At 36.9% G+C, this 60,967-nt stretch overlaps 1 pseudogene; it reads right to left on the bottom strand.

Annotated features, from left to right (window-relative positions):
• Nucleotides 1-11,121: 11,121 nt before the first annotated feature.
• On the bottom strand, nucleotides 11,122-24,794 carry LOC143439934 (polypyrimidine tract-binding protein 1 pseudogene; annotated as a pseudogene).
• Nucleotides 24,795-60,967: the final 36,173 nt, after the last annotated feature.

Raw genomic sequence — 60,967 nt, 5'->3', positions numbered from 1 at the left:
CAAAGTACATCCTACTTTCTAAAAGGGGTTAAGTTTGATGAATTAAAATGTCTTGGAATTTGTTATTTGAGAAACTTTGATACAAACCATAACATTTCAAATATTCTACTTTAAAGTTTTTATTTTTTTTTAAAGACTGACTGTGGTCTTAATAATGCTTCTATTCTGAAATGTTTTCATTTTCAGCTCTCTTCTGGAGTTGTTTGGTTCAAACAAAGGGGAAAAAAATGAAAGCACCAGGGTCCCAAGAATTGCTAAGATGTGTGAGGTAACTTATTATCTTCAGCCTTTGAGCTCTCTGAGGATAAGCTGTTAAATAATGTCACTACATTATTATTACAGTTAGAATATAAATACAGGCTTAGCATCTTGTCAAGACAGTACAACTTTCAAAAGAGTACAAAGTGAGAAAGTCACATGTGCAATTTTAAAGGAAGCAGACAAGATTCTAAAAGATTAAACCAAACAAAAGATGCTGTATTTTATCCACCATGTATTCCTCCATGGATGTAAATTACAGAAGAAACATAATTATATAAGTTTACTATTTTAACTTAGTTACCCATTACCACATGCAGAAGGGTATTTTGATCATTCTTAATAGCTTTAATTGAAATGAAACTGTATAATAGGCTCATTTACATTTAGATAAGTATCAGTATTTAAACTCAACTTAACTACATTTATTATAAAGCAAAAATAAGCTATATTATTAAGACCCTGTATTTTTAACTAATTTAATATCATGCTTAAAATTTAAAAGAATTAAAATGTTTAATGTTTTACCTTTTCCGCCCTTAAATTTTTCTGAGTGTATAGTTCTCTACTGTAAGTCATGTCGGGTTTATCCTCAAAGCTAAACAAATGCCTAACTATCCCAAGGCACAGAATCCACACTATAATTTTAAAACATCAAAATGAGAAAAGTAATTAGTCTCTTGGGTGTAATTAATCTGTCTGCTAAGAATTGGGCCAAATTGTAGTTTAGAGCTTTGTATAATTCAGAAGCCAATTATAATTACACTGAGATGCTGTGCTTGGAGCTAGGGACCTTGGCTCTAAAAGTAAGGCAGATTCATGTATTCCCTATGAATGTAAAGGAACACAGTGTCCATGGAAGAAGTAACTCACTGGCAGAGTTGCACTGTCATATCTAGCCTCAGAGATGTTTATCCTTCTTTTATATACTGCATATGGATTTGAGACTATAGTGTTTACTAACATGTTTCAAAATATAGATTTCTTTGGACTGCACTTTTATCTATGTCAACCACTGAGTTACTGAATAGCAATTTACAGCCATTGATATAAAAATTATTAACTTTAGTGGTGACCTTTGGAAAAAGAGCATGCTGTTACCAACAGAAATGCACCATTTCAGAAAACAAATTTTTATCAAATGACCATTACAGCGACTATTAGTTCAACAGGATTTGTTCACTGAATTTATTCACTTTATTAAAGCAATGTTTTATGAGTTTTATAAATTTTACTTGAGTCATAAAAAAAGTAATAGCTTTTGAAGATTTCTACGAAGTTTTGGTTTCTTCCTGACAGCAGTTTAAGATGTTCTATTTGCCAAGCAAGGAACTACAGAGATGTTTAAGTCTTCTTGCAATGTGTTTGATGTTAATAGAAATCTGATTTTTCCACCTGTATGCTAAATTTAAATATCACTTTAGATTTTTACATTTGTGCAAATAATTTTATACCATTTGCAACAAAATTCTCTGTGTTGTGATATATGTGTCAGTTTAAGGATATTTTTTCCATTGTTTTCATTATTTTTAATTCATTTTGCATCCTGTTCACTGTCCCTTCTCCCTGTCACTCCTCCTCCAAACTTTCCCCTAATCTCCCATCCCCTTCTCCCCTGAATATCTCCCCCACCCTGGCACATCAAGTCTCTGTGAGACTGGATATATCCTCTCCCACTGAGACCAGATAAGATAGCCCATCTAGAAGAACATATCCCACAGACAGGTAACAGCTTTGGGGATAGCCCCCTCTTCTGTTGTTCATGACCCTCAAAAAGACCGAGCTATACATCTGCTACATATGTGTCTGTCAGGGAGAAGAGGGTTAGGTCCAGCCTGTGTATGCTCTTTGGTTGATAGTTCAGTCTGAGAGCCCCAAGGGTTCAGGAGGTTAGTTGATTTTGTTGGTCTTCCTATGGAGTTCCTATCTCATTTGGAGCTAAAATCTTTTCCCCAACTCTTCCATAAGAGTCCTCAAGCACCATCCACTGTTTGGTTGTAGGTCTCTGCATCCCTCTGAGTCAGCTGCTGGGTGGAATCTTTCTAAGGACAACCATGCTAGAAAACATATATCTGCAAGCATGACAGAGTATTTTTAATTCACTTTACATACTGCTCACTGTCCCTCCTCCCAGTCACCCCCTCCCATAATCTCCCATCCCCTTCTCCTCTGGGATTGATAGTGTGAAGGACTGATGCTTGCCCCCATGTGTCTCAAGTTGGGCAGACTATTGGTTGGTCATTCCCTCAGTCTCTGCCCCATCCCATCTTTTCTGCTCCATCCCCATCTTTTAGACAGGATACATTTTGCATGGTATGGTACTCACTTATAAGTGGATATTAGTCATAAAATACAGGATACCCATGCTTCATTCCACAGAACCAAAGAAGCTAGACAAGAAGGAAGGACCAAGCAAGGATGCTTGACTCTCACTCAGAAGGGGGAACAATCTGTCTTAGAAGGCAAATGGAGGGAGGAATTTGGGTGAAAGAGTAGATGGAGAGGGGGATGAGGGATTCACAACCAGGTGTGGGTAGGAACAGAAGAAATGGCCAAATGGTCATGAGAAGGAATGGAAATCTGCAACTGATGGGGTGGGAAGGTGGGGGACATCTAGAGGATGTGATAGAGACCTGGGACAGGGGAAACACCCCAGAGTCAGTGGGGGTGACCTTAGATGAAACTCATAGAAGTGGTGATGTGGAACCTGAAGAGGCCACCTCCTGTAGCCAGGTAGGAACCCCAGTGGAACACTAGAGACACTAATCGACCCACAAAACTGTTGACCCAAAATTTATTCTATCTTTTCCATTTTTTTTTTTCAAGTAAATCAACCTTACGTTTCTAGGAACATCATTTAGAAATAAAAATGTACTGTATTGTCTAAATTTCGTATACATTACCTGTACTTTAAGTGCTTAAAGAATTCCTTAAAAAGGGCTCCCTTCACCGTATTACATGTGTGACTAATGTTTATGAAATTTAATGTTCAAAGAATACGATAAATTTTGTTACCATCATAGTCTTCTAAGAAGTTCCAGGGAATAAATTGAGGAGAGATGAAGGTGTTACATCAAAAGCAAACAAGCATTTTAAAAGCAAATCAGAGCAAATGGGAACAAACATAGGTCTTACCCTTTTCCTGAGTGGAAGTATGAAAAAATCACATACTTTGCCCAGAGATAGTCAAGAGTCTTTGGTGAAAAGTAACAAAGAAAATCTAAACTGACATTATGGAGTAGGGTATTTGCGTGTGGTGTGTGTGTGTGTGTGTGTGTGTGTGTGTGTGTGTGTGTGTCTGTGTGCGTGCATGTGTATATATATGTGTGTGTATGTGTGTGTGTGCGTGTGTGTATGTATGTGTGTGTGTGTATGTGTGTATGTGTATGTGTGTCTGTGTGTGTGTATGTGTGTGTCTGTGTGTGCGTGTGTATGTATGTGTGTATGTGTGTGCGTGTGTATGTATGTGTGTATGTGTGTGCGTGTGTATGTGTATGTGTGTTTGTGTGTGTGTGTGTGTGTGTGTGTGTGTGTGTGTGTGGTGAGTTACAAACACGTGTAACCTCACCAGAATTCTTTTGGGGGTCTAGGGACTTAATGTCAGTTCCTTGTACTAGGAGTGCACATTTGCATCTCTTCAGTCACACAGTCCCTGCCATTTCTCCTCCCCTCTCCTCTTCTTCCTCCTCTTTTTCTTAAGCCAGAAGAGAAAAGTTGGGAAGTTCAAAATTGGTTTATTTTAATGACTTAACAATGACCCAAATCTCTTTATTATCTACCTTTTATTCTGTTTAGGCATTTTGTTAGCTTATTCTATGTCTACTTTTTTCCTGATTGACAGCCAGTTGCCAGAAATTCCCAACTTAATAAAGCAGTGTTTGTCCACATTCAAAGATGAAGGGGTTCCAAAGAAAACAGAAAGGTGCATTTTTTTTCTCACAAAAAATCTACCAAAAGTTCTGATGCATTCTAATTGGTTAAACTTAAATTGTGTGCTCAATTCTTAGTCACAATAACAAAGAATATTCTAATTAGATGCTAATTAACTTAAAGGGATTAAAAAGCTACCTGTAGAATCTGAATCAAACTTGATAACAGTGATGTTGATAAACATGATGTTGACATTAAAATTAAAAATGATTCATACTTTCCAAATTAGTAATACTCCTTTATACTTTCTTGGAAAAGTTAGCAGGAGTTAGTTTGAATGAAATGCAAACCAATAGATTGCCCAGTTGCCAAACAGTCATCCCTGAAAATATGTATCATACATAACAGGTTATATTTAGGAACACATATCTACATATGTGTATGTACATACATATTTTATACATATGCACACATGTATACACATCATATATCTATATGCATACAATAGCTATTAGTGAAAAAAGAAACCATAAATTTAAAGGAAAATGGGGAAGTGTACATGGCAAGCTTTTTACAGTGGAAAGAAAGGGAGAAATCTTATAATTAAATTATAATCTCAAAAATTAAAAATATAAAAAATGTATTTAATATTCACCTATGAAAAGATAGCTTATCCCAAATGCTAAGGGAGATCAAAGGGTTAAGTAATAAAACTACGTGGTATGGAAGGTTGTTTATAAGACACAAATAAATAGTAAACCTGTTATCATCCTGGCATGAAAATACAAAAAAATATTCTAGAAACACTTTCGCCCTTCCTTTTTGCTCTCAGACTACTGAGATGATATACCCCTAAGAAATGGGGATTTCCTCAGGAATCCCACCCTATCACAATGATGGACGTCTTCTGCTACCCACAAAGGAACCATATCTCCTAGAAAATTCCAGTGTTCTGGCAACTTGTCAGGCCACCTTGCAGGAAAGACTGGATGGTAGACAATGGTGGTAAGCATTTGTATATACATCTTGGCAAGAAGCAATTCCTTCATTATACAAACCTCTTACCTCCCATTTAGCTTAAACCTCCTGTTAAGACCCTGCTGATAGACCACTGTCAGAAAGAGAGGAGACATGATGGGACTTTTTTATTTCCTTCTTTCCAATTGGCCACATTGATCTTTTTTTCTGCCTTATACTATCAATTTGTATACTTAATTTACCTACTGGGATAAATGACAGAATCTGGCTTATTAAGGACTCTGATCCTTGCTCTAAAACAAATGTATAATTTTTCTCATGTTACAGACAGAAAATATGGAATTGCTTTCCTAACTCAAAGACATATAAGGGATTAAAAGGTGTGTTTGTTAATTATTATTCCAGGCAGTACTTATAGCCCAGACCAGCCCAGACAATGTAAGATATGCCTCATATCTTCTCTCGGGGATAACTATGATATCCATGGGCAGCCTTCATTGCCATTGGAAAAACTGAAGCACATATCCATATTAGCTGTTGTTAAGATATGAAACACTAAAGATGTAAGTATACAAAATCAAATCGGAGGATGGCATGGAGATTCCACATGTAAAGCTTAAGACTTCACGACGTATTCTTAAGTAGAAATTGTAAGGAACACTGTGCAAACACATAAAGAAGTATAAATATGTGTAATAATACATGAATGTTATGGGAAATTATGGTTATAAAATATAAGTGACTTAAATATCCATCAAAGCAGTAATAGGTCCTACAACATTCATGTAATGAAATTCTTCATAGATGAGGAAGGAAATGAGCTGGGAACATTTAACAATATATAAATCCCATAAACACAGTATTGAATTTTTAAAAAGAGAGAACTATGGGCTAAAAGGACACATAAATTACAATGTTGTTTTTATAAAAATTGAAGAATAATAAAAAGCTCATAATTGTCTAGTTTTACAAGTTGGTTTTGTTGGTGTTGAGGGAATGATTTTGTGTCCAGATTATGGTGTGGTTTTATAGATCCGTTGATATAGTATTTTAATGGTAAACAATAAAAACAAAGAAAAGTACCTGTAAAATCTGGGGAAGTCTGGGTAAGACTTGTTTGCTTAATTGTCTTGTATCAGAGCTCTGGCTCTAATAAATCAGAAAACTGAGAAAAGAGTGTATTGTTATACCCTGTATTATTATTAAAACTTGTGAGTCTTTATTTCAAAATAAAGAGTAAAACAAAAATTTCACTCTGTTTCTGATAAGTTTCATCATATATAAAAAGCCTAACCAAGTAATCAGAAAACATTTGTCTTCCTTCCAAAGACATCTAAGAATCTTTTCACAAGCCACATTTAACACTATCTATTTCAATAAATACTACTTACTGCCATCTTGTAGCAGCCTTTAGCAACAGAAGGCTTTCCTGAATTGCCACTAACAGAAAATTACTAGCAGTGTGATTTTATTTTCAGAAGGAACTTGACCTCATACACACTCACAGCAGGAATGGACTCAAACCTGCTGTGTTTTCAAGTGCTCTAATGTAGTGAGAAAGAGAACAGCAGCCTGCAGGAAAAGGGGAAGATGGACAAGGAGCCAGAATCCAAACATGGCTGGTATAATTCTTTCTCATTATAATGTATTTACCAGACTAAACGTTAGAGATTTTTAATAATGATAAGTCTATACAAGCCAATCTCATATATATATATGTGTGTGTGTATATAAACTTTACATGTAATTATAACATATGCCTTTGTATACATTAATTTATATAGTATGCATGCAATGAAGACTCCAGATCCACTTTCCTTTATTAACTGTGTTATTGTCTTTCAGAAAATCATGAAGAGAAAGCATGTAGTCAGTATTTCCTTTAAGTGAATAGATTGGACAAGAAACCAAGTAGTACTTAGACAATAGAAACTCTAATTAGCCCCAAGCGTTCAGTGACAAATCTTCATTACTCCTTTCCCAACTATGGTACCTGATAGCAGGTGTGGATCAGATCAACATCTGTAGAACACTGTTTCTAACCATCTCCTGTCACTAATCGATTGCTAAATGTCTAATGAAACCAGTCAATCAAGATGTTAAGGCAGGTGTCAAGTATGATTGAGGCTGCTTGCACTGGATGAAATCCTGTGGTTGAGAACTAGATCAGTTACATATGGGTTCCTGGGTGCTTATTTTTTAAAGAACAAAATAAGGCAATACACCAAACTGATTCTCAGTGTGTGTGTGTGTGTGTGTGTTTGTGTGTGTGGTGTAGGTATAGAAACACTAAGCATGACTGTGTATCAAGCATTATAGAAGTAATAATTAAAATAGATAGCCTGGAGATTTCTATCCAAGTCATGGAGCATGGATGATCTTACTCTATTTTTAAACTTTAAATAATTTTATTTAAATCCAGTGGGTTTGTCAATAATTTATAAATTTTTGCTCCTGAGTATACATATGTTAGTGCAAGCAAGACAGAACTCTTGTGGTATTTTTTTATATATTCACATATATTTCATTAATTTATTTCTTTTTGTAACAGAATAATATTCTAATGTATAGATGCTTTAGCATTTCACTCACTTGTTGGAATATATTTGGGTTGTTTCCAGCTTTGGGTGATTATGAATAATGTTGCCATAAACATTTAAGTTAACATATTCATATGGACATCAGTTTTCATTTTTGATAGGTAAATACTTAAGAGTGGAATTGCCAGGCCATATGGTATCCTTGTTGTTTATTTTGTAAGAACAAGCCTACTTTTTTGCCTGAGTGACTGTTCTATATTGAGTGCCCACTAGGAATGCATAGGAATGGCAGAAACTTCTCTGATAATGTTTTACATGGTCAAACATTGTTTCCTCCCTCTTCTGTACATAATCAAAGCTGAATACTGAGATGGAGCCCTAACAAAAACAAAAAGAGAAAACAGAGCCAGTGAGATAGCTCAGAGGTTGAAGGCACCTGCCACCATGCCTGACAACTTGAGTAACCATATCCCCAGAAACTACATGGTAGACAGAAGCGACTGACCACCCGTCTCCTGGTGCCTGCATGCACATTCATAGATATATAAATATAAGAAGAAAAAAGTTAAAGACAACATTGTTTACATTTTAACATTGAACACTGCATTCTCATGCATCTGTATTTGAATTAAATTGCTAGCCTCCAGAGTGGCCCATGTAGAGTAGGCATTTGTTTACATCTGGTTGGCTTCTTGTGGTATTTTAAATGAAACCACCCTCCATAGGTTTATAAGGAGTGGCACTGTTTGATAGGATTAGTATATGTGGCCTTGTTGAAGTAGGTGTGATCTTGTTGGAAAAAGTGTGTCACAGTAGTGGGCTTTAGGCTTTTAAAGCTCAAGTCAGGTCCAGTGGCTGGCTCTCTCTCTCTCTCTCTCTCTCTCTCTCTCTCTCTCTCTCTGTCTCTTTCTGTCTGTCTCTGTCTCTGTCTCTGTCTCTCTCTCTCTCTCTGTCTCTCTCTCTCTCTCTGTCTCTCTCTCTCTCTCTGTCTCTCTCTCTCTCTCTCTCTCTCTCTCTCTCTCTCTGCCTGCTCTGTGAGGATCAGCATGCGTGTCTGCCTGCATGCTGCCACACTTCCTGATATGATAACAATGGATTAAGTCTCTAAACTCTAAGTCAGCCAACCCGAACTAAAAGTTTTCCTTTATTAGAATTGTCAAGGTCATGGTGTCTCTTCACAAGAACAGAACATTGAATAAGAAAAGTCCTCAGTCCCCAGGAGAAGGTAAGGCCATTAGCAAGAGGACCATGAAGTATAAAGCAGTTCTTTCTTTATACCAGATGCCTCTCAAGTGACCTCATTCAAAGTTCATCTGGACTAGAGATCAGAAAGAGCAATGAACCCATGACACACCAAAATTTAAAGAAATAAAATACAGAACCATGACAGCATTGAAATTCTTCAGGTACCCTGCTTATTATGAATTAAAAAATGTATTTATCTGAGATGTTTCTGTTTCAGAAATAACTAGTCTCACTATTGTTTGTATATGCACTGTTTGCACTTGGGAAGATGAAGGATGACAGTCTGACTTTTCTCTCAGGAACCTTAGCCTTTTTGAACATCAATTTTTATTGGTTTAACAGAAACAACAATAGCACTTCACAGAATTAGTTGTGATGTGTTCATGTCTTATATTAAATGGAGTTCTATTATTCACGACCATAGTCCAGAAACAAAGCTGCAGGATCCTGCTCTCAGAATGTAGAGATTGCATTGATTTTATTATATCTGAAATATCAAAAGAATATAAAATATCTGTGTCTGGTTTAAATTGGAAGTTCTCACAAGCTCCTGATAAGTCCCCAGCCTACAGCCCAATATTGTATAATGGCTTCATAACCAGACCATGATAACTTCTATACTCTCAACAAAAACAGAGAGGGAGGAAGAAAGTTTTGAATGTTTTTTTCCCCCCCAATGAAGGCATATGTCACCCTTTGGTACCAGTAACTGACCACAGACTGTCTGTGGATAGGTGACATTGTAGTGAATAAATGTCCTTTCTTCACTCTTATTTCTGTGATAAAATCCACTGATAAAACAACCTAAAATAGAGAGTTCATTACATCTCACACATACAACTTGTGGTTAAAGTCTCTTATAGCAGAGAAGTCATAATGGCAAGAACTTGAAGCAGTTAATCACAATCACACCTACAGTTAAGAGTCAAGAGATAAATGAATGCACACTCAATTGTTTGGGTCACTTTTTACCCCCTTATATAGGTTATGGCCCATCTAGACTTTGAAAAGTGCTGTCCACATTCAGGGTGTATCTTCCCATCTCACTTAACCCTCAAACGTAATTACCACAGACATTCCTATAGGTCAACTTACTGCAGACATTCCATCACTGAGGTTCTTCTTTTCTTTTTAAGGTTAAAAAAAACTGCTTTAATAGAAAGTCCCCCCAGTACCCCTAATCTGGGATGGGGTAAATGTGGTCAGGGCTGGCCCCAGGACAATACTGAGCCTGTAGTCATTACCAAAATATACATCTGTCACCATAAAATCTCCTGTACTGCCTCAGCCTCACAGATATAAAATCATAAATATTTCCACTCTTCCACGCCTTTCACAGACCCAGGATGCAGGGAATACCTCCCATAGAAACAGGTTAGAATGGAAGTAAGTGTCTGGGAGGGACGTTAAGGCCTAGAGGTCAGCCCCTAAACTGGGCATAGTAAGAGACGGGCAGAAAAAGAAAAGAAAAAGAAAAAAACAAACAAACAAACAAACAAAAAACCTTTGGTGCAAAATTTGAAGGTAGAAACCCACAAGTCTCAGAGCCTTTTCTCCAGCCCTGGCCTGAGCCTACCTGCAAATTGGTCACTGGAAGGAAAGAGCGCAGGGGACACAGAAGCTTAGAGTACACACATACAATTGTATCACTGCTGTAAAAAGTTACTCAAAACTATATCTCTTGCATATAAATGGAAAAGATTATGGTATTTGGTCATGTAGAAATATTGCCAGGCACAGGTGTCTGTGACCACACGCAATAGAATTTAAAGGTCACATGAGGCTCGGCAGCTGAGGATAGCCTGGGCCCTCTGGGCTGGCCAGGGACATGAGGCCCCAGCTCTTACACAGCATTGGGGAGCCTACATATATGCCACCTGGCTCACCTGCAGGTCTAGAGACAACTGGTGGCCTTAGAGGCTGCATGTGCAGCTATGAGGCTCACGGGTTTGTAAGGCACAGAAAGGCTGCATTCAGGGCCTCATGCCTGTGCCCCTCGAGGCATGGTGCTGAAACTGACTGGGCCTCTGTGGTGCAAGCCATTTCCTGCCAAGGCAAAGTGGGCTAGATATAATAATAATAATAATAATAATAATAATAATAATAATAATAATAACAGGTAAACTAATTTTTCTTTAAAAAATTAAAAGTTCTGGTATGTAAGTTCACTTCAGCTGCTTTATAAAGTGACTTTTCTGGAATGGTGGAAGCTGTTGCAGCCCACAGGCACCTAGATGGTAGACTTGGAAAAGGACACTCGTAGGTGGTGGTTGATCAGGTCATGGTTGTGCAGTACAATCAGCGCCTGCACTGCCTCCTCCACAGAGCCATCTTGCAGTCCTTCTGGAAGAACTTGAAGCCTTTGACCACACCACCATTGCTGGAGAAGAAGCTCTTGTTATCTTCTACCACAGAAGGCAGGATGTTGGAATGGTGCAGGGTAGCTGAGGGTGGTGCAGTGGTGAGCTGCATAATCCTTGGTCAATCCCTGGTCCTCCTGTCCCTCATGAGGCAGTTGCACACTCTGATGCTTTGACAATGTGGTGTGCACCAACTTCCCATGCCACGTTGGCTCACAGCCAGTTGGACCAGGCTGCCGTCTGCCAACCGCAGAAGCGCATTCTCCTTATTGAACAGGATCTTCACCTTCTGCACATCATTGTAAATGCCAAAGAGAATAAAGAGGCTTTGGGGTGTGACTCTCTCAGGGTTCAGGTTGCTGACCAAAAGGACTGAATTCCCAGCACTTGTGAGCCCTGGGATGGCAGTGTGCCAGCTGCAGCAGCACCAGCAACAACAGACGGTATGGCCAGGGGAAGGAGGGTTCCATGTGCATTAGGGACAGAGTGGCCCTGCGGCCTAAGGGATGGCAAAGATGGGAGGGAACCCAGCTCCTGCATACAGAGAGGCTGACATTTCGCTGAGAGCATCAAAGTCTGCTGCCATGGTCTAGTCCAGTAAAGCCTGGCTATCTCCAGAGGGCAGGGCAAGCGGACTGGAATCTGCTCTTGTCATTGTTGTATTTGACGTTGAGACTGGTGAGCTTGGAGAAGTCAATGCGCAGCATGCAGCAGGCATTGTAGATGTTCTGGCCATCCAGGGACAGCTTGGTGTGCTGGGCACTCACAGGGTCAGCATATTGCAGCAGCGCTTGGAACTGGTTTTTCTTGGTAAATGTAATGATTTTTGGGACTGTGTCAAACTCAAAGAAGATCTGGTGTATCACATCCATGGTCACTGGGTAGAAAAGGTTTTCCTCAATGATCTTGACCACTGGCCTCTGGCCTACCATTGCCATTCCTGCAACCACAGCAACAGCTGAGGCTACTGCCTCCACTACATCCCCTCGGGTCTCCTTTGGGTGCCAAGGACAGCATTGTCCCAGACATAGCAGTCATTACTAAATGGGGATCCTACAAGCTCTTCTCCATGTGTGTCAGCAACTGCCCCTTCATCATAAGCAGCTCAGCAGCCAATGGAAACAATAGCAAGAAGTTCAAAAGTGACAACAGGAGCACAGGAGTTCCTTCCAGAGTCACCCATGTTCACTAGCTACCCAGTGATGTCACTGAAGGTGAGGTCATCTCCCTGGAGCTGCCCTTTGGGGAGGTTACCGACCTCCTTATACTGAACCTGGGAAGAACCAGGCCTTCATTATTTATTAATGCATTGAAATGTGATATTTTTAGCCAATATATTTGAAAAAGAAAACACTCTAATATGGGTTTTGTTGAAGTTCAGTCTGTGGCTATATATTGTAATGCTAAATTCTTTACTTAAAGGTTTAGTTGCCTACCAAAGAATTCTCACATTACCAGTTTTTGTTGGACAAACTTTGTTCTTTAATTTAAAACTATTGTTTAAATAAAGATGTTACAGCTAATTACTGGAGGAATTAGAAGTAAGGTGTGTTTTGTTACTTTGTTGGAGGTTGCAGAGAGAGAGAGAGAGAGAGAGAGAGAGAGAGAGAGAGAGAGAGAGAGAAGTAAAGACATGGGAGAGAGGAAAAAGCCACCATGAGAAGAGATGAACCACAAGCACATGACCAAGAGAAACAATTATTTGTGGAAGCCACTGTAGAGGTAGCCAGGACAGCAGTTAGAAAAGTAGTTTAGGGGTGACCCCCCAGTACTTGTCAAAGCCAAGTAAAGTAACCATAGACTTAGTCTCATTCATTTGTAAGCTAGACAGGGATAAGTTTAAATTGCTTCAGCTACATAGTTTGATTCATCAAAAAATAAAAAGCATGGGGGATTTGATTTGAGATTCTTAACCAAAGAAACCATGGTTTCTCTAGTAGAAATTACACTTAACTAGAAATTAATATGCTACACAGAGAAGTCCTAAAAGAGACCTAGAAAAAGGAGTCACCCATGTCACAGGGGTTTTTAAATGGTTGAGAAAGCACATGACCATAATTTGCTATAACAAAATACTTTTTATTTGTACTAAATTTAGTCAACTTCTTTGTATTTAAATGTCATTTTTCACTCTTAGTAAACTGTTCCTGTCAGTTTACTGCAAATGAGAGAACAATATCAATTAAAAACTAAATTATGTTGAAGAAACATTCTTCTGTTGTAATTATAATAGCAATATTAAAATTAACTGGAGTTGTTTTGTGTTCAATAACAAAGTAGATATTTAACTAGAGAAGAAAATAGCCCTCAATATCTTGTAATATGTCATAGTCTTATAATTATAGTCCAGAGATGCTGTACAAAATGATTGCTTTGCCTAAAAACAATAAATGAAAATTATCCAACCAATACCATTTTGTACAGTAGTTTATAAAAATGACTTTCAGATACTGTCAAATAGTTCTTTCCAGCACAGAACAGAGCTATTGCTAAGACAAACAATGTCCACTAGTAATGCATTCAATTTGAACAAATCGATTGAGTGAGTATAAACAAATGTGATTTTTATTCATATCCTTAGAGACCTTGGCTTTGAATTATGATTGTACACTTAAGTGCTTTGTTTACACTGTCTAGCAAAAAGTACCATTTAGGCACAAGGACAAGTTTAGGCACAGTAAAATAAAATGCAGTGTTCAATGAGTTTACATGCAACTGAACATGTACGGTCATGACTAAGAAATTCTAAGGGGTCATTCAACTCAAAAAGTTGACATATTTGCCACAAATTACTAATGTAGGTAATTGTTGGTTTTGGAGATGACTATATTAGCCACTTATTACAATTATCATGCATAATATTCATGGGGAAACACATGACTCTGTGCTATTATTCTGCTATGCCTTTAACAAGCACTGCATAAAATCTGAGCAATTTTTCTATACTATGCTTCTAGGGGGTAGGGAGATAGCTCAGTAAGTAAAGAGTTTGCTGCACCAGCATGAGAACCTTACTTTGACTCATTAGCAGCCCTGTAAAATGCTGGGTGTGATGGCATGCACCTGCAACACCAGTGCTGGGGAGAAGAAATCGGGAGCTCCCAGGAACAGAAAGTCTAGCCCATGACCTCTGAGGTTAATGAAAAATCCTATCTTTTAAAAATACGATGGAGAATGATAAAGGAAGATATAAAGCACAGACTTTGTCCTAAGGTCACACACAAACACAGGCATACATTATGTTCATACACATATGTGCACATACATGTATATAGTCACACTCAAAAATGCAACTATAAACATATTTTTAAAAAACCCAATGTCTTTTTCTATGAAACTTCAATCTCTAATTTCACCAATTATCACTTTCTCTAAGGCTATTGAAAATCTTTCAATATAACAAAATTGTAGATTTTTTAAAAAGACTTCGGCATTTGGTTCATAGGAATAGTCAAAAGGTGCTTGTACATGAGGCTATGGAGACAGACGCATCCCCAGTATGTCTTAGGAAATTCCACAACAATAGGGAGAAAACCAAAGATGAAATTAAATCCCTGTGTTTCATCGCTGTAAATGTATGGTGATGCCAGTTTAATACAAAAATCTGAAGATCCTCCAAGTATTATTTTCAAATTCAGACTTAGCAAAGGGAAAAGACAATTATATGTCAGAGCTGTCACTTGTCCAAGATCAGAAAGTTGAGAATATTTCTGTACAGAAATCTGCACATCCCAGACACGAGAGAATGTCTTTTCAAAGTGCTGAATCTAAAAGCAGTTATTAGATTTTTATATATATAAAAAAAAGATAAAAGAGAATCTGTCTGAAAAAAACAGTGAGTCAAACATCCTTCAAAAGACAGCTTTATCAAAAGCCAATAGACAGCATGTGTGGCATGTGAGCAATAGAGCCTTAATCTAGCCTAGGGCAAGCAAAGCCTGGCCTAAATTTTAAGGTCCACAGTGAAGAGTAGGAAGGGGGAAGTCTTTTGTGATAAGGAAATAGGTGAAAGATCAAGTGACATGCCCAAAAAATACTAAGAGTCACCATTTTCTTGTATTTTGGGTGGAGACAGGTTCTTTAAAAGTCCAAAGAATATTTTCATATAAGTAGTATCTGGAAGAAAGACAGAACTACTTAGCATGTGATGTGATACTGGTCACTAGTCCTTATAGACTTTCTCCTCTTAATGTTTAGCTGTCTGTTTCCCAAGATGGGATGGGTTGGGATAGAAGGAGCTAGATTTCCTTTTTATGTAATCTGGCAGAAACACAGCCTGGTCCAAAAGCTAGAGGTATAGGCTGTTCATTGTAATTGGTTCAATGTGAAAACATTGGTATAATAGGATGGAAAGTTAGAAACTGGTTCTCCTACTTGCTTAATGAAGCACTCCACTTTTAATGAAGCAGATGAACAGAAAGATAAATGTAGGCTATTCAGATAGAAGAAAAACTAATGAAGAGATGGGCAGGTAGAAGGACCGGTATAACAAGAAGAAAAGAAGGAAAAACTAGAATTTTCAGAACAAAACTATGAGTATAAATTAATAAATACCATTTATTGATGTTTAGTAAAGTAACTCTACATTGAGAACCCTTAACAAACATGAAGATCACTTAGAAACAGTTTTCTACCTATCAAGATTCCAAGTGCTTGCTTAATTAAGATTTGGTACAACTGGATATCCACATGTAGAAGAATGAAACAAGATTCTTGTCTCTCACTTTGCACAAAATTCAACTCTGCATAAAAAAGGATGTGACCGTAAGAGCAGGTACTTTAAAAGTGCTAAGTGAAAGTTATAGAGAACACAGTACACAAACACTGTCTGAATAGGATCCTAGTACTAGCACAGGTTATAAACCAAACAGTTGGCAAATGGGATCTCATGAACCTAAAAGGCATCTTTTCAACAAAGGATACCACCAGGCAGGTGAAGATGAAGCCCACAGAGTGGAAGAGGATCTGTTCCAGCTATATATCCAAAGAAATGTAATATCTAGATTACACAAAGAATTCAGTAAACTATACATGAAGAAGAAAAACTTCAAAAGATAGCCCATTGATCTGAACAGAGAGTTCTGAGAAGAGGAAAAACAAATGGCTAAGAAACACTAAAAACCGTTCAACACTCTTAGCTATGAGACAAATGCAAATTAAAACTATATTGAGATTCTTACTCAAGTCGGAATAGTTAACATCAAGGAATTAAATGGCAACAGATGCTGGTGATGTTAAAGAGAAAGAAGAAATCTTATTCATTGCATTATATATTGGGCGTATAAACTAATGTAGCCATTGCACAAATCAGTGTGAAGGTTCCCACATTAAAAAAAAATAGGAGTAACATTACCATTCTATTCAGCTCCTGGGTGCATATACAAAGGATGCTATGCTCTGCGTAGAGATACACTATTCACAATATATAGGAAACAGATTCAATCTAAATTGGCATTGATTGATGAATTAATAATAAAAATGTGCTACATATACAAAATGGAATTTAATTCTCTTGTAATTAAAAGTGATTTTTTCTGGTAAATGCATAATTATAAGAACAAAAAAAAATCTGAGTGAGGTAATACAAACTGAGAAAAACAGATCATATATTCTGTTTCATGTGTGGGTCCTTGTTTCAAAACTTTAGAGTTATGTTATTAGCATTAAATACTGAAAGGAATGGCAAATAGGGTATTAGGATAAGGGTCTCCTTTAAAGGGAAAAAAACATATAGGTGATATAAAAACATAGAGGGGCAATTTGAGATTAAAGAATTTGAAGCAAAAATGGGATTGGGTAAGGGTTAACCCAAAGGATTCATGGAAAAGCCCACTGGAAACTTCTTTGCAAGAAAAATAAAAAATTAAGTTGAGAAAAAAAGAGACTTTAAATGAAGATATCTTCCATGTCTGGATAATGCTGCTGTTTAAAGCAAAGTTTCACTGAGCAAAATCCACAGCAATATATATATATATATATATATATATATATATATATATATATATATATATATATGTATATATGATATCTCCTTATGAATTGTTTTTCAGAGAAGTCCCAGAAGTTTCCAAAACTACACACACTCTGGGCAACCTTCTTGGTTGCCTTCCAGAACCAATTGGCAAGATTCTCTTGCTGAAAATGTATAGAGAAATCACTTTGTAAACTTCTTTGATACTAGGTTCCTGGGTGCTACAAAGTGTTATAAGGCTCTCAAGGAAGAAAAAGTATCAATGATCTTACTCTGCTGTGAACCATATGAGCTACAATACTACCAGGCTAGATACGTACAAACTGACCAATAGTAGTAAAACTTTTGTGGAGTTTTGCTTGCTCTCTGATGGCATTACACACACACACACACACACACACACATCAAGTATGGAACTGTCAGCTTGGTCAAAAATCCATGATGAACTCAAGAATAAGCTCTGGAGAAAACTTACTATTTTTGTTTACTTACACTGTTACAGCATCATGCTACCTTCTAAATATTTATATTTGTTTCCATAGGTAAGTGCTACTCTCAGTCTACATAAAACTGCTTTTTGCAAAAAATGTATGTTAATACAGACTCTTGGCTGTTCAAGGTGACAATAACTGATAGCTGGGTGTTTAGTCCTAGACAGAACTAGGATCACTGAAGTAGAGAGGGCAGAAAGAATACAGAAGTTAGAAGACAATGTCAGGGACCTGTAGTCTGGGGACTGTAGAGCCACTGCAATCAAGACCTCACAGGGACCATGATGGCGGCAAAGGTACTACACAAGACTGTTCACCAATCCCAGATTCACAAATTGTGGAATGGTTCCAAGTCCCTAGCACTCGCTGCAAAACTGTTGTCTACTGATGGATTCAGGGGAAAGGGGAAGCCACTGTATTTGTTTTTTTTTTTTTTCCTACTGAGGTGCACAGCAGCTTCTAAGGTGAAATCCTAACTCCACAGACATGCAGATTATTCTGTTTAAGCACAGGAAGTAGGTGACATAGTAATAGCGCCGAGTGGAGGTTTATAGTAATCAATATTCCACTTATGTATATATGAAATCTTCAAAGAAACAATCAATAAAACAGTAATCTCATCTGTATTTTGGGGATGCTTATTCTATTCAGATATTCATATGATTTAAATTCTGTGACATAAAATATAGTTATATATAGATACTAAGGTTTATTTCTATGATGCAAATGTCAACAAACACTTTTCTCTAAGAACCATATCATAACTATTTGACTTTCCTCTCTTAGAAAAAAATATGAAAGCCTATTAGTCTGGTTGTACATTTTCTGTCTCATTTTCTGAAAATTTACATGACACAGAGACAGCAAATTTCAAAAATAGTTTTTAATTCAGATTGTATCTATAGGCAAAGATACATGAATTTTATGTATTTTTCTGTTGTGAATTACATTTGGTTTTTTTTATAAAGTATTATTCATTTTGGCTTTTTTTTTAAACCACTTAAGAATGTGAAAGACCATTCTTGTCTCCCTGGCAACATGAAAGGTGGCCTCAGGTTGTACTTTGCTGATTTTGGCTCTCAGGCAAAGTCAGGAACTCCATTTAACACAACCTGTTATTGACGGGAAACTGCAATTTCAGTAGAGAAATGTATCAATGTAAAAGAATAGCACGTACAGAGAGTAGCTACCATAGGCATGTTTGAGAGTAAGTGTACAAGGTACCTCCCCTGATAATATAAGTTTATTAATGTCAATGAGTCATCAATTCAAGCAAAACAATTCCTGCTGTAAAGCATAATGGCTTAACATTTGATTCCATTACTGTTCAGAAAATATGGGCAATAGCAAAGTACTCAAATATAATTAGTATTTCAAGGTATAGTAAGTTGCCACTAAAATTCTAATTTTTAATCTTTTGATGCAAAATGCATGGAAAAAAATCACCAAAACGTGCTTTTGAATTTAGCAGCTGTCATAATTTGTGGAGGTAATTTTGAATCTGAGACAGAATTTATAAAGAAGATAAATTCAAATACGTAAATTATCGTAATCATATATTGTATGACATTTAGTTTAATGTCATGGTGATATATTCAGCAAGATCAGATACCACATTAAAACTTTAAAATATCGTGGTATGTATATAAGTTTCTTTAAGCAAATTATACTTTGTTTCATTTCTATGCTTGACTGAGCTGCAAGGCTTGGATCAGTAAAATAATGACATAATAATGCATTTAATTAAATATTAGATTTTATTTTATTGTAGTTCTCAACAATAAATTAAGTTTTCTCTGGGAAAATGCACAAACAGATTAAGCCTGAATTTATCTGTTTCATTTTCTTCCAACATTGAGAATTAAGATCAATTCTTTATTCACATTTAATGATCTCAGAAAGCATAACTGAGTTTTGGTGAAGCAAATACTAATCCAAATGACTACATTTGTAATCAGTTCACTTCACATGTTTAGCCCTGCTTCACATCCAAATAAATATACTCCATAAGCATTGTTCATCATCTTTGGAAATTAATTTCCATCATGCTGAGAAGCATCCAGAGACTACAGCTCAATGAATAATCACAGGAGAGACATATTCAGCTTCACAACTCCAAAAGAACTGAAATACTTAACAACAAGCCCTTGCTTCATGGTAGCTTTCACAGAAGTTAGCAAATCCCAACTTTTTCTTAACTATGGCTTTTACTGCTGGTAAAGCATGTATCATTTCAGAACACAGTGCATTCCTGACTTCTACATCACAGGATAACTGTAGATTCTAAATCTACAATTTTTTCATCTGCTGCCCAAATAAATTAAAACCATTTTTACACAATTAAAAATAACTACTTAAGAACATATTACAGAATATCTATTATCTCAGTATAAATAATCACTGCCCTAAAATTAATACCTAATGTCATTAGCTAATTCAGAATTGTATGCTAAGCATGTCCTTACATCTTCTTGCAAATTTCTTTTAATATTCACACTCATTTTATGTATATATCATGACCTAATTTTGTAAATAAAGAGCTTGAGGAAAGGCTAAGGGATTTTTCTTCCAAGGTCCTGTAGATGTTAGGTGGCCCATACTAAACTTGGAACCAGGTCTTATCCGAGAAGTCTCTGTCCTTATGTGGTATTTTAAAATGTATTTGCATACAATATCTTTTAAATCACTAAGTCATAGCCATTATTCATTACCCTCTACAAAAATTCACAACATGCCAATGACAAAGATATGATTGGATCTCAGACAATAAATAGTAAATGTGTGTCATTGCTCAGAAAATGAATTTTGGAGGATTGAAGGCCCTGCCTATAGCACTGTGTTGCCAATCAGAATTTTCAGTAGCACGTAGAAGTTAAATCCCACAAAGAAGAAAACATGTAATAAGAATGATGACAGATGACATTGAAATGTAAGGCACATGTACTAAGAATCAATAATGTCAATAAATATCTCTCATTTATTATCCACTGATAATACCAGCCAATATGCCATAAACTGACTGTTTCTTCCACTCATTGGATCTGTATTTTTTGGACAGAGTTCAAACAGAATCCACTAAACAGCATTGAAAAGACAACAATAGAAAATGGACAGCAGTCCTTTGGTCATTTTTGCTGGGGCAGACGCCTAGCTGGTCTGCTCCTGTGAAGACACCATATCCTGACACATACTAGAGGAACCACCGTACTCAGAGCAGCACATAAGACCCCTCACCCACAACCCAATGCTCAGAGATGCATCTGGGAGCCCAAGGCACTAAGGATACATCACCTACCAAAACACTGCCCTCCTGAATATCACTCCCCTTCTGCCCCTCACTTGGTTCTTTTTACTGGGGCTGACACCTAGATGGTCTGCTCCCATGCTGACACAATACACTTTCTAGAGAAACCACTGCACTCAAAGCAACAGACAATCTGCTGTACTCAAAGCAGTTGAGGAAGCTGGAATCCCAGGGGCTCTAACAAGCCCAGGATCATAGGATTACAGGATCCCAAAGGCAGCCTGAGTCCCAGGAGCTCTTTCACCCAGGATCTCAGGATCACGTGATCACAGAGACAGCTGGATTATGAAGAGTTATAACACAACCAGGACAACAGGAGAGACAAGCTCCAGTCAGAGACAGTGAGTGCTGCAGGTAGTACTAGAGATAAACAGATGGCTAAAGGCAGGCACAAGAACATAAGCAACAAAAACCAAGGTAACCTGGCATCAACAGAACCCAGTTCTCCCACCATAGCAAGTCCTGAATACTCCGTGGCACAGGAAAAGCAAGATTCAGATGTAAAATCACTTTTCATGTTGATGATGGAAGAATTTTAAAAGGACATAAATAACTTACTTAAAGAAATATAGGAGGGCACAGGTAAACAGGTAGAAGCCCTTAAAGAGGAAACACAAAACTTCCTTAAATAATTACAAGAAAACACAATCAAACAGGTGAAGGAATTAAACAAAGCCATCCAGGAAATAAAGATGAAAGTAGAAACAATAAAGAAATCACAAAGGGAGACTGCCCAGGAGATAGAAAACCTAGGAAAGAGATCAGGAATCAAAGCATCACCAACAGAATACAAGAGATAAAAGAGAGAATCTCAGGTGCAGAAGATACCATGAAAAACATTGACACAACTGTCAAAGAAAATGCAAAATGCAAAAAGCTACTAACCCAAAGCATAGCATTACCTGAGGACCCAGCTATACCACTCCTGGTTATATACCCAAAAGATGCCCCAACATATAACAAGGACACATGCTTCACTATGTTCATAGCAGCCTTATTTATATTTTCTTGGTTGTGAGCCTAGCCTTTAACGGCTGAGCCATCTCTCCAGCCCAGCCTTATTTATAATAGCCAGAAGCTAGAAAGAACACAGATGTCCTTCAACAGAGGAAATGATTTTTAAAAAAATGTGGTACATTTACAATGGAATATTACTCAGCTATTAAAAAACAATGAATTAATGAAATTTTTAGGCAAATGGATGAAACTAGAAAATATAATCCTGAGTGAGGTAATCCAATCACATAAGAACACACATGGTAGGTACTCACTGATAGGTGAATATTAGCCCAAAAGTTCCCAGTATCCAAATACAACTCACAGACCACATGAAGCTCAAGAACAGCCAAAGTGTGGCTGCTTAGGTCGTTCTAAGAAAGAGTAACAAAATACTTACAGGAGCAAATATGATGTGTGGAGCAGAGACTGGAGGAGGGACTGTCCAGAGAGTCCCTGACCTGGGGATCCATTCCAGATTCAATCACCAAATGCAAACACTTGTGAAAGTTGAGAAGAGCATGCTGATAGGAGCTAGATATACCTTTCCCCAGAGAGGATCTCCCAGAGACTGACATGCAGAGTTGAATGCTTGCAGCTAACCATTGAATTGATTATTGGGTCCCCAATGGAGGAGTTAGAGAGAAGACTGAAGGCATTGAAGGGGCTTGAGGCCCCATGTGGAAAGTGACAATACCAACCAACCAGAGCTCCCAGGGTCTAAACAACCTGGGAACACACATGGGGGACCCATGGCTTCAGCTGTATTTGTAGTAGAGGATGCCCTTGTTGGACATCAGTGGTCCCTTGAAGGCTGGATGCTCCAGTGAGGAAGAATTTGAGGATGGAGAGGTGGGAGTGAGTGGATAGGTGGGAGCACACACTCATAGAATTAGGAGGTCAGAGGATGGGATAAGGGATTTTTGAGGGGGAAATGTGGAAAGGTGATAACATCTAAAATGTAGATGATAAAGTATCCAACATTTAAAAAACCAAACAAAAAGAAAAAGAAAAAGAAGAAGAAGAAGAAGAAGAAGAAGAAGAAGAAGAAGAAGAAGAAGAAGAAGAAGAAGAAGAAGAAGAAGAAGAAGATAATGGAGCAGGCTATCACAGTCGAGCATTTGAGACTTTTTGGCAGCAATTTAATAATACCTGTATTACTGGGATTCCTTATAATTGTCAAGTACAACGAACTGTGGAAGAAGTCCATAGAACTGTAAAACAATATCTTCATAAAATAAAAAAGGGGGAGGTATATTCCTGTACACCACAAATTTATTTAAATATTTAAAAAATATTTTTAAATATTTTTAAAATTTAAAATTTTAATATTTTAAAATTTTAATTTTTTTAAATATTTAAATATTTTTTTAAAAAAATATTTTGGACACCAAGGAACTCTCTGCTGAGTGTATATGGCACTCTGCAACTAGGCATACTTATGTATACACGAAAGGCAAGGATCTACTTACTGGCATATGGCATGATCCCAATCAGGTATTTAATATGGGGAAGAGGGCATGTTTGTGTAATTTCTGCAGGATGCTGAAGGAGCATGGTGGCTGAAAGAGCAATGGGTGAGACATGTTGATGCCAAGACAAAGAATGATGCTGACCTGTAAGCTTGCTGAGTATACTGACAATGGTGACTGGGAGGCTGTACTGAACATATGATCCCGCCCTACCTTTGCTCATCTACTTCGTGGATAAAGCTGCCTCCTCAAGTTTTTATACCATGTGGAACAAAGAATCAAAAAGAGAAGTTATAATGACTCTTGTATTTTTCTTAAATGTAACCAGTTATTAGGACTCAATCATGTACTGGTCTAAAAATCAATCCAATATTGGAAATAGCAGTTTTCATTTGGAAAACTGTCTCTGGACATTTTCAGAGGCATATTTGGAAGTTAGCTGTAGTTCTCTATGATGTTATGTTAGCGAGAGATAAATTTGGGGCAGGATCTGGATTTCAAACAAGTGTTAGTACATGTGTTAAGGCTCTTTTAATTGTCAAGTTAAAGTTACTTTTGTTTCTTCTACAGTATTTAACGTATGTTGCATTGATTGTACACTTTTAAGTGTGTTAGTGTGTTGAAATCCAGCATGTCAGTTATAGATGTCTATCAACTAGCTTTTGTTTTATTGCCTTGAGTATCACAGAATCTTGTTCTTCCAAAAAAAAAAAAAAGTTTTCAAGTACTGAAAGCTTTAAGCAGAAGCAAGAGGGTAGTGATTATTGCTTATCAAGCAATAATCAAGTGGGCTTGATTATTGCTGGTATAACAGCTTTAATTACATTAACTGCTAGCACCACTGTTTCAGCAATTGCTTTGACACAAGAAGTTAAGACAGCTACTTTTGTTAGTCATTTAGCCAAAAATGTTACTAATGTGTTGAATATACAAGAGGATTTAGATAGGCATTTGGAACAATGGATTGATGCTCTTTATTCTATTCAAATTATTGGAAGGAGATTCAGAGTTTAAGAGTAAGGAGCCATCTTGAGTGTTATGCCAAATACCATTGGATTCATGTTAGTTCTAAAACTTACAGTGGTAGTCATTATAATTAGGAAAAAGTCTAAAGACACGTAAAATGTATTTGGTATAATTCTAACACCTCTCTGAATGTTTTAAATTTGCATACTGAGCTTATGAATTTAATGAATGCTTCTCTGCTGAGCATTGATGTGACAGATACTACTGATAAAGTTACCCATGGCCTGAGGTCAATATTTCTATTTTGGTCAAGCTTCAATAATGGCACATAGAGCTTGATCATGCTAGCCCTTTTTGTCTTGGGAATACTTTTATTCCTGCCCATCATTTTAAAGCTTCTCTTTAACAATATCAACATACTGGCAGCCAAAGTACATGGCTTAAACCTAAAAATGGACCCCCAGACAAAGTTATTAAATTAACAGGCTGGCAAGCCAAGGGCAGATAAGATTCTGCACAGAGCCTTATCAACCTAAGACATAAGTGCATATTATTAATGCATATTCCATGATGGGTAAGGAAGGCATTCTTGTCAGAATGACCTAAAACAGGCTCAGTCTTTTGTATAAAATTATGCTGGGAGCCAAGACTTATCACCTTCCTGCCTGAGGGAAAATGCCAGTGTGTAAACAGCCTGATTTAAGGAAGACTTTATCACCTTCCTGCCTGGGAGAAAAAATTAGTCAAGATAAGCAACTTGAACCTAAAAATGTTTTATTGCCCTCTTACTTGTAAGAAAGTTTGAAATAAGTGGTTTGGGCTATGGAATCCTTGTGGGCGTAAAGAACTTAACAATTGCTGGATGGCCCTAGACCCTGACTGATTAGAAGACCCTCCTGCCTGCTTGCCTTTATAATGGTGGCCTGAGCAAATAAAGTTTGAGCACTCCATCAGACATTCAGACCTGTGCTTCTTCTTTGTATCTCTTGTCCCTTCATTCTTTACCGCCTTCCCTAGGGTCTGGCAAATCCCCTGCAGGCAGAGGCAAAATTAAAAAGAGAGAATTAAGAAGAGGCAGAGAGTTTTGGGGGCTGCTTGGCAAGAATCTGACATTGGCCAAGGACAAGGAAATGGGCTTCAGGCAGGAATCTGACATTAGGCTAGAGCAAAGAAGTAATTTCAGGCAGGAATCTAAATCTTAGGCTAGAACAAAGAAGTAGGCTTCAGACATGAAAATGACTTTGGGCTAGGACAGGGAATTAAGCTAAGATATTTTGGTTATCCTGATAAACCCTTAGAAACAGTGATCACAGGAGTGTTATCAGAACTTTGTTTATTGTCTTGATTGTTCCTTGACTATTTGCATCTATTGTATTGCTGTTTCCTCAACCTAGAACTCACCTTAATGCTTGCACATAATTAAAATGGTATAAAAGCGAAATGGAGGAGGGGGTATGGGATAGGGGTTTTCTAGGGAGGTTAAATTGGGAAAGGGGATGGCATCTGAAATGTAAATAAATAAAATATCAAAAAAAAAAAACAAGAGAGGAAAAGATAAAATAAAATAAGAAAGTGGATAGCAGATAGGAATAAAAAAAACCTAAAAATTGAAAACAAAACATGATGAATCTGCTAGTCTTATTTTTATATATTATTTCTATCTTTTTATTCAAGAAATGGTCATACTTGTTTGATGTTTTCAACATTCTTTGGTTTTTCACCTCCATGTGAGTTTGAGAATCTAATCACTTCTACAAAACCATCTGATAGAATGCCTACTGGAATTATATTAAATACATAGGTAATTTATGGCAAAGTTTAGCATGTTTTAAACAGGGTTGAATTTTTCTGATCTATGGCAAACTTTGCTGAATTTATTAATCTGAATATCATTGTTGATAGGTTATCTGATCTTAAATGTAGTTAGTCATTTATCTGATCTTAAATGTAGTTAGTCATTATCATTTTCTGCTTTGCTGAAAGCAGACAGGATTAACCTTCCTTTCTCCCCCAAATAATTTCCTTCTTTCCTGGTTGTACTAGTTAGTATGTTTAAATTGCCATAGTTACCTTCTGGCAGCATCACTGCACATCGTGTAAAGCATTACATAGTATTGCTATAGTATCATTTCTAGGTCTGTGGTCTGTCCTATATGCTATGCTTTCACATACTTGACTTCAGTAAATGTCATAACCCATATCATTTTGCTGTTGTTTAAGAAATTGAACTTGCAGAGGTGTAGACAATAAAAACATGTTTATGTTTGACATGGTTTTTTTTTTTTTGCCTGAATTCTTTATTTCACTATATAGTATGTTGTATTTCTCTTTTGTTTCATTTATTCTCTTTTCTGATGTCTTCATTAAATATTTCTTCCAAATAAGTTTATTGATAATGAGTGAGTACAGATTTTCTGTGTCTACAAAGGCAGCATTTCTCCCCTACTTAGGAAAATGTTTTGCCAGATTCACAGCCCTGCAGTGACAACTTTGTCATATTGTTATACCAAAGTTTGTTGGTTTTTGTCTTGTCATCTCTGTGCACTCCTTGTCTTTTATTTAATGTGTTTATTTTCTCTTCTTGTCTTGAATATTTCTCATTTACCTCTGGTCTTAAGAATTTGATAGTTTAGCTAAAGAGATGGCTCAGCTGTTAAAGGATACGCTCACAATCAAAACTATTAAGAATTTGATAGTTACACAATGAAGTAGTTCTCTTTATAATTTCTGTGGTTGAGATTTCCTCAGCTTCTTTGAACTGTGAAATTTTAGCAACTTTGATTTTTTCTGTCATTAGTTATTCAAATTTTATGGCTTCTCTCCTTCTCCTTCAATCATGTTAGCTACACATAATTGTGGTCTCAAGCACTTACCCAACAATTCCCTCATTTGTTCAATTTTTAATGGACAACTGATGTTGGATTTCATTACTGATTTTTTCTTCTATAATTTTCATTTTTTAAAAATTTTACACTTTGAACAGCAGGTGTTTGTTCTCATTGTTAAAGATTCAAGTTATCTCTTCTTTATAGTATCTTAAAGTTTTAACTTAACTGTCTTAATATATTGGTTAAAACTATATATTAATGTTAGATCTGTTACCACTGTCATCTCAGTCAGATCTTGGGTCATCTCAATGAGAACTGTTTCTAGAATGTTTTTTCATAGCATTGGTATGCCTGGCAATCCTGCCACAAATACTTTGTCATGTACTGGATATGTTTGTGTCTATGTGAATACTTTGGAGCTTTGACCTGAGGCACTACAGTGCTACTGAGATGACGTTTAATTTTGATGTGGAAAACAGGAAAGACAAACCCCTAATTTTTTTATCCAGCTACCACAGTATTACTCTTTCAGAATTTTCGACTCAATACTCTGTACATTGTGAATTTTCTAGTTAGGTTGATAGAAGTTGATGTTTGTCTTAGTTTGGGTCTGTATTGCTGCAAAGAAACACCATGACCAATACAACTCTAAAAAATTAAATTAATTGGGTCTGGCTTACAGGTTCAGAAGTTCAGTCCATTATCATCATGGCAGAAAGCATGGCAGCATGCACACAGGCATAATGCTAAAGAATCAGCTGGGAGTTCTGCCATCTTGACCCAAAGGCAGCCAAAAGGAGTCTTTCTTCCAGGCATCTAAGAAAATAGTCTCAAAACCAAAGTGACAAACTTCCTCCAACAAGGCCACACCTCCAAATAAGCCCACTCTGAGCCAAGCATATTCAAACCACCAGACTGTTCCTAGCTACTGTGTGCTAAGCATTTCTTCCGTAATTCTTCTAGTAGCTCTTACACAAACCTTAAGATTTCTCTCTTACTTATATTGGTCCAACACTGCCGAACATATGAGGATAAACAATTCTAAAGCCCACTTGGACCAGCCTTCTCCTCTTCAATGCCCAGTTCTGTTAGTTCAAGATGCCTTGAGCTTTATCTCTAGATCTGTGCCTTCAGGAGAACCATGGCACTGACTCAGGCTGCCTACCTCCACACCGAGGTCCAGAAACATTTAAGGCCATATTCTGGGACACTCAGGTCTATCTCATTGATTCCCCAAATTTTAATTATTACTGATTTGTGTTACAAAATTCTATGCCATATATGTCATTTTATCTTTTATGTGTAGATATATTTTCATTTTTTGTAATTTTTTTAGGTAAAGAAGTAGTCTGTTCCCTATGGTGTCGGTTGGAAGAAAAAAATCTTAGAAGACTGCTTTTACCAAGAAAGTGTATTCAGGTTGAAGAATTACAAGTAGACTCTTTAGAGATACTGCGAACATTTTTACAACAAAAATTACTTTGATTCATGTGTTCCAAATGTATAAGATTCTATGAAATTACATAATTACCTAAAACTTCCAGAATTTTGCTAGAACTGTTTTTTCCAACCTGATTCCTTGTCATTCTACAGTTTCAAAGAGCTTTTTTGCCTCACTGCTCAGTTTCTTTTTCTATGGCTGCTGATGTTTTCCACAGAGCTCTAGAGTTTCATATTCTGTCTAACTTACTCAACAAATGGCAAGTGAATAATTTTAAATACACTGTGTTCTAAGGACTACAGATGCCTGTCCTGATGGGAGTCAACAATCCAATGAATACTGATAGAAAACAACCCAGAATCCAAAAAAGTAAAGATCTAAAGTATGCAATATGTTAGCAGATCAATGTTTTCAGTGAAATACAGAATAGTGAGGGTATAGAGTGTTTTGAAGAAATTAACTTACTCCATTTACTGAAGGTTTTAAAAAATGTTGAAGTTATTCTCAATAGTTTCATACGCTGTATTTTATTAATAGTATCCTTTTGTCTTCCCTCTCTGAACTCCTCCCATATCTATTCTCTCCACATTCACCTCCTTACCCAACTTTGAGTGTTCTTATTTTTCCCTACTGAATCCCATTATGTTTCCCTCCTTCTCTTGAGTAGATAGAGTATCCTGAAATAGGGTGAACCAATCCGGGTCATGTTATTAAAGACAACTGATTCTCCCTTTTGATGTAATACTAATTTTCAAGAGTGACTCTGTTAGTGGTGGGACATTGCACCAACATTCCCTATTCCATGGTAGGATTTTGTGAAGTTTGAGCTAGGTCTTATGCATGCCATCACTTTTCTGTGAATTCCTATGTGTTACTTTCCAGTGTTTTATTTTGACTTTTTTTTTTGTTTCATTGTTGTTGTTTGTTTGTTTGTCTTTCATGTATCCCTCCACAGCCTGAACACAAACTGACTCCATAAACATTCTGTCTTTTCTCCCTGTGATGGGTTTACAGGCAGACCACACTTTGCTCTGGTTTTTCTATGCTGGCAATTAAACTCAGTTCTTTATGCACACCAGGTACACTTCACTCCATGCTCAGATCATGAAATGTATGGAGTTAAATGGAGTGTGTAAAAGTATCTTTTATTCAACAGATGTAATTGTCATCTTGGAGGCTTAACTGCTGAATAAGCTCACGTTTGTTTAGCTCTTTCTGAACTCTTGCAGGTTCGTTCAACTAAGTTGTTCTGGCTCAAACTCCTTTCCAAGTTGACTGATTTAATCTGGCTTCTCTTAGCCTCTCAATGAAGTGTTCTGCTTAGCCTCAGGCTAACTCAGAGAGTCTGTTCTAGTCTTCTGGCTCCTTCTAATTCTCTGGCTCATTCTGTCTTCAACCATGCCTCTCTTGTTCTCTTTGCTACCTGCCTGGGTAAAACTGCCATGATAAAATCTGCTTCTAAAACTGCCACCAACCACAGAAACTGCACTCAACTCTACTGCACTGACTCCACACTGACAAAAATGAACTCAACTGTATTAAAATCTGAACTGCACTGGTTATCTGTCTATCTATCTATCTATCTATCTATCTATCTATCTATCTCTTTCTGCACTTCTCTCAAGTACCCTTTTTTCCTGTCTCTTCTCATGAGAGTTAGAGGTATCCTATCTCTGACTCATTCTGTCAGATCTTTCTCTGATTCATCACTCTGTCTGCCCCTCATTAGGCATCACTTTCAAGTGATGCTTCTTCCTACAAACAAACCTTATCTTCTTTGTTAAGGATTAAAATTTTATATTAAAGGTCTGTCTATATTTCAGACAGATCTGTATTCTGGCTGGATCAAATCTTTGGATGTGATCCCTTGACTAAGCAGCCTTGTTGCTGGATGAAAATTGCTCTACGGGGCTGCTTACTGGAGACTTCATTGATAGGAAGAGATTTGGACATACCTTGTTTGGTTTCTGCCATCTTAGCATGAGCCAGAGTCATTTGAGTAAAAGTCCTCATAATTGGAAAAAAAACATGCTTTTATAGACTGTCTTCTAGGCAAATCTGTCAGTCATTTTCTTGGTTAATGATTGATTGTAAGATGGTCATCCCACCTGTGGGTACCCCATCCCCCAGCAGTTGGTCCTAAGTATACAAGAAAAAAAATGGAATGAGCCAGGATGAGCAAGATACTGTGCAGCATTTCTCCAAAGTTTCTGCTTCAGTTCCAGCTTTCAGATTCCATTTTGAGTTCCTGTCCTGATGTCCCTAGAGGGTGTGGTTTGAGCTTAGACTTGAGAGATGAAATAAACTTTTTCTTTTCCAAGTTGTTTTTGGCCAAAGGTTTTAATCACAGAATTAGAAAGCCTTACTAACACATCTGTAGCTCAAGATCAATACAGAGGCAAGGTCAGAAGTTAAAGTATACATAGTCACAGTTCCACACATAGTAATTTACTCCAAAGTGAACTTACCTAAAGACCATTTTCCTAGAGAGAGTAATTTCTTCTGAACACAGTGTTAGCATCTTTTTCTTTCTTAAAGCTTTTTTATTTCTCATTTGTTTACCTGGTATTCTTGCTCAGACCTCATTCACACTGAACTTCATCTTCTAAAAGTTGATATTGGCTCTAACAACAAGTTAAACTGTCTTAAAATTATCCCATAATCACATATATAGGAAAATTTAAGATAAAATTTAGTGAGGGATCACAAAATGTCTCAGTGGATGAAAGCATTTGCCACCATGCCTAACAATCTGAGTCTGACTCTGGAACTCATATCATAAGATAAAAGAACTGACTTCCACAAGTTGTCCCCTGAATGACATATGCGTGCACACATAAACATATATGCAAAAAATAAATGCATGTAAGGATTTAAAAGAAAATTTAACAAAAGCAGGAATGCATAGTTAGCTTTCCTAGGCAAAGTAAAACCAAAATTCAATGAAACCTAGCTTATTTTAAGATGTAGATATTTATACAATTAATATATGTCATTTAAAGAGGTATCATGAAGTATATCATATTATAACCAGTGATCTCAAGAAGTTAGAATTATCCACTAAGAGAAAGTCCATCCTGATTAAGTAAGCAATCAAGCACATATCCTCAGGATCTTTTGTTGAATGAAAAGATAAGCTCTATCCCAAGGGATTAGTTTGAAAAGGTAAAAAGTGAAGGTGATTTGTAGACCAGTGTCTAGGGATTTCCAATGCTGAAATCATGAATGACAGGGAACTAGGTATTTCTTTGGTCTTTTCTTTTTCTGTTATAAATATCTTAATGCATTTTTGTTGTTGATTTCTACTTAGTTGATTGGTTTTGTTGTTAGTTTTGTTTTATTTTTTTACATAGGGTCTTAGCTAATTGCCAAGGATGGTCTTGAACTTTTGATCCCCCAACTCTACCTCCTAAGTACTTACAGAAGACAGAGGCTTTTGCTGCAAGACAAAACATGCACTACCACTATTGAATTATATGCCACCATCACTTGAAATTAACTATTAAGGCTTGCGATGCAAACCTTCTAATTTAGCCACATTTTGAGCCCCAAATTAACTATTTTTCTTAACTATTATTGATGATGCCATTAAAATTACAGAAGTAAGCAATTCAGAATTAAACACTGTATAAATTAAATTATTTATTGTTTGTACTGCTTAATCTAATTACTGAAATGATTTAATGAAATTTGAGCTAAAGGAGGTTCCATAATGTTTGATCTTGCTAAATTTTTAGAATATTTGTAGTTAGTCTGTTTTTGTAGAAGAACAATCATATGGTCTAGTGTTCAATTTCATAGTTTTACTGAACAGGAATATGTTATAAACATAAAGCTCTATGTTTACATCTCAAAGTTCACCTGGGTCTCCCCAATAATCTACTAGTAGATTTTCAACCCTTTATGACCACCAAATGTTAAATAAATGTGAATAAATATGACAATTATTTTTCTTCAGTTTTGTTAAAACTTCCCTCAATGTTTTATTATTCGGTGCCTTCTGAATATCACTCCTCCTATATTTAGGATATTTTAATAATTTAGGAAATAATTAGATGCCTTATAATGCTACGGGACTACAGGTAAGAATAATTTAGAAACTTCTAGACTGAATTTTCTGCCACACAAAGCCTTCTTTTCTAAGCATAATTGGAAGTATGTTACTGCTCTATAACTCAGTAACAACGTTTTAAAACATATTTGCTTAACAAGGAGATATGTGAAAATTATTTTGACTCTTGCAGTAATGTGCAAATGTGAAAGAAAAATGCAGTTATCTTTCTTGTCATATTGGCTATTTTTAGTTTTCACAGATTCTATTAGAGTAGACCAAATTGGAATTTTACACTTTGCTAGAAACAGGTTCAGGAAACCCAGGGAAACATCCCGTTATTATCCTCACCAGCAATTAAAATTTCCAAACTTCAAGTTGATAAAATGGGAAGGGAGTCCAAGGAAATTAAAACATGCTAAATGAGAGACAGTATGATCCCCAGGTCAGATGCCAGCATTCATTCAGTGGGTTTCATTCATGCTGTCTCTGTCATTTTTTATAACTAATTCCACTTTAAAAGGTGCTCCCTTGAGCACCTTTTATGAGTGAACTTACCGATCCTTTTCAAGAAATTTTAAACTAGGATGCTTTTCTATTGACACCTAATGAACAGGTTTAGATTGTCATCATGATCTTTAAAAAATGTATGTTTTTCTCATCTTATCTCTTTCATATATGTGCAGTCACCATTACTGTTCCACAACTCAATTAACCTTGAGTAATTCCCTTTATTTCTTTGTTCCATAAGTTCTAGATCAGTTTGTAATGAATGAATTCTGTCTAGCTATGCCATTTATTTCAAGTATCTGTTTTTTCAACACCAAAGGACATTCCATTCACAACAATGTCCTTCCTAGATTAACTCAAGTTTTGAAGTTTGTAAAATAAAAATCTCTGAACTGTCATATTAATGCACTCAAAATATAATGAAATTCACCAAATTATTGTTTGTTTTTACTGTGTTCTGTAATAATACAAATAGATACCACACACCATAGCTAAAATATGTGAATTTGCTCTTTATGGAAAGAATCCAGGGCATTGCTTAAAGGGAAATGGACTTTGTATTTTTCTCCTCTCTTTTTGTTCCTCTTTTTCCTGAATGCTCCGTCTGAGTGTCAGATCTTAACAGTCCTGCTCTACACCTCTATTGTAAGAGAATGTGGCTCACAGTGTGTTTAACAAAAGTAATCTATAGCAGCAATGATGTTTTTAAGGTTTGTGGTTGTGATTGTAATTGTATTTTTGCTGGTACACATATCAAGGATTTTGTTTGATTTGTTAATGAATAAATTGGTAAATTGCTATGACTATTCTTGCCTTGATTATTCTTATGGGGTTGTCTCTGTTGCTCAATACATATTTCCTCCAGTTAATGCGGAGCTCTCACTAATTCTGAGCCCATTTTTAAGAGTGTTTTGGGAAATAAAATTGTTCCCATAATCCAGTTCTTTCATTTTAATTTATATGCAGTTTGACTATTCATTTTGAGTGTTGCCTTCTTGAGACATCTGACTGGTTTCTCTCATGTAGCACATACAAACTTTCTATCCCAATTGCTATATGGAACACGAGAGTATTATTATAGAAGATCTTATAATTTAGATCCATAATAACCACTTCATACATAAAAACCACTTCATTCATTTTTTTCACATTTTTTTTGGTTCTGGTAAATAATTTTTTCCATAACTGTTGGATGAGCATCTATTTTTCTCTCCCATGTCTAAAACAGAACTAACAATACTATTAAAGGCATAAAAACTCCTAGAATCAGACTCACTATGCTGAGATACATGCTGTCCTGGGAGATCCCTCACTAGTCGTAAGTCTGTAGTATATCAATTAGGTACAACTGAATGTTTTCCATTGTTTATGGTAAAATATCTCAACTTTGTGGCTCAACTAAAACTTTTCTCATTGTTTTGTCAAATCAACTCAAAAAAAAATCCCTCAAAGTATCTGATTTAGGTGAAGATAAGATGGACTCTTTAAAATTTCCTTTCATGTTTGAAAACTGAATTCATTAAATTGGGTTTAAAACAAAGAAAATTTTGAAGTCAAATATGTGAATACGGTACTTACAGAGAAAAACTGAGCAGCAAGTTATATCAGGACATACCTCCCCATCTTGGCTCACTTAGCCACCTGTCAAATCTGTCCCTTTCTGTTATTACAAACATGCAAGGATTATGTAAAGAAAAACACAACACCAAGTATTTACAACCTTAAGATATTTTATTGTGTTCTAACGTTTTCAGGTGTGCTGTCAAGATGTTAATGTATGTACTCTCCAGTTTCTTTTTGTAGGTACTTAGAGCTATGAGTTTTCCTCTTAGTACTGCTTTCATGGAGTCCCACAAGTTTTGGTATGATGTGTCCTTCTTTTCATTAAATTCTAAAAAGTCTTTAATTTCTTTATTTATTTCCTCCTTGACCAAGCCATCCTTGAGTAGAGCATTGTTCAATTTCCATGTGTATGTGGGCTTTCGATTGTTTTTGTCATTATTAAAGACCAGCCTTAGTCCATGGTGGTCTGATGGGGTGCATGGATTATTTCAATCTTTTTGTATCTGTTGAGCCCTGTTTTGTGACCAATTATATGGTCTATTTTGGAGAAGGTACCATGAGGTGCTGAGAAAAAGGTATATTCTTTTGTTTTACGATGAAATGTTCTATAGATATCAGTTAAATCCATTTGGTTTGTAACTTCCTTTAGTTTCATTGTGTCACTGTTTAGTTTTTGTTTCCATGATCTGTCCATTGCTGAGAGTGGGGTGTTGAAGTCTCCCACTATTATTGTGTGAGGTGCAATGTATGCTTTGAGCTTTAGTAAAATTTCTTTTATGTATGTGGGTGCCCTTGCATCTGGGACATAGATGTTCAGAATTGAGAGTTCATTTTGGTAGATTTTTCCTTTGAGATTATAAAGTGTCCTTCTTTATCTTTTTATATATACCCAAGAGGAATAGACGACAGGAAATAATCAAACTCAGGAATGAAAACAACCAAGTAGAAACAGAAAGAACTATACAAAATATCAACAAAACCAGGAGCTGGTTCTTTAAGAAACTCAACAAGATAGATAAACTTTTAGCCAGACTAAACAAAGGGCACAGAGACAGTATCCAAACTAATAAAATCAGAACTGAAAAAGGAGACATAACAACAGAAATTGAGGAAATTAAAAAAAAATCATCAGATCCTACTAAAAAGGCCTATACTCAAAAAAATTGGAAAATCTGGATGAAATGGACAATTTTCTAGACAGGTACCAGATACCAAAATTAAATCAGGAGCAGATAAACCATCTAAACAGACCTATAAACCCTAGAGAAATAGAAGAAGTCATTAAAAGTCTCCACACCAAAAAAAGTCTGGAACCAGATGGTTTTACTACAGAATTCTATCAGATCTTCCAGGAAGACCTAATACCAATTCTCTTCAATTGAATTGAATAGAAACAGAAGGAGCACTACCCAATTTGTTCTATGAAGCTACCATTACACTCATACCTAAACCACAGAAAGACCCAACAAAGAAAGAGAACTACAGACCAATCTCTCTTATGAATATTGATGCAAAAATACTCAATAAAATTCTCACAAACCGAATCCAACAACACATCAAAATAATTATCCATCAAGATCAAGTAGGCTTTATCCCAGGAATGCAGGGATGGTTCAATATTCGGAAATCCATCAATGTAATTCATTACATAAATAAAATCAAAGAAAAAAAAACACATGATCATCTCACTAGATGGTGAGAAAGCATTTGACAAACTTTGAAATCCCTTCATGCTAAAAGTCTTAGAAAGATCAGGAATTCAAGGCCCATATCTAAACATAGTAAAAGCAATATACAGCAAGCCAGTAGCCAACATCAAACTAAATGGAGAGAAACTTGAAGCAATCCCACTAAGATCAGGGACTAGACAAGGCTGCTCACTCTCACACTACCTATTCAATATAGTACTGGAAGTCCTAGCTAGAGTGATTAGACAACAAAACGAAGTAAAAAAGATACAAATAGGAAAGGAAGAAGTAAAAATTTCACTATTTGCAGATGATATGATAGTATACTTAAGTGACCCTAACACTTCCACCAGAGAACTCCTAAACCTGGTAAACAACTTTAGCAAAGTGGCTGGATATAAAATCAACTCAAACAAATCAGAAGCCTTCCTCTACTCAAAGGATAAACAGGCTGAGAAAGAAATTAGGGGAATAAACAGGCTGAGAAAGAAATTAGGGAAATGACACCATTCACAATAGCCACAAATAATATAAAATATCTTGGAGTGAATCTAACCAAGCAAATGAAAGATCTGTATGACAAGAACTTCAAGTCTCTGAAGAAAAAATCAAAGAAGATCTCAGAAGATGAAAAGATCTCCCATGCTCCTGTATTGGCAGGATTAACTTATTAAAAATGGCCATCTTGCCAAAAGCAATCTACAGATTCAATGCAATCCCCTTCAAAATTCCAAATCAATTCTTCATAGAGATAGAAAGAGCAATTTGCAAATTCATTTGGAATAACAAAAAACCCAGGATAGCAAAAATTATTCTCAACAATAAAACAACTTCTGGGGGAATCACCATCTCTGACCTCAAACTGTACTACAGAGCAGTAGTGATAAAAACTGCATGGTGTTGGTACAGAGACAGGTAGGACGATCAGTGGAATAGAATTGAAGATCCAGAAATGAACCCACACATCTATGGTCACTTGGTCTTTGACAAAGGAGCTAAAACTATCCAGTGGAAAAAGGTCAACATTTTCAATAAATGATACTGGCTCAACTCAGCATGTAGAAGAATATAAATTAATCCATTCTTATCCCCTTGTACAAGCTCGAGTCCAAGTGTATAAAAGACCTTCACATAAAACCAGATACACTGAAACTAATAGAAGAGAAGGTGGGGAAGACCCTCGAATACCTAGGCACAGGGGGAAAGTTCCTGAACAGAACACCAATGGCTTATGCTCTAAGATCAAGAATTGACAAATGGGACCTCATAAAATTGCAAAGCTTCTGTAAGGCAAAGGAAACTGTCAATAAGACAAAATGGCAACCAACAGATTGGGAAAAGATCTTTACCAATCCTACATCCAATAGAGGGCTAATATCGAATATATATAAAGAACTCAAGATATTAGATGCCAGACAACAAAAAAAAAAACCCATTAAAAAATGGGGTACAAAGCTAAACAAAGAATTCTCAACTGAGGGAACTCGAATGGCCGAGAAGCACCTTAAGAAATGCTCAACATCTTTAGTCATCAGGGAAATGCAAATTAAAACAACCCTGAGATACCACCAGTCAGAATGGCTAAGATCAAAAACTCAGGTGATAGTAGATGCTGGCGAGGATGTGGAGAAAGAGGAACACTCCTCCATTGTTGGTAGGGTTGCAAGCTGGTAAAACCACTCTGGAAATCAGTCTGGCGGTTTCTCAGAAAATTTGACATAGCACTACCTGAGGACCCAGCTATACCACTCCTGGGCATATACCCAGAAAATGTTCCAACATATAACAAGGACATATGCTCCACTATGTTCATAGCAGCCTTATTTATAATAGCCAGAAGCTGGAAAGAACCCAGATGTCCTTCAACAGAGGAATAGATACAAAAAAATGCAGCTATTAAAAATAATGAATTTGAGAAATTCTTAGGTAAATGGATGAAACTAGAAAAAAATCATCCTGAGTGAGGTAACCCAATCACAAAAGAACACACATGGTATTTACTCACTGATAAGCGGATATTAGCCCAAAAGTTTGAAACAACAAAGATTCAACTAACAGACCACAAGAAGCTCATCAAGAAGGAAGAGCAGGTGTGGATGCCTAGGTCTTACTTAGAAGGAGTAACAAAATACCCAAGGGAGCAAATATGGAGACAAAGTGTAAGACAGAAACTGAAGGAGAGGTTTTCTGGAGACCATTCCACCTGGGTATTCATCCCATGTGCAGTCACCAAAAATAGACGCTGATATGGTTGACAGGAAGTGCATGCTGACAGCAGCCTGATATGGCTGTCTCCTTAGCGGTCTGCCAGAGTCTGCCATATTCACAGGCGGATGCTCACAGCTAACCATTAATATGATCAAGGGTTCCCAATGGAGAAGTTAGAAGACTGAAGGATCTGAAAGGGTTGGTGGCCCCATGAGGAAAGCAACAATACCAACCAACCAGAGCTCCCCAGGGTCTAAACCACCAGCCTAGGAGCACATAGGGAGGGACCCATGACTCTAGCTGTATATGTAGTGGAGGATGGTCTTGTTGGGCATAGGTGGGAGGGGAGATCTTTGGTCCCATGAAGGCTGAACACTGAGTGAATCTGAGGGTGGGGAGGTGGGTGTTGGGTGTAGGTGGGGGCACACCCTCATAGAAGCAGGAGAAGGGGAGATGGGTTAAGTGGTTCCTGGGTGGGTGAGGGGAATGGGGTAAGAGGATAAAATTTGAAATGTAAATATAATAAAAACAAAAAAATATTTTATTGATCTTGTCAATATATTTTATGCCCTAAATATCCTTCAGTAATGAGCCACTGCTTACATCTCAGTTCATTTCACACTCAAGTTTCTTTTTTCCTGCATCTATCCTGGATGATGTATTAAGGTTCTAAATATGTCCATCAATTTCCTACATTGAGGTTTTTATACGGAATGCTTTCCCTTCAACTCTTCACTGAGCTGTGCTACATTCTAAGACTTGAATTAAATATATTCTCCCCGGGGGCACTCTGACATTAATAACAAAATCACAGCTTGTTATGTTTTCTTAATATTCATGATCTCCTTACTACACAGGTATAATTTTGAGTATGGGTATCACTACTTTATATTATTAAAAAGCAGATTGGACTTGCTCAACAGTTGAAAAAAGAAACAATAACTCACTATAAAAACCAAAGCCAAATATAGATTAGGATTCAATGTTATTGGAATCAGTGGTAAATTAAGATTGCAGATGGCTGCCAATAAATTTATATCCCTTTGTACATGTTTTAAGTAAATAGAGAGATATTTGTTGGTGCATTAAGACCAAACCAAACATTTCCAAAATCCTCTAATCCACCTAACTCTATATTTCATTGGATAACACTGGATCACAGATTAGTATTTGGCCACAGACAGAGTTAGGGAGTATCTTTATATAACCGGGCACCATCTACTTATAATGGAAATCTTTCCCCAAAACAGAAAAATCACTCTTGTAGTCAGGTTTAGATTGAAAACAGCTTTGATTACAAACAGAATTTCAACTGAGTTAATTCTTATCTTGTAAAGTCACAAGGATAGCCTTTGTGATTTAAATTGAATTTTGGCCATCGAGATGTCCTAGCAAGTAAAGGTGTTTATGGACAAGTCTGAAAACCTGATTTTGATCCCCAGAACCCATATGGAAAATGGAGAGGACCAACTCCTGCAAGATGTCCCCTGACCTCTGCGTGTGCCCAGAGGAACACATGCACACAAGCAAAAAACTACTTTCAGAATATTAGAAATTAATTGTAAGAAATATAATAGCAAAATGTGATGTTAGCCCATATAATATATAAGATAGTACACCATGAATTTTGCCTAGATTTTTATGTGGCCTCATTACATCTAAGACAGTTAAGCATAATGTATCATACTTCTTTAATTTGAAGGAGAAAAGTTTAATACAGAAGAATCCTATTTGCACTTCTGGTATGTCTCAAGGGTGCATAAGCATAAAAGTTTCATTTTGTGTGTTCCCACTCACCAGAGTCAAAACAGCAAGACACAGACTCTGCAATGGGCAGGCATGTGGTGAAAGAAGAAAGGCTGACCACCTACACTCAATGTCAGCTCTGCCCCAGAGGCCATGGATGCATTTGTGTGAGAGAGTATAATAAAAAAGAAGATATCCCAGAGTGGTAATTAAAGCTAATCAAGAAGACCTTGCCAATGCCTCTAAATTCATTAACTCTTAGAGGGCTTTTATCAGCAGTGTAAATGCATGTGACCTTGAAAGAAATCAGTAAAGGTTTGTGAAATTCCTGATGCAGTGGAAATCAGTATATTCAAAATATACAGTTGATTAGTCAGCTTTAAAATCAGGAGATGTGTGAACACACATACACACATACACACACACACACCAATATAGAAATTTAAATACAATGCAAGATGCAAGATAAATGGAATACTCCTTAACATTAAGATGTTGGGCACAATCAGCTAACCCCCAGCAGTTGGTTTGGGGAGTCTCAAAATGACACTGCAGTTTTTTTAATTGTATAGAATAATTAAATTATTGTTTTATTCTTCTCTTTGCACTGAAATTCGATAGGATTTACCTCTTCAGCACAATCCCCATCAAAATTCCAACACAACTCTTTACAGACCTTGAAAGAACAATGCTCAAATTCATATGGAAAAACAAAAAAACAGGATAGGCAAAATAATCCTGAACAATAAAAGAAGTTCTGGGTATCACCATCCATGATTTCAAGCTGTACTATAGAGTAATTGTAACAAAACCTGTATAGTATTGGTATAAAACAGGTTGGTCAATGGAATTGAATCAAAGACCCAGGAATAACCTACACACCTATAGACACCTGACTTTTGACAAAGAAGCCAAAATTGTCAGATGAATAAAAAGAAAGTATCTTCAACAAACTAGATGCCTGCATGTAAAAGAACACAAATAGATCTATATTTATAACCCTATACCAAACTCAAGTCCAAGTGAATCAAAGAGGTCAACATAAAACCAGGTATTACTAAATATAATAAAAGAAAAACTGGTGAATAGCCTTGAATGCATTGGTACAGGATCCAACTTCCTAAACAGAATATCAAGAGCTCAGGTACTAAGATCAACACTCAATAAGTAGGACCTCATGAAACTGGAAAGCTCCTCTAAGGGAAAGGATGCCATCAGTGGGAGAGAAGAGCAGCTTAAAAGATTTTCAGCAAAAAGATTTTCCCTACATACAACAGAAGGCTAGTATTCAAAATATATAAAAATGTTAAGAAATTACACATCAACACACCAAATAACCCAACTAAGAAGTAGAGTATGGACCTAAAGAGATAATTATCAACAGAGATATATCTAATGACTGAGAATCACTTAAAAAAATGTTCATCATTCTTAGTCATCTGGAAAATGCAAATCAAGCAATCACTTTTTCATAAGGCCTTCTGCATCTAGCCTAGAGTAACCCATATATCTGCCCAATGTGATTCATTACTTAGTTATATATATATTAAATGTATGTCTTTGAATGCTTACTCAAAGGGATGCTAGCCAAGACTAAGAAATCTACCTGAGACTATCACACCCTGAGGAAGCATGTATTAGTCCTGCTCAGAGATGCTCCAGCTAATCACAGCTACAAAAGAACTAGTTGGGTGAAGGAAGAAACCACTGTGTATGCCCAAGTTTATCAGCCCATCAAGACTTACACAAATCTAGCTCCACCTGAAAGACCTGAAATAAAAACTGCATTCTGAAACCAGTTAATCTCAGAACCAAGTGTTAGAGAGGACAGGTTGTCACTTTAAGCCACTAAGTTTAGAACATTCAGTTACTCTGCAGAAAGAAATAAAAATAAAGCTTCCTCTACCTGAGTCAGAAAGCCATTGGAATATTCTGAGCAGGGGCAAGCATGTTTTCAAAGGATTACTCATGTGTATTGTGTTATTTTTTAAAAAGTTAAAAACCGATAAAAGCTTTAGATAATAGAGGGGCACTGTTTAAAGAGCAGTTACCCTCTTTGCATTTACCATAATACCAATCACACTTCTACTGAAATAATTTCTGTGACAGCTTCTTAGTACAATTGTTTGTTCTTTTTGAAAGCAGGTAGAATGTTTTTTTTTTTTTTTTTAACTCATGAAAGATCAGTGGTTTCTCAGGCACCCAAGAAAGTTCATTAAAGCAACAAATGAAAGCAGTGAATAAATGCTTTAAGGAATAAAATAAAAATAAAAGGAATTCTCCTCTACATGTTTCTAGATCTTTGCTTTTGATTTCCCTTTTAATCTACTAATTTCCCTTTCTTTTCATCCTAATGTATGGTTTTAAAACTGACTTTCGGTATGCAAAAATAATGCATGAACATAAGGATTCCATCATCAACGACTGGGAATTTGAATACTGAGGGAATTTAACATTTTAAATCTAAATGTAGGTACGATAGGAAATGAGAAAGTTCGTGACAGAGCTAATAAAGTGCATTACTTTCTTCTTCTCATCTGAACCATCCAGAATATACTCAGCTCTACATTACCACTATAAAGTAAAATAGTCTACAAAAAAATCAAAGGGTTTTTTTTTTTTTAACGTGAAGCAGAATTGTTTTTAAAGTCTTGGTCTCATATTTCAGATAAAGAGAATACTAGTAACAATATATTGAAGTTAATATTAAAAGGGAAAATAAATATTCATATATCCAGCTCTTCCATCCTGGGAATCATCTGCATACTTTTTTTTATCTAAATCTGCCTTGTTTTAAATTATCCATAGAGCATATTGTCCAGTGTGTAGTTTTATTCCAAAATCTCTCCACTTTCCTCCCCCCACCCCCAGGGCTTTATTTGAATCCAAGGGCTGAAAAACGATTTCAACACTGTCCTAAGACCACAAAAGCAACTCTGGATAACAATGAAAGAATTTTAAGTCATGAGGTGCATGAAATCAGCTATGTAGTCAAACAGGTCTTTCCATAGTTTGCTTCCCTATTTCTACACCCCAAGAGCCATCTCGGATGTTCTTTACTGTAACTTAAGAAAACATTACTAAGGTTTTACAAATAACCCATCCTTCCAAGGATCATACCGTGCTTTCTGTTTGGATTCTAAGACATGCTGCTTTATTTCACAGTGGTCCTAGAAAACAAAACATCTTGTTAATAAGAAGCACAAGCAGAAGCATTCATCCATCCTTTACAACATAGCAAGCTCCATTTGAATCAGAAAGTGGAAAACAAGGGCTCCAACTAACCAGGGCAAGTGTTGAGCAGCTAGTGATATAGACCGAGGAGATTGCTCCGGTCCACAAAACTATCTTCCTTTTCCGTAGTCTTTTGGACAACACTGCCAGTCAAGAATACACAGACTGATTTACAATTAAAAATACTGAAAAAAATAGCTTCTTGGGCTCCAGGTCTCACCTTAAGAAAAAAAAGTTATCAGAAGTAAACAACCAAAGCATATGCTAACTTTGTCAATCTGTGGTCTTCTAGGTGTGAAAGTAAGGCACTAGCTTAGAGATGATACTTGGGAAGTTGTGACTTTTTCCTCCAAGGTGAGTCATTATATTTGAACCAATGACTAATATTAGGAAACTTGAGTTCAGAATGAAAATGGTAGCATTAGACCTAGCCCTGTTCATTTCCCTTCCTACTCAGCTGAGAAAGTAGCCTCTTCATTTCTCTAAGTCTTGATTCCTGTGGTGGAGAGGATGTTGCACTCTGTGTTCTTGATGAGGTTTCTGTTAAACCCAAACTGACCATTGGACTTAGCACTTTGAGATTCTCACAGCTGGCTACCGGCACATAGAGGAAGAAATTGTGATACTGTCAACAACACTGGCTGATAGCCCTGGTGGCCATGATTCTGTATCTGCTATGTGATGAGAGCAAGAGGAATCTATCTTCCCTTCCTCGGGCAACTCGGAGGTTTCAGTGGAGCCTCTCTTGCTGTTTCCACATAATGATCTGTGTATTTTTATGTCTGCGCCTTTGTGTGCATGTGTCAGTATTTGTATACCAGTGTATCTCCAGATATATGTACATCTTCTGTGTTTGTGTATGTTCTAAATGACTTCCCCATGCCCTCTTCTCAGTCCCACATATTTGATTCTGAAAGCGCAGGCTAGAAGCAATGATCCATGATTTTTCATTGAACTTTAATCAACTTTTAAAGTACTTATACATTGAGGGACCTATCATTCTTTTTTTTTTTTTTTCAGTAATGCTGAAGATATAGATAGTGTATTGTTTTATCAGTCCTTTTTATTAATTTTGTGTTTATTTATTGTCTTGATATGTTTATTTCAAGAAAACAATGACATAATGGCTTCTTGGAGCCAAACAGCACCACTATGAATCATATCGGGAGGTTCTCAAACATAGTTCATAAACACCTTCAAAGTAACTGTAAAGGGTATATTATCCAAAAAGGAAGGGGAACTTGATTTTGATAATGTTTTTGTGTTCAAAATAATTAAGACTATACTTGCAACTCAGAGTAACATATTTTATACTCAACAACTATATGTATTCTCTTCTGGCATCCACAGGTACTGTGTATATGTGGTGCACATGCATTAACATGGAGGCAAAGCACCGAGACACATAAAAGATAAATCAACAGGTCTGTTTAAAGAATCCTATCATAGTTTTCAATCATGAATCTAAACAAAGTAGCTTATTAGAGACTCAGCTGTCTTCTCCTTTCTATTGAGAATATAAACAAAAAATTTTAAAAGTCAGAGTTTGTTTTTAACCTAATGTTCTGGAACTATTTGTTATCACTTAAATATTTATATGTACAAACAGAGCAGCCATGGGAAAATGTGACTCAGGAAACAATAAATTACACACTCTATTGTGATGCCTCTTGTGTTGTTATTTTAAGATGACAAGCTGTATTCAAGTCCCAACTCTGATATCTAATGATTGCATCATTTATTAAGCTACTTTTCTTCTTTGAGTTTCAGTTTTTCCATTTATAAAAACAGTAACATGAAGACTGAAGACCACACTATAAAGTAAATGTACTGACACATGTGAAACTACTTAACATAATCTCTGAAAGGTAGATTGTTATTAGATATCCCAATAGATAATTATTTTATGCTTTTGCCCTTCATTTTGTTTTTCTCCCAATGTTCTTGATTGCTTTATACAAATATGAATTAATTTTGAATATATATTCATAAACATAAGATAAAATGAATGAATGTAAGCATTTCATATAGGTGATGTTTCAAATTACATATGACCTTTATGTGTATTGCATATATATATGTATACATATACATATATAATTATATGCATTTATATATACACAAGACCAGCAAGAAGGCACAACAGATAAAGATACTGCTTTTAAGCCTGACAACCTGAGTCTGTAACCCATAGAGTGGATGGAGAAAACAGAGCCTTGAGGTTGTCTCCTGCTTCTGCTGCCACCACACACAAACAGTAGAAAATATGTCCAAACACAAAATACAGTTTTAACTGATATATGTATACACACACACACACACACATATACAAATACATACACATATACATATCCATATACAATTTGATGTATTTGATACAGTATCACCTGAACATTTTGTCTTTTTCATTACAATAAAGTTGGTATGTCTTCTTTAAATAGCTACATGTTAAATAAAACATAACATTTCTTCATAAGGCACAAAATCTTGAAGGAAAATTAATGAACCCATCACTGCTTTATGTATTTATTTATCTGTCTGTCCGTCTGTCCATTTATTTATTTATTGCTAACCCCTGTATTAGTTTACTGGAGCTACCATAACACTGAGGCCTGGCACCTTAAGTAAGAAACAGTAATTGTTCCTTGGTGAAACACTAAAAACATAGAATCATCAACAAAACTGGATTCTTTTCATCGGTAAGGGAAAACATTCTTGCAGAAAGTCTCTCTTGGTCATCACATGATATTCCCTCTTTCTGCGTGTATTCTAATGTATATGTCTTCTTATTCAAGATTCTCTTATTTATAAGAACATGGCATATTTGATTACTGCCCATCCTAATATCTACTTTCACTTAATTTCACTTCATTTCTAAGAGCAGGCATATTCTAACGTATTTTTACATAGAATTCCAACACAAATTTGGGAAGGTTTGTAGTCAACCTCAGAGGTCCCCGAAGACCCTCTTGCATCTCATTTGTAAGATCCTTTATTAATTGGTGCTAGAACAAGTATAAACCACACTCACACTCCTCCATGTCTTGAGGATACACTCGATTCTGAGGTTAACTTTCTTGGGATCCACACCTACAGACTTACCTACACCCCATTTCTCACATTTTGCCATTTCTAAAAGATGGTACTTCCTGTGGAAGATTCATCTCTTCTTGTTCATCACTCAGTCTTTGGCTCTGTCATGTGAAAGGGACTTCAGGCATATGCCCTCCTTGTGTGTGACATCTTCCTTCCTGGCCCCTCTGATTGGCTCCCCTTTCTCATGCACAGGAACAATGTCTCTTGTCTGATGACTCTTCAGTCTAAAGCAAAATACCCAGACAGAGCTGTCTTTAATTATGACTGTGCTCCTTCTTCCACCTCACATTATTTTCTGAGTCTTAAGATAATTTGTCATAATTGCTGTCCTGACACGTCATTCACAAGGACCACCAGCAGCACTATGTGCCATATTCATATATTGTGTGAATATGTTCATGGGTCTTCATTATTTCTTACTTCCCTTTTATTTTTCTTGTATCAGGGAATTATGCTATGAGCCAAGGAATAAGTGAAATAAACTAGATAAGAATATTTATTACCAGTTCTCTCCTTGTAGGGGAGGAAAGTGCTTCCGGTGAGATGATGTCACTTTCCATGAGAAGATCAAAGCTCCTGCCTCAAAGTCTTGTCTGTATTAGACTCTGTACCACTTCCTAGAATTGCTCTGCATCTCCTTGACATTTTGTGTTTTGGAGGAATTATCACCCTCCTTGGTACGAGCCCAAGGACAATGTGCCGTTCAGCATGATTCTCTTACACGTCCCCAACACCTCATAAATAGTCCTCTATTTAAATCTACTCAAATAATCCCAATTTGTAGATGCCATCTGTTTCTTGCTGTGACACTGATTGATATAAGAAGCTTTTGAAAGTTTCATGACTGTTAGGATTTTCTCTTTAAAAATAAAATTACGCACAAACACATATTGAAAATTCTCTATTCATTGACCTAAGCAAGGTTATAAATCGATATGTATACAAAGGCCCTAGATAACATTCTGTGGCTTTAAAGAGGAAAAAATTGTTTTGTCCAGTAGATTTCAATGAACAATAAAATTAATATCAAGTTTCAGATAGGATCAGCTAACCTAAGGGTCATACAAAATGCAACATCCTTCTTTGTATCTGTTGGGTACACTATTGTTTCCCCCCACCCCCCAAAAAAACCAACTGATAAAATGTAATTCTCCCACTTCTTTTCATCTTGGCTGATATTGTTGACCTTTCCAGCTACTAAAAGACTTCAATTATAGTTGGAAAGCCCTTTCAACATGTTTTTCTAAAGACCATTTAGAATTATTTGACAATTGTAAATTTGATTCAATAGATTCTACTTTAATAAAAAGTCAATCTTACTTTCCTCAGCTTCTGTTTTTAGAATACATATTCATCACTGATATTATCTCTTTCCATTCATGGGGCAGAGGTAATATTAACAGCAATACAACATGAAAGTAGAGGCTTTGGACTGACCTGGACCTGGAAGCTTGTGGGAGAGTGGGTTGAGACAGCATCAGTGTGGAGGATGTCTTTTCCTTGCCACTCACTGTGATTGTGAAAGGGATGTGCTATTGTTAACACTGCTCCTTAGAGATGAGAAGGCACCTTGGTGTCATTATTAGATATGATCTTTTCTCAGGTAGTGAGAATAAATGCTAAGACAGTCAGCTAATAACACGTGCAGTGCTGGTCCTTATTCAGGGCCAGCCAGAAGGAAAACTGTGAAGTGAACATGTTTTATTCTTTACCATAACATTCTTAGAAATCTAAGAGATTGTTTTTGCTTTTCTCTTCCTATCTTACAAATAATACCATTATTTTGAGCAAGTTGCAATAAAAAAATACTTAAAAAAAAAACTCATCTCTTGAACATCAGTTGGTAGAACATGATGCATTAATCACAAATGAATGTTTGGGTATTTTTCCACAAGTTTTAAACATAAAAATCCTCTCTATATGCAAAACCAACACAATTAGCATCCTAAAGAAATGCAATTCTATGAAACATTACTTGTAACGACCTGTCACAAATTTCTTTATCAGAATTACCTTTGATTCTATGACCTTCTTAGAAATTCAAAACCCGTCCCTGGATTCCTCATTCATCCTCCAACTTACCACCCACCTCAAGTTAGCTTTAATAATGTAACTTAAATATGTTTGAAATCAGTAAGAGAGATGTAACCAAATTCATTTACTAGAAATATCCAAATTAGAAAATAAAAGCTGTACTCTAGAAATTAAGAAAAACCATTTCCAATTTCTTTCCATCCAATATGAAGGAGATTCAGTCTGTCCTTTGTTCTACAAAATTGAAGGTTGGCAAACCTTTACCTCTTCCACAAATATGCAAAGAAATCGATGTATCATATTTGATCTTAGTCAAAAGACCAACATGCAATATAAGTCAGTATTTTAAAGGAGAGCAATTTAAGAACATTATTAAAAAATCATTATTAATAATTTAATAGTCAAATTTGTGTTGCAGATTGGATTCTATGTGCTAAAAGTCCAATGGTCTGTGAATGAAGATGATAATGTTGATAGGTAGTGGAATCTTTGTGAGATGAAACTTCACAGAGGTTTTGGAGGCCTGTGTTGGTGTGTCCTTGAAAGACATAGAGAGACTTGGGCCCCTCTCTTGATTTTATTGTACCCTGAGCTCCCACAACGATGTATATGCTGACTCATGGAGCCTCTCAACAATAAAACCAACCAGTCACAGAATATAACCTCAAAAACCATGGGCCAAAATAATTTTTAAGAAATTTTAAAGTATGAAATTTTAAACTAAGAGAGCTAATGAACATAATAGGAAGCTAATGAACACAATTAGGTAATAACTTAGGTCTAGCAGGAGAAGGTTTTTTCCTGGCCTCATACTCAATCTGAAGAAAAGAATGTCCCCAAACAGCTTATTTTCAAAAAAAAAAAAAAAAAAAAAAAAAAAAAAAAAAGGCAGACATGAAAATTGCTATTGCTATGAATACCTACAGAGTAATAATATAACATATGAAGACTGCATAAACCACTCTAAGATTACAAAAAGATAATAAAGTAACCTCCCAAAGAATGATACACAGAACTATATTCTCTTATTTGTGAAATGCCCTCTAATTATATAAATTTTAAAATAAGATCTCTGATGTACTCTAATAACTAATATTTCATGATTGCTATGTTTACAGAGTGACAATGTTCTGAAATATCACTTTGTAGATTTAATTCTAAATATGACTAAGTTCCATGTGCTATGCAATTATTAGCAAATTTATTTTTCATATAATTCATATGAATTTTAAACTTTCAGTATATCACTTATTAAATTACTCAATATACTCTAAAATGTCATTAGGCAGTTAGATCCAGATTTGAAAAATGAAATGAAATGTTATTTATTCTTTTTTTCACAGTGATGTAATTACCTCCTTTCAATCCAGAAATTTTCATGGGAATTTTCTGATGAAATTTTTTAGTATCATAGAGATACAGTTACAGATTAGATTAAATTTTATTTTTAAGATGCTTGCATGCTATGCATATAGATAATATACTTTCTCCACAGTTATTTAAGACATGGAAGGGAAACATAGGCAATACCATGTTTAATATATTCTTATTTTCAGGGTAAATTAGCAGTTGTAAGTATTCAGTCATGTTCAAAATATTTATCCAACAAGTATGTATTAAAATATGATCTATCTCCTTCTGCCCCTCTCCCGGATCTGAGGCCTGGCACAGAACTCTGCCCGGTCTGCTCCTGTGGACACCAGATTCCTCCCGAGGCATCCTAGAGGGTCCACTGAACCCAAAGCAGTAGGTAAGAAGACACACACACTGCCCTATGCCCATAGCTGGGTGCAGGGAGCACTCAGATTCCAGCAGACCCCCAAACACCACCCCTGAAGAATAGCACTCCCCTTCAGGCCCTCTCCCAGATCTGAGGCTTGGCACAGACACCCTCCCAGTCTGCTCCTGTGTGGACACCGGATTCCTCCCGAGAAATCCTAGAGGGTTCACTGAACCCAGAGCGACAGAGGAACAACTGTACTCAGAGCGACAGACAACATATCCTGAGACATCATAGAGGAGCCACTGCACTCAGAACAGTGGACACCTTATCCTGAGACATCCTAGAGGAAACACTGCACCCAGAACAGCAGACACCTAGCTGGTCTGCTACCTAGGAGACACCATATCCTGAGTCATCCTAGAGGTACCACTGTACTCAGAGCAGCTGGAGAAGATCACAGAGACATCAGGACCCCAAGGAGATCAGACACAAGCAAGATAACTGGAAAGGGAGGCTTCAGTCAGAGTCAGCAAGTACAGGTATCACTAGAGTTAACCAGATGTCAAAAGGCAAACACGAGAACATAAGCAACAGAATCCAAAGTTACATGGCATCATCAGAACCCAGTTCCCCCATCATAGCAATCCCTGAACACCCCATCACACCGGAAAAGCAGGATTCAGAATTAAAATCACTTCTCATGATGATGATAGATGACTTTAAGAAGGACATAAATAACAATCTCAAAAAATTTAAGGAGAACACAGGTAGAAAAATAGAAGCCCTTAAAGAGGAAACACAAAAATCCTTTAATGAATTGCAAGAAAACACAACCAAACAGGTGAAGGAATTAAACAAAACAATCGAAGATCTAAAAATGGAAGTAGAAACAATAAAGAAATCACAAAGAAAGACTACCCTGGAGATGGAAAACCTAAGAAAAAGATCAGGAGACATAGACACGAGTATCACCAACAGAATACAAGAGATAGAAGAGAGAATCTCATGTGCAGAAGATACCATGAAAAACATTGACACAACTGTCAAAGAAAATGCAAAATGCAAAAAGCTACTAACCCAAAACATCCAGAAAATCCAAGACACAATGAGAAGGCCAAACCTAAGGATAATAGGTATAGATGAGGGGGAAGACTTCCAACTTAAAGGACCAGTAAATATCTTCAACAAAATTATAGATGAAAACTTTCCTAACCTACAGAAAGAGATGTCCATAAATATACAAGAAGCCTACAGAACTCCAAATAGTTTAGACCAGAAAAGAAATACCTCCTGCCACATAATAATCAAAACATCAAATGTACAAAACAAACAAAAAATGCTAAAAAGCAGTAAGGGAAAAGGGTAAAGTAACATATAAAGGCAGACCTATAAGAATTACACCAAACTTCTCATTAGAGACTATAAAAGCCAGAAGATCCTGGACTGATATCATACAGGCCCTAAGAGAACACAAATGCCAGCCCAGACTACTTTACCCAGCAAAACTCTCAATCAGTATTGATGGAGAAACCACAATATTCCATGACAAAACCAAATTTACAAAATATCTTACTACAAATCTAGCACTTCAAAGGATAATTGGTGGAAAACTCCAACACAAGGAGGGAAACTACAACTTAGAAAAAGCAAGAAAGTAATCTTCCAACAACCCTAAAAGAAGATAGCCACACAAACATAATTCCACCGCCATTTACAAAAATAACAGGAAACAACATTCATTTTTCCTTAATATCTCTTAATATCAATGGACTTAATTCTCCAATAAAAAGACATATACTATCAGACTGGATACATAAACATGATCCAACATTTTGGTGCATACAGGAAATGCAGCTCTGTGAAAAAGACAGACACTACCTCAGAGTAAAAGGATGAAAACAATCTTCCAAGAAAATGGTCCCAAGAAACAAGCTGGAGTAGCAATTCTTTTTTGTTGTTGTTGTTTTGTTTTGTTTTGTTTTGTTTTTTGTTTTTTATTTTATTTTATTTTTATTGGATATTTTATTTACATTTCAGATGCCATCCCCTTTCCCCATTTCCCCTCCCTAGAAAGCCCCTATCCCATACCCCCTTCTCCTTTTTGCTTTTATACAATTTTTTTTAATGTTAACCAATGGCTTTATAAATTTTGTAATGCTCAATATCAATCAGAAGTGTAACCTAATACCCAACCTAGATATATCAACTATCTTTGACTGACAGAGACATGTGAACATCTGCCTCCATGTCTGCCCCCCTCTCTTTTTCTCTCTCATCACCTAGCTCCTTTATCCTTACTCCTCCCAACTTATCTCCTCCTACATATCATCCTTTCTGTTAAAATAAAACTTTCGTTCAAAATACAGTACCAATTTAGGTCAGTAAGGTGCAAGATAGACCTAATACCCAGTCCATCATTTTGTTGACTAAGCAGAACCTCCATCATTTCTCCTAAATAAAAGACTTAGTTCTGAACCTAGCTTTTTTTTTTTTTTTTTTTTTTTTTTTTTTTGGCTTTAGAATGAATGTCAGCTGAAAACCACCCTCTCAAATCTTTTCTCTCAAAGTAAAAAGCAAGGATTGGCTATGAGACTATTAGTTTTGAACCCCATCAGAAATCCAGAATGACTGAGTTAACTGAAGTTATGGGAAGCACAAAGAATAGCTTCTAAAACATATAGAGACTGCTGAACACCTGGACAGTCCCTATACTACAGAGCGTTGGAGCATCCAATCTTCAGCTATGGCTATGCAATAAATCCTAGCTAATCCTCCCTGTTCTACCAAAACCACTGCTTTTTCCTAGAAAGACAGCCCAATATTAACCACCTCAGTCCACAAGCCCAGGTAATAGGGGTGCCGACTCTTCATTAACTTCTTCAAGCTGATTATGGGTGTTGAGATATTAGAAGAGGGGTTGGAGGAAGAGTAAATTGATAAGCCTCTGAGACTGTGTTTTCACTGTATCCAGCTGGAATTCCAGGACATCAGAGGTTCAAGCAGGTCTGCTCAGCTTGCCTGATGAGTAGATACACCAAGGCTATGTATTCTGCAATATACAAGTCTCAAAACAAATTTTAGTATCAAGACAATTGTTTGTTTGAATTCTGGAATCTAGTCTTCTGGCAGCCTGCCTCTGTCATGTCTAATCCATATAATTCTGGGAGTTTCTATGAGGGTGTGCTCTCACCATCCTCCCATTTTTGCCTTCCTGCTCTCAAATTTCCCAACATCAGAGAATCCAAACTTTCAGGCACCTAGGCCCTCCACTCCCATTGATGCCTAACCCTTTACCCCATTCCCCCCCTCCAATTATTATGAGGGTGTGCTCCCACCATCCTCTCATTCCAGCCTCCCTGCTCTTGCAATTCCCCAACATTAGGGAATCCAAACTTTTAGGTACCAAGGCTGTCCACTTCTACTGATGCCTGGCAAAGCCACCCTCAACTACCTATACAGGTGGAGCCATGAGTCCCCCCCCCCCTTTGTGTTCTCGGGCTAGAGATTTTAGAATGGCTACTCCAGCTTGTTTCTTAGGACCATTTGCTTGAAAAATTGTTTTCGAGCCTTGTACTCTAAGGTAGAGTCTGTCTTTGCACTGAGGTGGGTTTCCTGTATGCAGCAAAATGCTGGGTCCCATTTATGTATCCAGTCCATTAGTCTATATCTTTTAATTGGGGAACTGAGTCCATTGATGTTAAGAGATATTAAGGAACAGTGATTGTTGTTTCTTGTTATTTTTGTTATTAGAGGTGAAGTTAACTTTGTGTGGCTATCTTCTTTTGAATTTGTTGGAAGAGGGTTACTTTCTTGCTCTTTCTAGGGTATAATTACCCTCCTTGTATTGGAGCTTTCCTGCTATTATCCTTTGTAATGCTGGGTTTGTGGAAAGATATTGTGTAAATTTGGTTTTGTCATGGAATATCTTGATTTCTCCATCTATGGTAATTGAAAGTTTTGCTGAGTATAGTAGCCTGGGCTGGCATTTGTGTTTTCTTAGGGTCTGTCATCTGTATCTCCTTAGTGCTACCTTCCCTGTCCCTAACTGGAGCCTGTCTTTCCTATTATCTTGGTTGTATCAGAATTTTGTGGGGTGGGTGTAGCTACTGGGGTAAGTGCTGGGGCCCAAAATCTGCTCAGTGCTCAAGGGCAGACAGGATGCTGCCCTGGTTAGAGCTCTGGGAGCCGCGTTTCCTCTGGGTTCTTAGAGATTGGGGGCAGAGTTGCTGCCCAAGATCTGCTCAGTGCTCTGGCCCAGACCAAATGGAACCAGTGCTCTGGGGCAGGAGTGACTTCCTGGGTCCTTATGGGTCCCAGTTACTCCCTGTTTGAGGCGGGCCTTGCTGTATGCTTACCTAAGATACTGCCAGGGTTAGAGTTCCTGGGAGCCCCACTTCTTCTGGGTTCTGTGTGATTGGGGGCAGAGCTGCCATCTTGGATCTGCTCAGTTCCTGGGCCCAGACCAGAAGGAACCCTGGAGTAGTGATTCTAATATCAAATAAAAAGTAATCAAAAAAGATAAAGAAGGATACTACATATACATCAAAGGAAAAATATACCAAGAGGAACTCGCAATTCTGAACATCTATGCCTCAAATGCAAGAGCACCCACATACATAAAAGAAACTTTACTAAAGCTTAAAGCATACATTGCACCTCACACAATAGTAGTTTGAGATTTCAACACCCTACTCTCAGCAATGGACAGATCATGGAAACAAAAACTAAACCTAGACACAATGAAACTAACAGAAGTTATGAACCAATTAGACTTAACTGACATCTATAGAACATTTCATCATAAAACAAAAGAATATAACTTTATCTCAGCACCTCATGGCACCTTCTCCAAAATAGACCATATAATTGGTCACAAAACAGACCTCAACAGATACAAAAGGATTGAAATAATCCCCTGTACCCTATCGGACCACCATGGACTAAGACTTGTCTTTAATGTGGAAAAAAACAACGGAAAGCCCACATACACGTCGAAACTGAACAATGCTCTACTCAATAATGGCTTGGTCAAGGAAGGAATAAAAAAAGAAATTAAAGACTTTTTAGAATTTAATGAAAATGAGGATACATCATATCAAATCTTGTGAGACTCCATGAAAGCAGTATTAAGAGGAAAACTCATAGCTCTAAGTGCCCACAAAAAGAAACTGGAAAGAGAATACACTAAGAACTTGAAAAGAACACCTGAAAGATCTAGAACAAAAAGAAGCTAATATACCCAAGACGGCAGGAAATAATCAAACTCAGGTATGAAATCAACCAAGTTGAAACAGAAAGAACTATACAAAATATCAACAAAACCAAAAGCTGGTTCTTTGAGAAAATCAACAAGATAGACAAACCCTTAGCCAGACTTACAAAAGGGCTCAGAGACAATACTCAAATTAATAAAATCAGAACTGAAAAGGGAGACATAACAACAGAAACTGGGGAAATTTTTTAAAATCGTCAGGTCGTACTACAAAGACCTATACTCAACAAAATTGAAAAATCTGGATGAAATGGACAATTTTCTAGACAGATACTAGGTACCAAAATTAAAACAGGAGCAGATAAACCATCTAAACAGTTCCATAACCCCTAAAGAAATAGAAGCAGTCATGAAAAGTCTCTCCACAAAAAAAGTCCAGGACCAGATGGTTTTAGTGCAGAATTCTATTAGACCGTCAAGGAAGACCCAATACCAATTCTCTTCAAACTATTCCCCAGAACAGAAACAGAAGAAACACTACCCAATTCATTCTATGAAGCTACAATCATGCTCATACCTAAACCTCACAAAGACCTAACAAAGAAAGAGAACTTGAGACCAATCTCTCTTATGAATATTGATGCAAAAATACACAATAAAATCTCACAAACCAAATTCAAGAACACATCAAAGTAATCATTCATCATGATCAAGTAGGCTTTATCCCAGGAATGCAGGGATGGTTCAATATTCGGCAATCCGTCAATGTAATCCACTACATAAATAAACTCAAAGAAAAAAAAAACACATGATCATCTCACTAGATGCTAAGAAACCATTTGACAAAAATCAACATTCCTTCATGTTAAAAGTCTTGGAAAGATCAGGAATTCAAGGCCCATACCTAAACATAGTAAAAGCAATATACAGCAAGCCAGTAGCAAACATCAAACTAAATGGAGAGAAACTTGAAGCAATCCCACTAAGATCAGGGACTAGACAAGGCTGCCCACTCTCACCCTACCTATTCAATATAGTACTGGAAGTCCTAGCTAGAGTGATTAGACAACAAAAGGAAGTCAAAGGGATACAAATAGGAAATGAAGAAGTAAAAATTACACTATTTGCAGATGATATGATAGTATACTTGAGTGACCCTAAAACTTCCATCAGAGAACTTCTAAACCTGATAAACAACTTTAGCAAAGTGGCTCGTTATAAAATCAACTCAAACAAATCAGTAGTCTTCCTCTACTCAAAGGATAAACAGGCTGAGAAAGAAATTAGGGAAATGACACCCTTCACAATAGTTACAACGAATATAAAATACCTTGGAGTGAATCTAACCAAGCAAGTAAATGATCTGTATGACAAGAACTTCAATTCTCTGAAAAAAGAAATTGAAGACCTCAGAAGATAGAAAGATCTCCCACGGTCCTGCATTGGCAGAATTAATTTAGTAAAAATGGCCATCTTGCCAAAAGCAATCTATAGATTCAATGCAATCCCCATCAAAATTCCAAATCAATTCTTCATAGAGGTAAAAAGAGCAATTTGCAAATTCATTTGGAATAACAAAAACCCAGGATATTCTCAACAAAGCCCAGAACTATTCTCAACAACAAAAGTACTTCTGGGGGAATCACCACCCCTGACCTCAAACTGTACTACAGGGCAATAGTAATAAAAACTGCATGGTATTGGTACAGAGACATGCAGGAAGATCAATGGAATAGAACTGAAGATCCAGAAATGAACCCACACATCTATGATACTTGATCTTTGACAAAGGAGCTAAAACCATCCAGTGGAAAAAGGTCAGCATTATTAGCAAATGGTGCTGGTTCAACTGGAGGTCAGCATGTAGAAGGATGCAAATCAATTCATTCTTATCCACTTGTACAAAGCTCAAATCCAAGTGGATAAAGGACCTTCACATAAAACCAGATACACTGAAACTAATAGAAGAGAAGGTGGGGAAGACCCTCGAATACCTAGGCACAGGGGGAAAGTTCCTGAACAGAACACCAATGGCTTATGCTCTAAGATCAAGAATTGACAAATGGGACCTCATAAAATTGCAAAGCTTCTGTAAGGCAAAGGACACTGTCAATAAGACAAAACGGCAAACAACAGATTGGGAAAAGATCTTTACCAATCCTACATGCGATAGAGGGCTAATATCGAATATATACAAAGAACTCAAGATATTAGATGCCAGGCAATAAAAGAACCCCATTAAAATGGGGTACAGAGCTAAACAAAGAATTCTCAACAGAAAAAACTCGAATGGTCAAGAAGCACCTTAAGAAATGCTCAACATCCTTAGTCATCAGGGAAATGCAAATCAAAACAACCTGGGAATACCACCTCATACCAGTCATAATGGCTAAGATCAAAAACTCAGGTGATAGTAGATGCTGGCAAGGATGTGGAGAAAGAGGAACACTACTCCATTTTTGGTGGGATTGAAAGCTGGTACAACCACTCTGGAAATCAATCTGGCCATTCCTCAGAAAACTGGACATAGGACTAGCTGAGCACCCAGCTATACCACTCCTGGGCATATACCCAGAAAATGCTCCAACATATAACAAGGACATATGCTCCACTATGTTCATAGCAGCCTTATTTATAATAGCCAGAAGCTGGAAAGAACCCAGAAGTCCCTCAACAGAGGAATGGATACAAAAAATGTGGTACATTTACACAATGGAATATTACTTAGCTATTAAAAATAATGAATTTGAGAAATTCTTAGGTAAATTGATGGAACTAGAAATTATCATCCTGAGTGAGGTAACCCAATCCAAAAGAACACACATGGTATTTACTCACTGATAAATGGAAGTTAGCCCAAAAGCTTGGAATAGCGAAGACTCAACTCACAGACCACATGAAGCTCATGAAGACCGAGTCCAAGAGGGGATGCCTCAGTTCTACTTAGAACAAGTAACAAAAATACTCAAGGGAGCAAATATAGAAACAAAATGTGGGACAGAAACTAAAGGAGAAGTCATCTGGAGACCATTCTACCTGGGTATCCATCCCATGTACAGTCACCTAAGCTAGACACTGATGTGGATGGCTGGAAGTTCATGCTGTCAAGAACATGATGTAGCTGTCTCCTTAGAGGTCTGCCAGAAATTGACACATTCAGAGGATGATGCTCACAGCTAATCACTGACATGATCAAGGGTTTCCCAATGGAGAAGTTAGAGAGAAGACTGAAGGAGCAGAAAGGGTTTGTGACCCCATGAAGAGAGCAACAATACCAATCAACCAGAGCTCCCCAGGGTCTAAACCACCAGCCTGAGAGCACATAGGGAGGGATCCATGACTCCAGCTCTATATGTAGGGGAGGATGGCCTTTTTGGGCACAGGTGGCAGAGTATATTCTTGGTCCCATGAAGGATGAACAGAGTGGGGGAGAATGTGAGGGTGGGGAGGGGGGAGGGGGCAGGGGGTTGGTGGGGGCACAGCCTCATAGAAGCATGAGGAGGGAGAATGGGATAGGAGGTTTCTGGGTGGTGGGGGGAAGTGGGGTAAGGGGATAAAATCTGAAATGTAAATATAATACATAATAAAAAATTTAAAAATATATGATCTATCAAGTATGGTGGTAGACAAAGAAATCCTAATGGGTAAGACATCAAGAGAGTTGTTATTACTTCAGTTTTTCTTAGTTATGTCCTCCTAGCACAAAGCCTTTGACATATGTGCATATCAGATATAGTATTAACATGTAGAAAAAAAGGTCTCTATGTCGTTCACTCACTTGTTTTGAGGATAATAATGTCAATAGGCAAAATAAATATTTTGCACAGCATAGCATCAAGAGAGTGAATAAGAGATGTTACTCTTGCTTTCCAGAAATATATTTTTGCTTTCCTCAGATGTTCAAAAATAGATAATGTTCACATAAAAATGAAAATAAATATTAAGAAAACATTACATGTTTAGTAATCTATTTCTAACACAGTGCTAAAAATGTCCTTGTAGTTTCCAAAAGCAATTTGCCAAAGTTTATACATTCTGAAGCCAAAGACATAGGGTACCTAGGCAAGCCAAAGCACAGAGTCTACTTAATGTCTATAGAAGCCCCTATTCAGGAAAAATGGAGTCTGAAACTATAGTCTGGAGAGAGCAACCTGACTCAAATAATGAGTTGAAGGCCTCAGCATGCTATATACCTAGAAAGAGGAAATTCAGCTAGCGTTGGTGGCTTACAACTATAATAACAGGTTTTAGGAGGTAGCTAAAGCAGCAAGATTTAGATTGAGGACAGCCTGAGTGACATGAGACAAGAAGTCAAAAAAATAGTAAGGAAAAAAGAGTCTTGCTACCAGTTATAAATTGATTTTAAATGACTTTTATTCATCTTTATATCTTTTATGTGTTTTACTTACTTATTTTTTAACACTCCAGATTTTATTCCCTCCCCTCCCCCTTCAACCCTACAACTGCTATATATCCCATACCTCTTCCCCATCACCCTGTCTCCACAAGGATGTCCTCACCACCCATTCCCACCCAACCAGACCCTTAAATTCCCTGGGGTCCCCAGTTTCTTGAGGGTTAGACCCATCTTCATTGACTGAACCTAGACCTGACAGTCTTCTGCTGTATATGTGTTGGGGGCCTCATATCAGCTGTATGCTGCCTGGTTGGTGGCCCAGTGTTTGAGATAACTCAGGGTCCAGAAATTGAGACTGCTGGTCCTCCTACAGGGTTGCCCTCCTCCTCAGCTTCCTCCAGCCTTTCCCTAATTCAACCACTGGGATCAGCAGCTTCTGTCCATTGGTTGGGTGAACATATCTGCATCTGACTCTTTGAGCTGCTTGTTGGGAGTGCAGTCATGATAAGTTCCTTTTTGTAAGCTTTCCCATAGCCTCAGTAATAGCATCAGGCCTTGGAACCTCCCCTTGAGCTGGATTCTACTTTGAGCCTGTTGCTGGACTTTTTTCCTCAGTCTCCTCTCCATTTCCATCCCTGCAGTTCTTTCAGACAGAAACAAATGTGGATCAGAGTTTTGACTGTGGGATGGCAACCCCTTCCTTCACTTGATGATCTGTCTTCCAACTGAAAGTGGGCAATATAAATTCCCTTTCCCTACTCTCAGCCATTTTATCTAAGATCCCTCCCCTTGAGTCTTGAGAGTTTCTCACCTCCCAGGTCTCTG

Source organism: Arvicanthis niloticus, chromosome 28 (genome assembly GCF_011762505.2).
Source record: "Arvicanthis niloticus isolate mArvNil1 chromosome 28, mArvNil1.pat.X, whole genome shotgun sequence".
Taxonomy (NCBI): domain Eukaryota; kingdom Metazoa; phylum Chordata; class Mammalia; order Rodentia; family Muridae; genus Arvicanthis; species Arvicanthis niloticus.
This window is presented reverse-complemented; position numbering and strand designations above follow the sequence as displayed.